Below are 72,089 nucleotides of genomic sequence, written 5' to 3'. Positions count from 1 at the left end.
CCAGCCGGCACAGAACGCACCTCCACAGCCTACAAGTCGCAAATTTGATAGCCCAGGGTATTCAGGAGCAGGTCAGAGCTCCAGGGCTTCAGGTTCGCGGACAGATAGGGGTTCTGGTCAGACTAGGCCACCTAGGCCTCAGTGTTCTTATTGTGGCAGATACCATCCGGGAGAGTGCTACAGAGCTACCGGTGCATGCTTTTCTTGTGGCCGTCAGGGCCATTCTGTGAGAGATTGCCCGTATAAGGGTAGTTTGGGTGGTGCAGCGCAGCCTACCGGATCAGCCGTCGGGTCATCATCTTCGTCAGTGGCTATGCGCCCTACAGGGCCGGGTACATCAGCATCGGTGGGTCGCGGCAGAGGCCGTGGTGGAGCTTCTGGTACTAGCGGTCCTTCGAACCGCATTTATGCTCCCAGCCTCCAGGACCAGGAGGCATCGCCTAATGTCATTACAGGTACATTATTGGTCTTCTCTCGGTCTGTGTATGCATTGATTGATCCAGGTTCGACTTTGTCATATATTTCGCCCCTTGTTGCTAGTAAAATTGGTATAACGTCTGAACCTATAGAGCCATTTGAGGTAGCCACACCGATTGGGGACTTTATTGTAGCGAAACAGGTATATAAAGATTGTTCTGTAATTGTATGTGGCTGAGATACTAAGGCAGATCTGGTGGAGTTAGATATGATTGAATTTGATGTTATTATGGGTATGGACTGGCTCGCCTCCTGTTATGCTAATGTTGACTGCCAAAATAAGATAGTTCGTTTCCAGTTTCCTGGGGAGCCAGTTATAGAATGGGCCGGTAATACAGCATCGCCGAAAGGTAAGTTTATTTCATACCTTGAGGCGAAGAAAATGATCAGAAAAGGTTATATTTATCATTTGGTTCGGGTACAAGACTTGAAAGCAGAAACGCCGACCCTTCAGTTAGTTTCAGTGGTTAATGAATTTCCAGATGTATTCCCAGAGGAGCTTCCAGGTCTTCCTCTAGAGCGGGAGATAGATTTTACTATTGATTTGCTTCCAGATACTCAGCCTATATCTATTCCCCCGTACAGAATGGCACCGGCAGAATTGAAAGAACTGAAAGAGCAGTTGAAGGATCTGTTAGAAAAAGGCTTCATCACACCCAGTACTTCGCCTTGGGGAGCCCCGGTATTATTTGTGCGTAAGAAAGACGGGTCGCTGCGTATGTGTATTGATTATAGGCAGCTGAATAAGGTAACCATAAAGAATAAATACCCCCTCCCTAGAATGATTTGTTTGATCAGTTGCAAGGCGCCAAATATTTTTCGAAGATAGACCTTCGATCAGGCTATCACCAGGTACGGGTACGAGAAGCCGATATTCCCAAGACAGCATTCCGGACCAGATATGGCATTATGAATTCAGAGTTATGTCTTTTGGGCTGACTAATGCTCCTGCGGTATTCATGGATTTAATGAACCGGGTATTCAGGCCGTTATTGGATATGTTCGTGATTGTATTTATCGATGATATTCTGGTTTATTCTCGGTCAGAGTAGGAACACGCAGAAAATCTGAGAGCAGTACTTGGGGTACTTCGGCATCAGAAATTATATGCAAAATTTTCTAAATGTGAATTCTGGCTGGCTTCAGTGGCGTTCTTGGGACATAGTATTGCAGCTGATGGTGTCCGGGTGGACACACAGAAGATTGAGGCCGTGAAGAATTGGCCCAGACCCACGACGCCCACAGAGGTACGTAGTTTTCTGGGATTAGCAGGCTATTACAAAAGATTTGTGGAAAAGTTTGCTTTGATTTCAGCGCCTTTGACAAGGCTAACTCAGAAGGGAGCCAAGTTCCAGTGGACTGATGCTTGTGAACGAAGCTTCCAGTTGCAGAAAGAGAAGCTGACTACAGCTCCAGTTCTGACTCTTCCAGAGGGACCAGACAGGTATGTTATTTATTGTGATGCTTCTGGTGTGGGATTAGGCTGTGTATTGATGCAGCACGGCAGGGTTATAGCCTACGCTTCCCGTCAACTCAAAAAGCATGAAAAGAACTATCCTACCCACGATCTGGAGCTTGCAGCGGTGATTCATGCCCTGAAGATATAGAGACATTATTTATATGGCGTTCATGTTGATATCTATACAGATCATAAGAGTCTCCAGTATATTTTTAAGCAGAAAGAGCTTAATTTGCGGCAGCGGAGGTGGCTGGAGCTCCTGAAAGACTATGATGTGGATATTCTGTATCATCCGGGCAAGGCTAATGTTGTTGCAGATGCGCTTAGCCGGAAATCTTTGGGCAGCTTGGCAGATTTACAGCCAGACAGGAGAGAGATAGTACGTGATATTCATCAGTTGGCTAATCTTGGGGTTCGTCTGGCCGATTCTGGAGGTACACGGATTTCTGTCCGAGGGGTTTCCGAGTCATCTATTAAGGAAGATATTAAACGGCACCAATACGAAGATCCTGTTTTAGCTCGGTACAGAGACACAGCCTATGACAAGGAGAAGACTCCGTTTGAGTTTACACCAGACGGAACCTTATTATACCGAGGCATGTTATGTGTACCTGATATTGCAGGGCTACGGCAGGAGGTTATGAGCGAGGCACACTATGCTCGCTATTCTGTTCATCCTGGGTCTACGAAGATGTACCATGATCTCAGATGCTTATACTGGTGGGATGGTATGAAACGGGATATCGCAGAGTTCGTCGCCCAGCGCCCAAATTGTCAGCAGGTCAAAATTGAACATCAGAAACTGGGTGGACTGTTGCAAGAAATGGAAATTCCGACGTGGAAGTGGGAGATCATTAATATGGACTTCATTACAGGTTTGCCTCGCACACCACGGATGTATGATTCCATCTGGGTTATTGTTGATAGGCTGACAAAATCAGCCCATTTTCTCCCCGTCAGAACTACTTATTCCGCTGAGGATTATGCCAGGCTTTATATTAAAGAAATTGTGCAACTTCATGGAGTTCCTATATCTATTATCACTGACAGAGGTGCCCAGTTCACGGCGAACTTCTGGAGGTCTTTTCAGGAGGGATTAGGGACTCAGGCGAGGCTGAGCACAGCATTTCATCCTCAGAGTGACGGACAGGCCGAGCGCACTATACAGACGCTAGAAGATATGTTACGGGCCTGTGTTATTGATTTCAGAGGTAGCTGGGATGATCACTTGCCATTGATTGAATTTGCTTATAATAACAGTTACCATTCCAGCATCCAGATGGCTCCGTACGAGGCTTTGTATGGCAGGAAATGCAGGTCACCTATCGGCTGGTTTGATATTGGCGAGACAGAGTTAATCGGCCCAGATATGATCCAGCAGGCCGTTGATAAGGTGAAACTTATCCGGGAGCGACTATTGGCAGCCCAGAGTCGACAGAAATCATACGCTGACAAACGGCGTCGTCCTTTGGAATTCCAAGTTGGTGATTGGGTATTTCTAAAGGTATCGCCTATGAAAGGCGTAATGCGGTTCGGCAGAAAGGGTAAGCTTAGTCCGCGTTATATTGGGCCTTATCTGATTGTGCGGAAAATTGGAAATGTCGCCTATGAGTTAGATCTGCCATCTGATTTGGAAGCGGTACATCCGGTATTCCATGTATCTATGCTCCGCAAATGCATCGGTGATCCTTCCAGAATATTTCCTGCAGATGATATTCAGGTGATGGAGCAGTTATCTTACGAGGAGCAGCCCGTAGCCATTTTGGACCGCCAGGTAAGAAAGCTCCGAAACAAAGATGTAGCTTCTGTTAAGGTGCTATGGCGGAACAATAATAGGGAAGAATTGACCTGGGAGGCCGAAGAGGAAATGAAGAAGAAATATCCACAATTGTTCCCTATGCCCTCAGGTAATCTTGAATCTTTGCTTAATTCCATTTCAATAATGAATGTGTACCATATGCGTTGTCTATAAACAGGAACTCCCCCGAAGCCATTTCAAACCCTATAGGATTAATTTAACATTCGAGGACGAATGTTCTAAAGGGGGGGAGGATGTTATATCCCGTGTTTTCTCACATTTGGAAAAATTAGAAATAATCTTGACTGGTATAAAATAAAGTCATAATTGATTACATCTAGCACATGAGTTGTTTGTGAAAGAATATTAATGTGAAAGTGTCGGGGAAGGCAAAGGGCAAAAATTGGAATTTCGAAAATTAGTTTCGGGAATTGTAAAGCAAGGATTTAATTCCTTGGGCCAAGAAAATTGAAGAGAAAAATGAGGCCCAAATAAGGGGGGGGGGGGGGTGGCCGGCCACAAGGCAAAGCCCACCCAACCTTTTTAGTTAATTTTCCATGTGCTAATAATAATAATATATAGTGGTCTTTATCCCTTAGATGGTTCAAGAAAATTAGAAGAGAAAGAACAAAGCACAAGAGCAAAAAAAAAAAAAAAAAAAGTGGGGTTTCGGGTTTGGCTAGGGAAGATCAACCCTCAAAAATCTCCCTCCAAAATTTAATTTCTTGTTGAATTCCTACTAATTCAAGGTCCCTTTTCAACTTGGTGTAGTTGGTTTGGAAGAAAGAGGTCTTGGTTCATCAATTTGATCATATATCCAAGTGAAGAAGACTAGAGAAAAAGGTAAGAATTTATCCCTTATTATTGTGTTATGAAGTCTTGTTTGTGTTGTAGTATGTAGAAATGAGTTGAAAGTATAGAAATATGGAAGATTTCAAAGTGGGTTTGGAATATAGTGTGTAGCCGTGGGGGGTATATATGTGGTATACATATATGAGTTGAATTTTATGTTATATTCTAATTGTGTGGATGATGGTATTCACATTGGAAATGAAAACTGAATGAATTTAGTTGAGGTTAGTAATGTGGTGTTTGGCCGTGTGGTATGGAGTTGTGTGTAATGGAAATGGATTAAGTTTGTTTAGTGTGTTAGTTGTGTTATTGTGATGCTTGCAATGTATATGGAGATAAAATGATATAAGTTAGTATTGAAATGGAATGTAGAAGCTTATGTCGTTTTAGTACGATTTTATGACATTATGAAAAATGAAGTTGTTAGGTTGCAAATTATGACGATCATTGATAGACTTTGAAGATGGAAACATGTTATGAATATGTTTGTTAAAGATTAGAAGTTTTGGAGGAATTATGACTTAGGCGGAAAGTTTGTATATTTTGTATATCTTGTGAATACCTTGTGGACATGATATGAAATGCTTCCAAATTGTGTTGTAATGATCTTGATTACTAATGAATATGAGAATGTCGATATTGATTTGAAAATGCGAAGGTATCGTATTATGTCGCGAAGTAGAACTAGTTATGTCATATTGCATTCTATATTGATTGTTGTTGGTGGTGGTGTTGTTGTTGGGTTGTTGTTGATTGTTTTGGCTGAGTTGAATTCTCGGGGGTGCTATATGTATAGGGGAGGTGCTGCCGAAGTTTCGGTAGACATATATGAGTTAAGTTGAATTCGTAGAATCTATAACTCACAATTGGTAAAGATGACCATTTGTAGATTTTTGACGAAACGGGAAGTGAGCTTGGAAAGGCGTAAGGAGCTTGAAAGGTATGTAAAGCTACCCCGATTCTTCTTTTGGCATGTCCTAGATGTACTAGGATTGGATTCCCGCCTCGGAGGATATTCTGCTCATCGGAATTCGCGTCTGAAATTGTCACATTTTCGTTCAATGGAATTGAACCCTTCTTGTATGCTTTCTTGAAAATTATGCAAACTTTCCCCAAACTATATGAAAAGTTATAGAATGTCCATAGAACCTTTGTAGGTGACCCTATAAGCTTAAAAATGCGTAATTTGAGCCCACCGCCTTGCTTGTCCCGAGGTGGGCCCACTATTCCCGGTTTTGCCCTTATTGTACTTAAGGCCTGTTTTCGAGCAGTTTTTGAAAGAAATGCTCTGACTACTCTTTTAGCTACTAAACAAAAACTGTTTTAAATCTTTCATTAAGTCTTATGAATTGTTTTGGCACTTGGAACGATTTCAGAAAGAGTATGCTTCTGTAATTCATTATGACATCCGAGACCCACGTATTATGATTCCTTCTGACTTCATTGGATTAGTTTGTCATTGGTATGCCTCATCGAGTCTCTGAAAATATTTATGATATTTTAATTGCATTTAGTTTCTCACTACTCCATTCGTGGATGCCCCAATGTTTCCCACACTGAGCCCGGGCCAGGATATGTTGTCAAGCGTGATCCTCTGCATTGTTCGTCGTGCCTCGATGTGAGGGGGCAGGTATACGCGTACATGGGTTTGTGGAGTATGTTGTGCCATGTACGCTTGTTCTGATATGATTTGCTATGGCCATCTGATATGACATATTATGTTACGGGGTTATGCCCCTCTTCTGATTCTTCTGTGTTGTGGCACCAGCGTCGGGAGGGTGGCCACGTTCTGTCTGCCGAGTCCCTTGGCAGGGGCCGGATTTGATATGACATATGTTTCTGTACACACTCTGCATGTTTTGAAAATATGTATTTGATACTTTGGATTTTCTGCTCACATTCTGTACGTTCTGTACCAGTTATGATTTGTTTCTGCAATTCCGGCTTTACATATTCAGTACATATTTCGTACTGACCCCCTTTCTTCGAGGGCTGCGTTTTCATGCCGCGCAGGTGCTGACGACAGGTTTGCTGATCCGCCCGCTTAGGATCTCATTCTGCCATTTTGGAGCGCTCTCTTATCCAGAGCCCATATTTTGGTACAGTCTGTCACTATTGTATATATGTACACTATTCAGGGGTATGACGGGGCCCTGTCCCGTCTTATGATTCTGTTATGCTCTGTAGAGGTCTGTAGATATATCTGTGTGGGTTCTGTATATGTTTTGGGTTATTATGATCTGCGATGGCCTTATCGGCTTCCACGTGCTATATCTGTTTCCCTGCACTATTTAGTATCGCTCACTAACTTTTATATTGATATTTTCTGCTAAAATACGGGTTTGGGGTTTGGGTAGGTTTGGGTGTCCAGCACGGACACTAGGCACGGCCTACGGGGTTGGGTCGTGACATACTTGCATTTCATACACTTTGTTTCATGGATTTGATGTTGTTGATTTTGGTTTTCCTTTGATTCTCTTGAATTCTTATGGATGAAGTGTTTTGGAGAATTCTCTAGAAAGCTCTTGAGTTGTGTAGATGAGAAAATGAAATAAAATGAGGCTTGGGTCCCTTTTAATAACTCAAAGTCTGATTTTTAATGATCAACAGTCCGGGTGTACAGTGGTCGTGAACCATAGTTTACGGGCCGTATACTGGTTTACGGTCCGTCCTTCATGGCCGTATTTAAGCATATAAAAAACAGAAGGGTTGGCTGCCATCATGGTGATTTACGATCGAGGTTTACGGGCCGTATTTCGATTTACGGTCCGTATTCTGGGTCATGTTTTACCATTTCAACATTTAACAGAAAGTTGAATTCCTTGGAGTGTTGGAGGACGATCGCACTTTACGGTCCGTAAATCACTTTACGGGCTGTATTATGCTTTACGACCACTGGACTGAAATGAATTTCTGCAACTTTCTTATTTTCAAAAATTCATAATTAGCCATTCCCTACTTAGTAAAACATCGCACACTCATGCCCTTCATTGGTCTATTCATTGTAGGCTCGCGGAAAATTTCCAAGGTGTAACACTCATGCCCGCAAGTAGATAGGTAGATGGGCCAGACCCTTAGGAGCTTCATCAGCGGAGTTTCAAAAGCGCTCCAGTTGCTTCGAAGATGTTGTTTATTGGTACTACTCTTGTGTATATGTATACTTGGGCATGGCGGAGTCCTGCCTATTTTCATGGATTCCCGTATTCTATATAGAGGCTCGTAGACAGATGTGTGTAGCTAGCAGTCCCATATCGTTATCAGTTCATATTGTTGTATTATATTTTGGCAGCCTTGTCGGCTTATGTTTGTGGGCATAGTTATTGATAATTATATAGAGATGTTTCATTATCTTGTGACATATTCCCTTACAGATTATGTTATCCATGAACTATTTTTGTGGTCCACCAAGAAATGATTATGAGATGTATGTTCAGAGGTGCTCGGTGGGTTAGCTTTGGGTGCCCGTCATGGTCCTCTGGTTGGGTCGTGACAAAAGTGGTATCAGAGCAGTTCATCGTAGGGTTTGTCTACGAGCCGTGTCCAGTAGAGTCTTGTTTATGGGTGTGAAGCGCGCCATACTTATAAACAGGAGGCTGCGGGGCATTTAGGAATGATTGACGCCTTTGTTTCACATGTTAGATCGTGTGATAGAGCTATGTTACCAGGATCCCTTTTTCCTAATTGTGTGCTACGATTTCAGTGATGCCTGTGAAAAGGAAAGCTACAGCGGTCCAGAAGGGCAAGACGGTGGCCTGAAGAAGGACTGAACGTGAGCCACCGGCAGAGATAGAAGAGGGAGAGTCCCATAATGAGGTTCCATCTCGGACCTCTCCTACTCTACCCATTTCAGAGGAGCATGAAGGGACCTCAGCTTCAGGTCCGATACCTCCAGTTCCTCCACCAGATGCCACGAGCCAGAAGATGAGACAGGCCATCCTTTTGCTGACCCAGTTAGTAACTGCTCAGGCCCAGCGACAGGGTATGGGCCATGGTGATTGGTGTCAGAGGAAGAGGGTCAAGTGTTCAAGGTTTGACTGTGAGTTCAGAGGTGCCCCGAGGCAGCAGTTCTCTAAACGCTTATTTAGCAACTAGTGCGCCTCCATAATTTTCTGGACCCAGGGTTGACAGACCCGCTCGTTTTAGGCCAGTTCAGAGTCCCAGAGCTTCCAATTCTCATATTAGGATTGATTCTAGTCAGACGAGACCACTTATACCACGATGTACTCAGTGTGGTAAACTATATTGGGGACCGTGTCGATTGGGTTTAAATGTTTGCTATGCCTGCAGCTTGCCAGGCTATTTTATGCCTGAGTGCCTATTTCGACGTGGTAGAGGGAGGGTCCAGCCCACAGGATCAACAACTGTTTTTTCGTCATTTGTACGCCCTCCGGTGCAAAGCTCACAGACACCAGTAGGCCATGGCAGAGGTCGAGGAGGAGCATCCAGCTCGAGTGGTCCTCAGCATTATACCTATGTACTAGCTAGGCGATAGGATCTTGAGTCTTCCCCTGATGTTGTTACAGGTATATTATCAATATTCTCTTAGGAAGTATATGTATTGATTGATCTGAGTTCTACGTTGTCATATGTTACTCCTTATGTTACTGGTCGGATTGGGGCGAAACGTGAGTCGATTAAACCTTTCAAAGTGTTTCATTAATGAGGCGTCAGTTTGATTAGATGGGAGTGTAACTTCTTCTCAAAGTAAGAAATGGAAGGGATGAGCATATGTTTAGATTATGATCCTTGAGTATAAATATGCTAATGATTCATGAGTACAAAGGGGTAGAAGAGGTAAGAGAACGATGTACGTTATTAAAAAAGCCAGATATCGACAAGAGCCTTTTTATCATATAAAATATATTGGCAGGGATGTTGTACGGAGGTACGAGTATAAGGAGATATGAATATAAGACAAAGGTAGGACTAAGGTACAGAAAATACTCTTTCAAAAGCTCTCTTCTCACAAGATTATTGAGTTAGTAATACAAGGCTGAATAGCTAATGAAGGATATGAATGATGCTTTGAAGGAATTAGTTGGATGATGGTAAATGAACAAGTTTGAAGTCGCGAGTTGATATAAGATATGCCCTTCGGTAATGAGATGAATTTGTAAGTTTAAAAGAGGTTTGTCTAAAGACCGAGTGTTCATGTAGGGAAGAAAAGAGGAATATTAATAATCAGGGTAGAGTTTGAGAATAAAATTTGTGCTAGATACCATCATGGTGATGACATGGGAAAGCAAGTAATAGGAGAAGAGTGATTTTGGAAGAACAGTAAAGAAATTATGAAGATCCTTTTGATGAAAGATTAAGCCCACCCAGGGCCAATACGTTTATAAGAATATGTGCCTCGTTACAAATATATGCAACAGACTAGATAAACTCAGACGATGAATAGTCACAACTAAGATTAGTGGCAGATTCGCTGAGAGTATATACTTGCAAGAAAAAGGAGAAATAATGGGATGTTAAATATAGAATAGAGGGCTAACACCCTAAGGGGGGAAAGATGAGACAAACAAGTACTGAATTAGGAGCATGCTTTGTTAGAAGCTAGAAGGATATTAATAAAAAGGAATCGGGAACCACTTCAAAAAGCATAAGGTTAGGAGATAAGATTCCAAGGAAAGTTTTACCTGAAGTCCCAAGACAAAGATGCTACGAAAGGTCCAATAAGGAAGAAACAAAGAAGGTTGGGTATGACAACATGGAAGCAAAATTTTATAGATAATATGAGAATCTTAGGTACAGAAGATCCAGGATGTAAAGGAACTAGAGTCATGTTGCAAGTAAGATGGAACCAGACAGACCTAAATGAGGAACTAGAGACGGGTAATGGTAATGAAGAAGGATGACGACGAATAACTTCATGTAAAATAGCTTGGTTGTATTAAGAATATTAAGGATAAATCTAGCACCAACAAGGATACGTTCATTTTGGGAGGTAGCAGCACGGTATAGAATTATGTATCACAAAGATAACACAAGTATATGAGAAGCTTGTCCAGATTATTATAGAGCTTCAACTGGTGAAGCGTAGCGTAGTCGAGGATAGCGATGGAAAGCAATATGAGATAAGTCGAAAAAAAAAAAATATATATATATATATAGTATCCTAGATATAGCATATCTCTAGAGTAAAGATATAATATCCTAAATATGGCATGTCTCTTAAACCGAGGCTTGACAAGGTATTCAGGAAGGAGTGCTTCAGTAAGGTGGGTTCCTAAGATATCAAGCAGTTGCGGAAACACAAGAAAAAACTACCCAACTCATGATCTAGGGTTGGCTGCGGTTATTCATACGCTAAAGATGTGGAGACATTATTTATATAGTGTTCATGTGGACATTTATACAGCTCACGAGAGTCTCCAATATATATTCAAACATACGGAATTGAATTTGCCACAACGGCGCTAGTTGGAGCTATTGAAAGATTATGATGTAAGTATCTTATATCACCTTGGAAAGGCGAATGTAGTAGCCGATGCTCATAGCTGCAAATCCATGGGCAGTTTATGTGATGTTCAGCTAGAGAAGAGGGAGTTAACTCGAGAGCTTCAATAGCTAGCCAGCCTAGGAGTTCGTTTAAGGGACTCGGGCAGTACGGGAGTTACTGTTTCGAACCCAGCTGTTTCATCTTTAGTAGAGGAGGTAAAGAAGCGCCAATATGAGGACCCCATGTTATTTCACTATAGGGATGTACTTCCTCTAAAGAAGAAGTCACCATTTGAGGTTCTTGCAGATAGAGTTCTCAGGTATCAAGATAGATTATGTGTTCCTGATGTTGCAGGGCTACGTCGATAGATTCTGGACGAAGCTTATCATTCCTGTTATTCTGTTCATGCAGGAGCAACAAAAATGTATCATGATCTCAAGACAGTATATTGGTGGGATGGAATGAAGAAAGATATCCTAGAGTTTGTAGCTCAATGTCCTAACTGCCAACAGATGAAAATTGAGCATCAGAAGCCCGGGGGATTGTTGCAAGCTATGAAAATTCCAACTTGGAAATGGGAAGCGATTAATATGGACTTCATTATAGGCTTACCTCGTTCTCGGCATAAGTACGACTCTATATGGGTGATTGTTGATGGACTCACAAAATCAGCTCATTTCCTGCTAGTCAAAACTACGTACCTCAGCAGAAGATTATGCAAAGCTGTATATTAAAGAGATAGTGCGACTTCATGGGGTTCCAGTTTCCATTATCACTGATAGAGGAGCACAATTTACAGCTAATTTTTGAAAGTCCTTCCAAGATGGTTTGGGAACACAAGTGAGACTTAGCACAGCATTTCATCCATAGACTGGTGGGCAGGCTGAGCGCACTATCCAGACCCTTGAAGATATGTTAAGGGCATGTGTGCTAGATTTTGGAGGTAATTGGGATGATCATTTGCTGCTCATTGAATTTGCATATAATAATAGTTATCACTCCAGCATTCAAATGGCCCCAGAAAGCGTAGATCACCAATTGGATGGTTTGAAGTAGGGGAGACAAAGTTAGTGGGGCCAGGTTTGATCCATCAAGCGACAGAGAAGATTAAGCTTATTCAAGATCGGTTATTAACAGCTCAAAGTCGTCAGAAATCCTATGCGAACAATCGTCGACAAGACTTGGAATTCTAAGTTAACGATTGGGTATTCTTGAAAGTATCGCTGATGAAAGGTGTAATGAGATTGGGCAAGAAGGGTAAGCTTAGTCCCCGGTATATTGGGCCTTACAAGATTGTGCGCAAGGTAGGCCAAGTAGCTTATGAGTTAGATCTGCCTTCGGATTTGGAGTCAGTCTACCCAGTATTTCATGTGTCAATGCTTCGTAAGTGAGTTGGAGATCCTTCCAGAATTGTTCCTGTAGTTAATGTCCAAGTTACTGAAAAATCGTCCTATGAAGAAGTGTCCATTGTCATTCTACATAGACAAGTTCGGAGGCTGAGAAGTAAAGACGTAGCCTCAGTTAAAGTTCTATGGAGGAACAATAACTGAGAAGAAATGACTTGGGAAGTAGAGGAAGATATGAAGTCCAGGTATCCGCATCTATTTCCACTCCCAGAAGAGCCCCAGACAGAGACACCATTATCCTCAGGTATGTGATGCTTCTTTGAAAGATTTCTTGGTCGTGTGTGGCCAATATGAATATTGATGTTGTAACTCTGTGAGGCACTATATATTTTAGGCTGTTGTGGCAAGACGTTAGTGATACAATTACAGGGGAAACCCTGGCGAAAATTTCATAGCATTCCTAAAAGCTTAACATTCGAGGACGAATGTTTCTAAGGGGAAGGAATGTTACACCTCGTAATTTTCTACCTTGAGATTCGTTAGGTATTAGTTGCTCAATTGTAGACACTGAAGATATTTCCTAGGATATATGAGATTATATGTGTGCCTATCTTATGGTTATGGAGGTTTTAGTTCATGTAATAGGTCATGGAATGATTGGAGAACAAGTGAAGCAAGGAAACTAAGTTATTGGAATTTTGGAGAAAGGATGGGCAAAATATCGTACGATAATTTTGAGCCAATTTGGGGAAACGATATCTTTTAGCATATGAAGAGTTTTGAAGTAAATTAAAGCCTAAAATGAAGTTCATGAAGTCTAGTTTCCAACGCAACAAACAGCTCGTCGATACGACGTCGGAGTAGAGAATTATGGACGTTACAAGTCAGGCGGGCAGAGCAGAAACGCGCAGCTACAGTACGCAACACGCGCAACTACAGTGCGCTACTCGCGTGCTTCAGTGCGCGGAAAGTTCTAGGTCAGTGCAAACCGACCCTAGAACAATATAAAAAGGGGATTTACCCCTTATTTTCATTCAACCACATCCCCAAACCTTCCCTAACCCCCTAGAACATTCTCCCAACTTCCTTCATAAAATTTTAGCCCAAATCAAGTGAAACCCCGGGATTTAGGCTCGTGTATAAGTTCTTGTAGTTCTTGTTCTAACCAACGAATCTCGACGAATCAAAGGAGGCCGCCAAAGATAAATAAGATTTCAAGCTCTACCAACCTTGATTGAGGTAAGGATATTCTTTACTATGGATATTATGAATTGTATCATGGAAATTTAGTTGTTAAAGCTTCGTAAAGTCTAGTGATTGGTTGAGAAATTGGGGAAACATCGTGTGGGATGTTTTATTGAGCATATTGATGTTGATGATGATGTTGTTGATATTGGTGTTGCTATTGTTGTTGTTTTGTTGGTATTGAAATTTCGGGCTAGGGATATAAACAAGGGAGATGCTACCCGAATTCCGGCAGCTTCTAAGAGGATTTAATTTGAAGGCTTAAGATAAGCATGTAACGATAAGCCTAACAATAGTATGAATTCTCTTGAATGTAGATTTACGAGCTTGGGAGGATAAGCGTTAAGTAGTTAAGGAGACCCAAAAGGTACGTTAAGGCTAGTCCCTTTCTTTCTAAAGGTGTGATTCCCTTCTTATGCACCCATACATGTTTTCCATAAAACCTTATTCTCAAAAGTTAGAAGTTCATGATTCTTAAAGTTCTTATGATACTAAAGATAGATGTTTTCTAAGATGATAATGATGATGATGATGACCCCATTTCTAGAAATTTCAAGGCTTATGATTTTGATGCTATCACGAGATTGTTGAGCTTATTTCATGAATTTTTTTATTTTATTCATTGTGGTTGATCTCACCTTATGATAATTGTTCCTTCAAGGTGAGATATAGCGATGATGATTGCTCCATAATATAAATCAGAGGTTACCGACCTTACGTCACTCTGATAGAGTTGTAGCTTTTAATTGGGCTCTCATGCATGCTTGATGTATATGTATGTATTTTCTCACACCGTACCTATATGGCTGGGCAGCACCACTACGATGGGCGAGTTATGGATAATGATAATAAAACTGTGCCTATATGGCCGGGCAGCACCACTAGTGGGCGGCCTGAGATGGTTACCCCGGACGCGGGCTAATGATTATGTTATATATGTATGAAAAATATTATATAAAAAATATTTTCTTTATAAAGCTAAGCATGCATGATATCCGCCTTACGAGGCAATCAGATGTACAGGTTGTCCTTATCTCATGTTATGTTATGTATCTCTTGTTATGTTGTTATTCATGGCTTACATACTCAGTACATTATTCGTACTGACGTCCTTTCTTGTGGACGCTGCGTTCATGCCCGCAGGTAGACGGACCAGACCCTTAGGAGCTTCATCAGCGGAGTTTCAAAAAGCGCTCTAGTTGCTTCAGAGATGTTGTTTATTGGTACTACTCTTATGTATATGTATACTTGGGCATGACGGAGTCCTACCCGTCTTCATGGATTCTTGTATTCTATATAGAGGCTCGTAGACAGATGTGTATAGTTAGAAGTCCCATATCGTTATCAGTTCATATTATTGTATTATATTTTGGCAGCCTTGTCGGTTTATGTTTATGGGCATAGTTATTGATGATGATTATATAGAGATGTGTCATTATCTTGTGATATATGCCCTTACAGATTATGATACCCATGAGTTGTTTTTGTGGTCCACCTAGAAATGATTATAAGATGTATGTTCAGAGGTGTTCGGTGGGTTAGCTCCGGGTGCCCGTCATGGCCCTCTGGTTGGGTCGTGACAGATCACCTCGAGAATCGCGCTACCTATCCCCACGAGTCAAGTGCACTCTAACAAGGCTAGGAGAAGGGACAACAGGGGTAAAAGGGTAAAATGGCCTAAACGACCAAACGGGTCATTATAACTATGCTAGATCTTCTAACCTAAAAGGTGAGGAGATGCTACTTGAAGCTTGGCATAGGATCGATGATCTTAAAGGCAAAACTCTCTCTTGTGATGAACTTGATTATTTGATTGACGTGTTTGTGATTATTTGATTGACGTGTTTGTGAAGTTTCATCAAAGGAGGAGTCTTGAAGAGAAGGCCCATGCAAGGAGACCTCAGTGGATCACAATTTGGTATGAGGTAACAACATATGCTTCATTCAAGGACGGTATGTATATATGTGGCTCATGCTTATTCATGGGCTTTCTAAAGCCATAGAGGTAACATCTTTGTATGATGAGGATGGTAGTAACACTTCCATTCATTCATGGGATTCCTTCTTAGTGTTATTACTTGATGTCATTTCAGACTTGGATGGAGAATGCTTGCTAAATAGTGAGCCATTTAGTATGATAGTTACCTGTATCTTGCAAGGTACAAATTTAATGACGAATCCTTTTCAAGAAGGGGAAGATGATACGATATCGAATGGCTCAATTGCTCAACCTTCTTTAAGGCCTCGTACTAGAAGTCAAGTCAAGGACTTTCAAGCTTCACAAGCCAAGCTCACGGAGAATGAAGTTATAAAGGCACTTGAAGTCAACCATTGGAGGGCCTTCAAGCTATGGAAGATAGCATGGAGTGAGACAAAGGGAAGAATGAAGAAGACACTCATGCGACCTGAGTTTGCGACCACATACTACTACATGCGACACCACATATTGCTCGCATCTCAACACAATTTAGCGGCCTCACTGTTTTGTGTTGCGGCTACAAGAAGCCTTGTGCGATGTCGCATATGCCCACATTCAGATCAGATCACATCCATATTTCACTAATACCACTTTTGGGCTTAGTTGTTGCAAACGCCTAGTGTGGCTAGATTTTGAATACTTGTGGCTATGCTTGTAAAGGAAAAACTGTATAAGCTTGCCTTAGCCTATTTCATTAGTTAGTTTTTGAGATTGATGAAACTCTTATGAGCATAGTTTCTCCCGTATGGAGTTTAGGTTAATGCTTAGTCATTAGTGGGTGAATTCTCTCATCTCTTAACTTAGAACCTCTCTTAGATAATCTTGGATTAAATTTCCATGTATGAGTTAAAGTTCTCTTCCCCTTTGGATTGACTCATATTTTTGTTTGTTGATTGATAGCTATTAGTAACCAATCCAATGTTGAATAATCACAACAATTAGTTGATTAAATACTTTCTTACTTCTATCTCATCTCTTAATTCTTCTACCTCATCTATCGATTTCTTCTATACTTTAATTTCCATGTGTTTGATTATTGTTTTTGTAGTATCCTAATTAGGATCATATTATAGTTAGACCAACTATGTTGAATGGGGCGGAGTGTTGGCCAATCAAGAACTCTCCACGTTCAGAAGATGAAGGTGGCAGAGATGAGGATGTTATGATGGATGTGTGGGCATACGAAGAGAGATAAGATTAGGAATAAAGATATTCAGGACAAGGTGAGGTGGCCTCGGTAGAGGACAAGATGAGGGAAGCGAGGCTGAGATGGTTCGGCCATGTGAAGAGGAGATGCACGGATGCCCCAATGCGGAGGTGTGAGAGATTGGCTATGGATGGTTTTAGAAGAGGTAGAGGTAAGCCGAAGAAGTATTGGGGGGAGGTGATTAGATAGGACATGACTCAGTTCCAACTCACCTGGGATATGACTATAGATAGGAAATTATGGACGACATGGATTAGGGTAAAATGCTAGTAGGTAGTTGAGCGTTTTCATGCTTATCTTTCCATTCTGGTAGTCATAGTATTACATTTGTAGTTTCTAGTCCTTTGAATTCGGTTATTATCTGGCGTTTCATGTCCTTCGATTATCGTAGGATTTGGTGACAGTTGTTCTATTATTACTTTGTTCAGACTGATTTTTGTTATTATCTGTTGTTTCTTTACTTTTGTTATTTCTTTGTCTGGATTGCTTTTGTCTACTTTTCTTTGAACCGAGGGTTTATAGGAAACAACCTTTACCTCCCAAGGTAGGGTTAAGGTATGCATACACTCTACCCTTCCTAGACCCCACTCATGGGATTACACTCGGTATGTTGTTATTGTTGTTGTTAATATTTGAAGTTATTCTATGAAGATTTGACCCATGTTAGATAAACTTTTGTGGTTGAATAGAGACCAAACTAGTTTTATATAAGTTTGTATAACAGTGTAAAAGTGTGTATAAACACCTCTTGTACACTATTATGTACTTTTATACAAGGTTAATTATTGTCTACAATATGTGTTTGGTATGAAGAAAATTATTTTTCATGGGAAATGTTTTTTAGAAGTTTTTTCTAATGTTTGGAAAGTAAGAAAAAAATATTATCCCAAAAGCATTTATATGTAATTTAGCAAAACACCATGGGGTGAGATGGAGTAGGGAGTGACAGAAGTAGGATGGCCAAGGGTAAGGAGCGTTGGCTGGGTGAAGAGGAAATAATGAACTTGGAATGTCACTATGAAACTTGTTTTTCCTATTTCCATTACGAAAGTCATTTTCTAATTGTTTTCCTAGAGAAAGTATTTTGCAAAACACTTTGACCAACCAAACATCAAATATACCCTAAGTACTATATTATATTGTATAATATATGTATAAAAATATTGTTGTCATTGTTTTCTGAAAAGGGCCAAAAATAACCCTAACGTATGAAAAATGGCTCACAAATATCCCCATCCACCTATTGGTATAAAAGTATCCCCAACTTCTCTTCTTTGACTTAAGAATACCCCTCAAACTAACACCCTAAACCCGATGACTTTTTTCAATTTAAAAAAGTCACGTGACTTATTATGATTGACCATGTATATTATTTAATTTAAAAGTAAATCCACTCAATTTTAAAATCAAATAACCCAACCCGTTCCCTTTAGACATAATAAAAAGCTTGGGGGTATTTCAATAAGTGGATGAAAAATGTTTATGAATTATTTTTCATACGTGAAGGTATTTTTAACCCTTTTTCGTTATTTTTTTTTGTTTCCTACTCAGTGTCAGATATTCATATTGGAGCTCGACTATATCCAAATTTATGCCGTGTAGGGGCCATTTCTGGCAAACGCCCCCCACCACGCTTTTTTTTTTTAAAAATAAAATAAAATATGCAAGTGTAAACTAGTCCTCCACTAATTCCCGCGCAGCTGCGGCAAACCCCAAGTATCCCACCCTAATACCCCAGTGTCTGTTTTCTTATGTACGCCACTCAGCGAGAAAATGCCATAAATAGTCCCTTATCTAAGGGAGTAGGTCTAAAATGGTCCCTTAACTATACACTTACCGATTTTAGTCCTTTAACTATTCAAAAACTTATCAAATTTGGTCTCCGTCTATTTTTTTATACAAACAGCGTACAAACTCATAAACCTTCGTGAGATTAATCGTTAAACCATTACTTAGACCTATATTTCTCTCTCCCTGCTTTTTTTCCTCAAGTTCATTCTTTAACCTCAACTTTTTTCCTCAAGTTCTCTCTCGCGTTTCGTAACCGACAGACTGCATCGGTTAAAACCGACCTAGTCCATCGGTTTTGTTAAAAAAAAAAAAAAAAAAAAAAAAAAACGACGGTCTCACGTCGGTTTTTTTTTTTTTTTTTTGAAAATTAAAGAATGAAATGTAGGAACTTGGAATCGAACCCGGGTATGTTCCTTGGCATTAAAGGGCTTTACCACTAGAACACTGATATTTTTTGTTCATATACTTACATTGATTTAATTTTTGCTGTTTTTCGCTCTAAAAACTGACGGAGTCCGTCTCCGTCAGTTTTTTTTATAAAAAAATAAAAAATAAAAAATCAACGGACTCCATTGGTTTATTTTAGAAAATAATTATATTTTTTCGCGCATTTTTGTGCAAAAAATAATCGACACAGTCCGTCGGTTTTCTTAAAAAAAAAAATTAAAAAAATTATTGAAAAAACTGACGGAATCCGTCGGTTTTTTCTATTGGTTTTTACCAGTTTTTTTAGTAGTGTTTGAGAAGAATGATTACAGAAATTTTGTGCTTGAGTTTGTCTTTTCGAATTTAAAGACTAGAGAGCGACACTAGTGCCAGAATGTTTTTTTTTTTTTTTTTAAATAAGAGGAACTTGAGGAAAAAGAAGCAGAGAGAGAGAGAGAAATATAAGTCTGAGGAATGATTTAACGATTAATTTCACAAAGATTTATGACTTTATACGCTATTTGTATAAAAAAATAGACAAAATTAAATTTATTAAGTGTATACTTGAGGTATCATTTTAGAGCTGACGGACTATTTATGGCCTTTTCTCGCCACTCAGCCCTACTGTCTCTTCCTTTCCTGTTCTGTATCATCAATCAATCAATGGGGGAAGGAACCCTCAAATCCCTAACAATTGCCCATTTGCTCCGACAATCTCGTCCTCTCACTGGCACATCTTCACTCATTTCCACTCCCCCTAAAATCCCATCACCCCAATTTTCACCCACCCCCACTCCCACACTTTCTTCTCCCAAAATCCTCAAATCCCTTAACCAACCAACTCTTATTACTGGTACCCTTTCTCTACCTCATGGAGATAACAACTGCAATTGTTTTCAATTCTCTGATGGCTCTGCCACTCTTTGTTGTGACGTTCTTGATTTTAACCCCTCTATGATCAACAAAAAAATTCAAATTTTGGGTTGGAATTTCATACCCTTGAAATGCAATAATGGTGGGTTTTTAGAAATTATTAGGTCGGGTTTTCTTGATTCTTGTTCTTCAATCTCGGATACTTTTTCTATACTTTCTGGATGTTGTATTGATCAATATGATGCCAGTATAAAATTAAAAGCTCGGTATTTTGTGTGTGGTGTAGTAGAATCTATTAGCACTGTTTCTGTTGTTCCATGTAAAGCTGGGACCAAAGCTGATACCGAAAATCTTCGGGGTTTCCTCGTAAATATTTTAAGTTGTGGGTGTAATTTGTGTAATTCTAAAGATTTTACAAGATTGAATGATGAAATGGGTAGTCATTGTTGTTATAATAAACCTGAGATTGTTTACTTTTGTGGGTCTGCTTCTTCTTGGCATCCCGTGTTTTCAAGACTGATTAGGAGAGTTGTTTCGTTATCGGGATTGAAGAAGAGACTTGTATTTGTGGGGAAAAAAGTTTCTCACTTGATGTATGTAGTTGTGGATAACTCTTTGATGCATATTCCTAAGTTGCCCTTGCAATGTATGGAAACTGATGCGAGAAGGCAAGGAGAAGTTGTTAGTTATACGGGAACTGTGACAGGAATTTACATGAGGGGTATGATTGTTGAGTTGGATAATGAACTGTTGCTATTGTTAACAGATCAACAGCTTTCTGTTCCACATAGTGTCAGAGTTGGAGCAATGGTATGTTACAATAGCTTTTAGAATAAACCATGTTGTTAAAATGTAATTTTACTTTGATAAGAAAATTAGAGATTTTGGTGACAAGTATGAAAATTGTGTGTTTTTTCTTCAGGTGTCGGTGAAAAACGTTCATGTTGTAAATCCAAGTTATTCATGGACAAAGACACTTATACTAGGCTCTTGTGTTAAAACTAGCATTTCTGTGGAATGTTTCTCCTCACTGGAAGCAGGGTTAAGTCTGCTAAACTCTCTCTCCATCGTACAAACTGCGTATTAGTTTTATTCACGTGTTAAATCTTTGTTGGGCTCACAGGTGTTATACAGTGACCTGCTGTGAAAGCCTTCTTGCCAAGTTCATTGACTCCTTGGTGTTTGTTGCCAGGCTATGGTAGTAAAGCAAGATCAAATTGATTTTGTGCTTGTGTTAATATTATCATGGATATGATGGTCTTTTCATTTGCTTCAGGGTATTACTTGTCATAGTCTGTTTCAGGAGAAAGTTCTCTGGGATCTTATCTGAGAAAGAGATCTTGGGATCAACAAATGTAAGTTGCCTGCCTTACTAGTAAGATACATTAGAGCTTGGTCTCTGTTTTACCATGATATCTTTTCTTTGTGCCCAGTGTCATAGAAAACTGTTCTTAGCTGATGTGCACAATTGCAAGGTGTTGCCAGAGGGAAGGATTGGCTCAGATATATGCAACTTCATATTTACCCCCTTCAGTCTTCCAAATTCGGGTAAGTTTGTTATCATTGGTGAGCATATAAATTGAGTCTTAGTTATTTTACTCACTTTTGGGGTTTGGCAGCATGGAATGTTCATGGAATTTGTCAAGCATGATACATGTGCTTGTGGCGGGGAAAGAAGTTCTGCTCCTTTGAAGTTGGTAAGTTTGCAGGTTTTATGAGATGTTCTTTCTTTCTGGGTGTTGGGGGTTGGTGACACTGCTTTGCTTTCCAGAAATTTAAAAACTCATTTAGCTACATAAAATCTAATAGTCATTGTGCAATCAATTTCAGGTGGCACCTATCGCTAATTTAATTAATTCGTGTGAGGCCATGTGGAAGAAAATGATTTGCCATCAGGACACAGATTTTGATATCATGGGTACCCAAAAGGAGCATAACTCCGTATCTTGTGGTGGGAGACCTGTTGTGCTGTCTATAAAGAAAGTCATTCACAGTGAAGACTTAGGTGTTTCTTTGCTTGGAATCTTAAAGGTTTGAACGTGTTATTTGAACTTCCTTTTTTATTTTTTCAAAGATATAGTTGCCAGAACTTAGGGGCCTAACCTATTATGGCGTTATGATGATGTCAGGTAGCATTTCCTAACTATTGCCTATTGGTGGCCTCTTTGATTTATGACCATAGTGAAAGAAGAGTAGTTTTATAGGATTGATCTGTATAAATGGGATACTTATTTAATAGCATCATTTCCTAATATCTTAAATTTGCGTGCATTTGATATCTGAAGCATCTTTTTTCCGACTTTAATAGACTTATCGACATAATTTTTTGTTCAGCCAGGTCTCACCATCCTCTGGAAGGATGTTACTTGTTGATGCAACTGGAAGCATTGATGTTATCACACCAGATCTTCCATCAAGTTGGAAAATCAATAACATATACGAGGTACGATACAACATCAATCTTCTTTCATTTGGTGTACAGCACTATAAAGGTTACGTGGTGAAAATTGTTTCATCCACGAAATATTTTCTTTTTCAGGTCAGAAATTTTTTGGCAATTATGGAAGACATACCCATGAAGCTGGATCATGTTGATTTACTCCAAAATGAACCTTTTGCGTGCAGAAGTATTTTTGAGAATGCCCCATTTGTGAGAGAGATGAACATGCCACTCCATCTTTACTACAATATGAGGGACCTAACACCTGTAAATCCTCATTTTACTACCTGCGTAAATTCACAAGTTGACTTTCGGAAGGTTGGACAAGGAAAGTATCATCTACTTCAGTTGATGCACAAATTCCCTATTCTGCAAAAGGTATGTGTCTTGCAAAAAATAGTGCCGTCTTACAAGGTTGTGATAACAAAAATAATCAATCTCTGGATATGTTTTCATCAGTTTCAAGGAAGTCAACATGCTTCAAGAACATCAAGCGCATTTGCTGAGGCCTTAATTCTGCCTTGGGATTTACTTGTTGCTGACAAAACCAGAGATATCCATATTGATAAGCCTTTCATAGACCAATTGAAGGAACCAATGAATTTTTTTAACAGAACGGAAAATGGAAAGCTTATTGCATGTAAAAGGCATAAACCTGACCAACTGTCTAATCAGGCTTTGACGTGTGCACTCAATGATACTGGAAATGAACCGAGTTGCAGCTCCAGTCACCCTGCTTACACGTGCTCTTTTGTGGTGGACAAGCATCATAACTCATGCGTCCCAGAGGAAGTTCCGTGTCTTGTGACGGGAAATTGTGTTGATTATCCGTCCCTTGGTATGTTGCACCACACAGGCACCAAAGCAAATGTGGGGTCTTGTTCCAAACCACAAGTGAGAAGGGCATTGCTAGAATTCAAATCAGAAGCTTTTTCTGTTTATGAGGTATGTCGTTTCATCCCTATTTGTTCTGATGTCTGGCATATTAATTTGTTATATAAAATTTGGATTAACAACTTACACACAACCTTTGTTCATTAACGTTGCAGGTGTTAAAAATTTTTGGTCATTACCTTATAAAACATCAGAAAGAAGACATGTTATGTACTGATGCAATAGGTGATAAAATAGTTGTGAATTCCGGAACAAACATTTGGAGCGCTTCTTTTTCATCTGTCAATGTTCTCCAAAAGTTAGATGTTTCTCAACAGTCTGGCTCTTTTTTAAGTCACAATAGTGTTCTTCCAGAAGGCTATCATCGGTTTCAAGTTCCAAATTTTGTGCCCAGTGATAGAAGCAATAATATCTCTTCAGATGTCAACTTATATATGCCATCTGATGTCACAAACTTATTTGATGCTAACTTGGAGGAATTTTGTGTCGAGCCTCTAGTTCCATTTGGAGAAATGACCAACATCTATCCCTCTGATCATAATTTGCCCGAGGGAAACCTAACATCTATTCGTGGGCAGATCAAGGCTGTTCATTGTTTAGATGGAAAATCATATGCAGCACATTTAAGGTGCGAGAGTATCAATGGAGTTTGTCCGTCATTATTCTTAGAAGGAACTACCTGTATGTGTGTCCACGTTCTAATGGACAAAAAGATGGTATCTTCTTTTTGCTTTTCATATGCTGAACTTATTAGATGACGCTTTTGCCTCTTTCTTGTTAGAAAACATTTATGTTACCTTAAGACTGTTTCATGATTGGGTAGGTCAAGATTTTTGGCGCTGCAAATAAACTTGCTTACCCTGCTGGATTTGGACGAGGTGTCACTGCATCATTTCACAGAGTTCTTACCCTCAGGTATAGCAACTCTTTCAGCTCAATGTTTCTGCCAACCTTCACCTCTTGCACTTCTACCCCTGTAACATGTGGGAAGACATTTTAGGTGAAAATTGTAAGTATTTTGTAGATTATAGTAATAGTTTTCTCTTGCAATTACTAGGTGCCATCGTTGCTTATTTCACTAAGTTAGCTTTGTCATGTGAGTGCACATTTGACACATGAAAGGAAGATTAAGATCTATAAAAGATTCATGAACACTTTAATATTTCTGACCTGTAAGCTTCTACATATCTCAACTAATATGTTTCCATGAACAAATTTCTTTATGTTAGACAGATATTCAGTAAAAATGGCAGACTATCACTAGTCCTTTTATGGCTGTGATGACAAATATTGCTTGCTTTTTGATAATGCATGCCTGGGTCCATGGCACTAGTGGTTTATTAATAATATGAATATTCTCTTTTAAACTGGATTAGCGTTTATGCTATTGACCCTGCAATTGTTTTTCCAGTGCGCAGGAGAACTTTATGTTGATACCTGCATCCTTCATCGTTATCAACCCATCAAGTCTGATAAATGATGATAGGGATGATGATGCACACACTTACAAATCTGCTGCTTTGGATTTGGATGGTGGTTCTCCATTCTGTGCTATAACTGCATCTCTAATTTCTGATACAGTAAGCTGTTTAGAGACTCAACCAGTGGAATTCCATTGCAGGGTAACCACATTTTTTATGCAGATATTAGTTAGGGTTAGAAACTATGGCGTCTCTGATCTTGTTGAGAAAAGAAAACATGTAACCTCCGTAACAGCTTTTTCACTCCCTAACAACCACCTCCCATTGTATTTGTCTAGATTATATACAAATGCTCTTAGGGTAATATTTTTTGCGTACGAACCGAACACAAGAAAATAAGTAAGAAATCCACTTATTTTCATGGAATACGTTTTCAAGAAAACATTTTGCTTCATACCGAACACACCCCAAGTGATCAGAGAAAACAAGAAAAGGGTAATTAACAAGATGCATCTAATATTGCATATTCAAAGCTTCCACATGTGCTTCATCTTCTTTATTCCTTATTTTGTTCATTTTTTCCCATGGCCACCAGTCTTTGTATTTTCTTGGGTTAAATAGTCTCTTTGGGTTGAATTTTAAATGCTGATAGAGATAAAAGAAGCTGTTATCTTCTTTACTAACTTTAGTATTCATGTTATGTAATTGAAAGTATTTGACCGACTGCTTGCTTTTCAAGAAATGTATTTGATCATGGGCCCTAGGTTTTCGACCAAAGTGAAATGTTTTTAATGTCCTTTCTATAGGGATGGCAGAAGTGCCCATCTAAGGTGAAGTTAGTTGAAACGGTATACACGAGGTCACGGGCAATTCTCAAAATTTAGGGAGATCTATAATATTTTTGCTTAACATTTTGTAGGTGCTAGTTGGACTTCTCTTCTCATAGGACATCCTTCTTTTTCTGCTCATATCATGTCAGGTTGTGGCTATTTATGTCCTGGTCCTGGAGTACAACACAAAAGACAAATACCGTCAGTCAAGAACCGAGTCTAGACCTAATTCATTTGGGGTTGACATTCCACTTGCTGGTTTTATCCTTGGTATGTTTCTGTATTTAAATGTTTCAGAGCTTTTGATCTGTTATATTAAAGAGCTCTACTTGATTTTGTGCTGCCATTTTCTATTTCTTCCTTAAATTTTTCAGTCATGTGGAATTTATCTAAATATTTATATAACAACTAAGTTCTTTTTAAATATTTTTTATGAAGACTACCAGGTGTTTATATCTAGGATTTCTATGCAGAGATTTCCTCAACTTGTTTGGTACTGAGGCATAGTTGTTGTATGCAGAGATTTATATTGTTTCCCCATAGTAAATGAGGTTTCTTTGCTACTGGAAAATGCTCATTTGCAACAGTTAGTTAGATCTTGTCCTAGTCTCTGGAAAGTTCCCTGATCAGTTTTCAAACAATGCTAGTGTTCCATGATTATTCTCTATGCTTGCGCAGATGATGGGTCATCATCATGCTGTTGCTGGACTAGTTGGGAGAGCGCAGCAGTTTTTCTGGGGTTACATGATAAAGAAGTTTCAGGTAAAACTCGCAAGAGGTCAAGGAAAAAGCAAGCATGTAACAGTTTAGCTATTTCCCGTTTAAGGAGAATTATGAAGCGGCATGGCAGGGTCACAGTGAGAAACCAGGCGTCCACCTTTGAGTCATCATGGCAAGACCTTGTGTTTTCTGCCAAGCCTGAGAAGATTATAAGTAGTTCAGATCGAGATTTCTTTCAGTCCCTGATCCTCAAAGCTTGCTGCAGCACCCTTTTGGTAAGTTTCAGTAGCTGTCAGATGTATCATACTTTCTCATCTTATAGTATGGAACAATTTAAGTAGTGCATATATACCTATAGATACTTGTGTACCTATGATATGTATGTATATATGTATGCATGCGTGCATAATGTGTGTATTATAAATATACATGTATGCACATGCGTATTGTTTCTCTAGAGCTACGTGCTTGTTTATATCATTTTGTGTATCTTATTATCTGGTTGTTACTGCCTTTTATTACTGTTGCCTTTTATTAATGCTGCCTTCTCATCTTTCCTTGAGCCAAGGGTCTATCGGAAACAGCCTCTCAATTTTTTAAGGTAGGGGTAAGGTCTGCGTACACTCTACCCTCCCCAGACCCCACCTAGTGGGATTATACTGGGTATGTTGTTGTTGTTGTTGCACATGCATATTGTACCTATGGAGAAATGTTAGCTGATTGTAGTTTAAATTGAAGAATTGTAGAGATATACTACAAGCGAGTATAGTTATTCTATAAATATAGAACTATTTGCTGTTGTAGTCTTTTCTGATGGTGGTGGCCGGGCCAGCTAGCCCACACCTTGACAGTGTTCCCAATATATCGGTTGAATAAAGAATTAATGGGACATCACATAGTAGATTAACCAGTATATTGGTTGAATAAGCATAGGGATTAGCAGATTATAGGTTAAGCTGGTGGTCTTGACTTGACTTGAATCTATTTTCTTATGCTGTTTTCATCCCGTCAGCCAATTCTTATAATCTCGGCAGCTACATTATGTACCCCATCTGCTTTTTTTTTTTCCCATTTTGAAGAGTAAATTTAAGATGTGCTTTGTATTCGTTTCTGGCAGACTGTTGTTGGGAGTCTGATGAGTTCAGACGCTATCAGGCAGCTGGAGACACATTTGACTACGCTGGATATGCTGATGCTTCCCATGCAAAATGTATGGATTTCGGAGGTTCGTCACATGGACAGTCTCGCTCGGGCTAAAAAGATCCTTCAAGGACTTGTTGAAAGCTGAATTAGTGAAACTCCAAAGAGAGTGCCCGCAGACCTTTCAGTGATGTAAATTGTAATGTACATTTGTACATGGATTCTCTTCTTAACTATATCTTCATGCCATTTCGCAACAGTTATGTACAAACTCAGCTTCAACCATATTGATCTTTTGCTTCCAAAAGTGAAGATTTTGTCAATCTTCCGGCTGGACATTGTGTTATATTTGCAGTCTCCTATTTGTTCACGTCTTCATCTTGTAATCATATTCAAGTGGCGAAGTACTCGTAGTCTTGGTGTTCTTTATACCTGTGTGTTCACGGGTTCAGATGTAGGATACATAGCCACAATTTTTAGGATACAACCACAATTTTTGTTCTCAATCATAGCTGATGGAATCATCAAATATTTGCCCTCCTTGCTTCACCCATTCATTGCCATCAACCGGATGTTCGAATTCATTAATCAAGATGGCAGGAATGTCTGCGCAAGGTTCCGCTTCTTTATTTTAATTTTAACTACCTTTGACAAGCTTTTATTTTTATTTTCAGAGAAGCAATTTTTAACAGCCATTTGTCACTTAAAATTAGGCCAAGGAACAAGCATTTTGCGGAAGAGGTCAGTATGTTACAAAGCTTTCATACTTTATTTGCGGAAGAGGTCAGTATGTTACAAAGCTTTCATACTTCATCTGAACATGAAAAACGTTTCTTTTGAGTTACTAATAATAGTTTCGATTGTTCTTGGAAAATTAACCTTGATATCCGTTCGAACTCAAAAATTTAATTGAGTGTTAGCTAGAGTAATCCAATGATTATGAAATGTAATTTAAAATACGGGGAGAAAACACTTGACTTGTTTGACGTTTTCCTACCATTAAAAGGCGTTACAGTGTCTCAAAAGAATTAAAGCACAATTCTTTAACAAATTTTACATACGAGAAAGTTTCCACCTACACACTTGGTAAGAATTCATGTTCCTACAGTAGCAAGAAAATTCAGTCTTTATAGCAATAGATAGAAGTCAATGTGTCATTCAAGTTCTATTGTACAGAATCCACTGTATATGAGAGTTGGGACCCGAAATTTTCAGTGAAAGGGGGGTTTGAAATATAAACAAATAGGAGAATCTTAGTAACTCGGTTGGTTGGCTACCCGAACTTTCACCTTGTTGGTGAGAGTTCGATTCCCCACCTTATACTCCCCTTGTCCTACCCCAAGTTTTTCTAAAAAACAAATACAAAAGAAGTAAAAACATGAAGAAGTCAAGCGGATTTAACAGTAGTCAGTATATTTAAATCAAAGGCAGTTTTAGGGCGAGTTCAATAGGTTCAAGTGAATTTATTACTTTCGCTCGATCCATAAGCACATAAACAAAAAATTATGCTATATATACAGAGAGAGATTAGACTTATTTTGAACTTACTATCTATAAATCTTATATTCGCCATGATCTCAATCTATCTCCTTTTGTTATGTCCCCGATTGAATTGGAATTCACCTTAATTGGGAATCAGGGTTATCAATTAAAGAGACACGTGGACGCTTGAGAGGAGGATGAGTGTTTAATGAGAAGCTAATCAAACAGTGGAGATAATTTCGTTTGTTAACAGGAACCATTGATCTAATCGAAGCTAACTATGGAGATATTAGTGTAGTTCATGCAGCTCTATCATAATAATCCTTGTAATTGTTCGGATCAATTGAGTAATAAAACTTCTATTTCTACCCTATTTTCATTCTCAATTCCTAAGTACATTACAATTGGTATCAGAGCCTAATTCTAGCCTACTAAAAATGACGATTAGTGAAACTAGATCCAAATATATGAAGGAAAACCTAAAAGAATTGGATTTGCAATTACAAAACCACATTGCTGAAACTGGACACAAAGAAGAAGTAACAGATGTAAAATTTGAGGAACTGCGAATTTTTTTTGATATGTTGATAGAAAGGATGATGCCAGCGAGGGATGGAATCCTTGGAACTCCACCAGGGGGGTTATCGCAGGCGAATGGATCTGGTAACCGACATAGAGCTATGGACTTGAATGCTGTACCTGCAGTTAGACAACAAGTGAACAAATTTCGTCATAAAATTGAATTTCCTTACTTTGAGGATGATGATCCTCAAGCATGGATAAGGAAGTGCAACAAATATTTTCTATATAATAACATTGAAGACTCAGAGGAGAAGTTGGAGATGGCTATTCTTCACCTAAATGGTAGAGCAGAGTCAAGGTACTTTTCCTATCATCTGAGTAAGGGTACAGTCAAATGGGTGGAATTTGTGGAGGAGATTTTTAAGAGGTATGCTGATTCCATTAACAGATTGAACCTAATAGGGGAGTTCAAAAGGGTAGAGTAGAAAGGGTCAGTGAATGCGTATCTTGAGAGGTTTGAAGATCTTAAGGCTTGGGTATTGGTGAAGAGTCCAACTATTCCAGAGGAGCTTTTCTTAGGGTTCTTCATTGAAGGTCTAAAAGATGACATTATGTATACCATTAAGATGCTTGGCCCCTTACTTCGACTCAGGCTGTGGATAAGGCAAGACACCAGGAGAAGGTGCTGGGAAAAAAAATACTAATAAGAAGAGTAGGGTAACTTGTGGTAGGAGTAACACTACATATGGAACCCAACCAAACTCAATTAGCAATAGAAAGGCTATATGTGGGTATAAGGAGGGACCGAACAACATAGGGAATGGTGTAATAGCTTGAGAGAAACTAGGAGGATGCAAGGCTTATGCTACAAATGTGGAGATAAATGCACCTATGGTCACCACTGCAAAAACAAACAACTCAATGCCATTTCTGCTGAAGCAGAACATGAGGATATACATAAGGAGCCCATGATAGAAGAGGAAATAGGTGAGATAGTACCATTCAATGAAGGTGAGGTGATAGATGAAGCTATCAATTTACATGCTCTATGAGGAATTGAGGTTCCTAACACTCAGGCTGAAGGGTGAGTGTAAGAAGAAGGAGATGTTTGTATCGCTAGACTCTAGCAATACACATAGTGTCCTGGATTTGGAGACAGCAAAGGAAAAATGATGTGTCATTAGAGAAGCAAATACCATGAGGGTTACAATGGCAAATGGGAACTTAGTCATGAGTTACCATTTTTGCCCTAGGTTCAAATGGAGCATTCAAAATATTGAATTTGAGGACTCTATGAGACTTATTAGGCTTGGGGCTATTGACCTGATCCTAGGAGGAGACTAGATCAGAAAACACAATCCAGTACTACTATTGATTTATAGCTTATGAAGACCAAGTCACTCACAAAGGGAAGAGAGTGAGGCTTAAAGGGATCTATCGTGCAACATCATTATAGTCTATGTCAGCCACAATTATTAAACAACTTTTTAGGAAAGGAAAAGTTATTTGGGCTTACTTATTAACAATGACAACTTCAGAGGTTAAGGAGAAGGGAAGTTCACCGTTGGCTATCAACAGCATATTGGAGGAGTATGCAGATGTTTTCCTTAAGCCCACCACATTGCCTCCCAGGAGACAACATGACTAATTTATTCCATTGAAACCTGATGCAATTCCTATAAGTGTCTGACCTTATAGATATAATTTTTCCAAAGAATTGAGATAGAAAAACAAATCAAAGACATGATGGCCTATGGAATAGTACAACCCCATCATTCTCCATTTTCATTTCATGTGTTGTTCATCAAAAAGAAGGATGGAACTTAGAGGTTGTTTAGATTACAGAGAACTTAATAAGATGACTGTGAAGGATAAGTTTCCTATTCCATTAGTGGATGGTCTACTTGATGAATTACATGAGGCAACTATTTCTTCAAAAATTTACCTTAGGGTTGGTTATCACCAAATCAGAATGAATGAGCCTAACATTCATCAAACAACTTTTAGAACTCATTTGGGGCACTATGAGGTCAAGGTGATGCTATTTGGTCTTACAAATGCACCAGCTACTTTCCAAAGCTTAATGAACTTTGTTTTCAAGGATCACCTTAGGCACTTTGTCTTAGTGTTCTTTGATGACATTTTGGTCTATAGTACAACATTACAGGAACATGATAATCATTTGAGAATGGTAATGGATATTCTCAGAAGGCAACAACTATATACAAAGAGATCAAAATGTGCATTTGGTCAGGATAGAGTTGACTACTTGGGTCACATAATCACAAGAAAGGGGTATCTACAGATCCTGCCAAGATTGGGGCTATGATTACCTGGCCTACACCCAAATCCATCAAAACTTTAAGGGGATTTGTGGGTCTTACTGGGTATCTCAGGAGGTTCATAAAGAGTTATGGGGGGATAAGTAAACCCTTAACTAATTTGTTGAAGAAGAACCCCTTCACCTGGGTAGTTGAGGCAGATATTGCTTTTAAGAAACTTAAAAGAGCAATGTCTACTGCACATGTTTTAGCTCTGACTAATTTTACTAAACCTTTATAGTTGAAATTGATGCTTGTGCTAAGGGTATTAGGAGAGTGTTAATGCAGGAGGGTCAACCTATAACATTTGTTTAGCAAAACACTGGCTCCTAAGCATTAGAGTCTCTCAACCTATGAATAAAAGTATTTAGTAGTATTATCTGCTGTTAAAAGTGAAGGAATTATCTCATGGTGGGTCATTTTGTCATTAGAACTAACCACCACAGTTTGAAATACTTATTGGAACAAAAGGGGACAACAACACAACAACAAAAGGGCCTGACTAAGTTGCTAGGCTTAGATTATGAGGTGCTGTAGAAAAAAGGTACTGAAAATAGGGTGGTTGAGCATTGTCTAGGAGATAGGAGGATGAGTCTACTTTGGCTGCTATAACCGTTACAGAACCCACTTGGATGGAAGAAGTATCAGAGTTATGAACATGATTCTAGAGCTTTACAGTTGTTGACCACATTTATTACCACACCTTCCAACCAAGGGCATTATCATGTGTAAGAAAAAACTATACATTGGTCAGGGTACTGAGATGAGAAGAAAGGTATGGGAAGCTTTACACCATTCACCACTTGGGGGTCACTCTGGCCAACAAGCTATTTACAGGAGACTGAAGATAGTGTTTTATTGGCCAAACATGAAAAACAGGTGTGTTTCAATGGGTATCTGAATGTGATGTTTGTCAGAGGATTAAGACTTAAAATGTCCATTCCACTGGACTTTTACAGCCTTTACCAATTCCTGACAAACCCTGGCAGGATATTGGAATGGATTTTGTAGAATGTTTACCTTCTTCTTTTCACAAGAACTCAGTTTTGGTGGTGGTGGATAGACTGACCAAATATGGTCAGGATGTAGCTGGGATGTTCTTGAAGGAAATATATAAACTACATGGGTTACCTAAGTCTATTGTGAGTGACAAAGACTCTATATTCACTAGCCATTTCTGGCAACATTTGATCCTTAGGCATTAGACTCAACATGACTACTTCCTACCACCCTCAATCAGAGAGGCTCAATAGGTGCCTAGAAACTTTCTTAAGTGCTATGGTGTTTGCTAATCCTAAGCCATGGGTGAAGTTGTTGCATTTGGATGAATGGTGGTACAACACCAATCACCATAGTACACTAAAAATCACTCCTTTTGAAGCATTATATGATTTTTCCCCACCCCATATTCCTATGGGTTCATTGGGTCATTCTATTCATACTCAAATGGGTGCATGCATTACTCATCATCAATAACTATTCATAATTAGAAGGAGAATCTACAGGGAGCACAATCGAAAATGAAATTCTATGCAGATAAATGCATATCTGAAAGGGTTTTGTCTGTAGGAGATATAGTGTATTTGAAACTCCAACCATACAGGCAGTTCTCAGTAGAAGTGTGCAGGAATCTAAAGTTAAGTGTGAAGTACTATGGACCCTATAAAATAGTGTAGAAGGTCGGGTTAGTGGCCTAACGTTTGTAGTTGTCGCCAAGATCGCAAATTCAGCTAGTCTTTCACGTATCTCAGTTGAAAATGCGCATTGGACCAACTATCGTTTCTCAGCAGCAGCCGCCATCTTGTGACATCAACGGTCATATATTGGTCGAACCATTGGCAATCTTGCAGTGCCGCATTGTGAGAGTGAATAATGCAGCATCGGCGAAGGTACTCGTTCAATGGGCTAACATGAGCTTGGAGGAGTCGACATGGAAGGATTGGAGTTATATTTGTAGTCGATTTCCCCAATCTGTTGCTGAGCATCAACCTTGAGGAAAAGGTCTGTTTAAAGTGTTAGGGATTGTTATGTTCGCGATTGAATTGGGAATTCACCTAAATTGGAAATTAGGGTTATCAATTAAAGAGACACGTGGATGCTTGAGAGGAGGGCGAGTATTTAATGAGAAGCTAATCAAACGTTGGAGATTAATTCGAGATGGACGGATGAGATTAATTTCAGCTTAACCGACTTTTAGCTAAATAAATATCCTTTTATTAGGAGAGAGGCAGTTATGACTTATACCGGTATTCTTCTTCCCCCAAATTTCTCTCTCGATCTCTTTCTCTATTCTTCCTTCTTTCTTCCAAATTTCTCTCATAATTTCTCTATCTCTTGTTAACGGGAATGTTGGCATATGGCCATGTGTGAAGTTTTGATGATTGACAAAGTAAAGACTTGGAACAAGTAAACCAGGCATGATGAAAGCTGATGAAGAAATGATAGTAATGCTCCAAGTAAGAAAACATAGTAAATAATCCAGGTCTAGATACACATGAACTCACAAAGTAATTGAATATCTTAGATAGTTGGTTGAGATGAAGCAGAGGTTCCAGATTGAACTGAAATGGCAAGCAGCACAGGATGGTTAGAACAAGTCTATAGAAATGTTCCATTGCACAAAGGATACAGACCAGAGAGAAAGTGAACTATCAACATACATGATCTATCACATAGACAGATGTTGAGCAAGGGAGATGCAATGATGAAAGAAGCACGGATAAAATGGAACTGGTCCAAATACATGGTCCATCATGGAGACAAATGCAGAGAAGGTAGAGCAAGAAGGAGATGAACACAGACTCAGTTCCAGAGTAGTTCAATAGAAGATAGAGATGAGTTGACCAGTTGCAGACACATAACTATACAAATATATGAAAAAGGTATGACAAAATGTTTCAGCCAATATCTTAGAAGCAGTTTAACGGCAGAGGCAGAATGGAAGAGATTGGTGTAATAGGTATATGAACATGTTCTAGCTCAACCATGCAGATATTCAAAGATGGACGAACCAGGTGGATGAACAGGTTCGTGAACATATTCCAAACAAATCCTGCAGCAACAAGGATTTGCAGAAGAATTATTGTACAGACTTAGCGGTCAAGTATGAAAGATTCTTTGCCATATTTTTTGTCGAGATTAGTAAGCCTTTTACAAGGAAAAGAAGCCGACTCAACAAGGCAAGAATCCAAGTACAACACAAAACCTTATTGCGTGTTATGGTCCAACAATGAAAGGTTTTGTTACCGACCTGCGGAGCTACAATTGTTATAAATACCCAGGTCTTACCAAGAAGAAGTTTGCACCCACAAAGAGAGAATTCAGAATATTGAGTGAGGAGAATATTTATCCAGCATATTCAAGAATCCAGGGTTGCGTCCCTAGTGCAAGAAGACAGATTGAAGGAACTGTTTTACTATATAATGTTCTCCAGTTCACAAGTCTAGATATCTTGTATTAGGTTGTTCTATCGAGTTGTATCTTTATCCGATTTCATAGAAGCAGAAAAGTAGATACAAATCATTGTAACTTCAAGTAGGAGTTTACTACTTGAAGATAACTTGCTAGTCAGAGTTTGGGTAGCAAGGCTGAGGTAGGAATTAGGTTGCAGAGTTTGTAACTTAATTTGCAGTTGGCTCACAGTTGTAGTGGAGTTTAGGGTATACCCTGCAGTTCTGTAGGTCGTAGTTTTTATCTCCCTTGTGAGTCGAGTGGTCTCCACGTAAAAATATTGTATCCTTTACCTTCCTGTTTGTTTTTATTCCACAAACACGTTCGTAGAACAATTTAGGTAACGTTTTTTGTCCATAGGCGAGAAGTAGGTATACATTGGGACAGACACCTGGGTCGTGCAAAGCTAATAAGGAACTCCATTGATCCAGTTGAAACTAGCTAAGGAGATATTAGTGTAGTTCATACAGTTCTATTACAATAATCCTTGTAATTGTTCAGATAAATTGAGCAATAAAACTTCTATTTATGTCATAATTTAATTCTTAATTCTTAAGTGCATTACACCTTAACATGTGATGGCCTTCTATTATTAGTGTCAATTCACATTCCAAGATCCACTTTCATGCACATTACACATAGATACTCTCTTTGTTGCATAGTTAACAAATAATATGGATATGTAAATGAATAACAGTGACAAGAAAGTCGTTCTAATTTGAACTTGTGATACCATAGTTTGAGTTATGACTTCTTGACTATCGGACAGTTCTCTTAAAATCTCCCATGTTAATGCTTTATCCGTTGATGTATTCTCTAGTCTTACAATTAGAACTCAATGTTGGGAAGAAACACGCAAATACTAAATTGTACGACAAGATAATAGCAGAAGAAATATCCAAGTCAAAACTTCCCACACTATTTGAACAAGAGGAGCAAACTAATTTCAAGCACAAACGGATATATAGGCAGCAACTGTACCAACAATAACATATCAAAGCAAGTAAAATAAATCAATTGCAAGAGACACCAAATTTACGTGGAAAAACCCCTTCAATGTGAAGAGGAAACAACCACGGGACCTCCGGCCCACAAAACTCTACTAATAATCAATAAGAGTTACAACAATGTTCTCCAAATGGCTACAACATCAACTTCAAACATGGAGCAACAATACATAAAAGATAGCACCAAACTAGTGAAGAAAATAGAGAAATCACCCCCAACAATGAGCTATTGTTCGTGTTGGAAAACTGGAGCTACAGACCACAAAATCCAATATCTACCCTTGAAATCCAATAACCGGATATTGAGAACCCCAGTTCAAATTTCAGCACGATCCAACGGTTAACGAATCGGTAAAACCAGCTTTAAGCGGACTGCTGCAGCTGATTTTGACTGGTGCAAAAATCAGCTTTCTCTCTCACATTTTTCTCTCTATATGGCTGCTATGAATTCACTCTTGTGTTCATGAAATAAGACCTAAGTTGGTCATATATATAATGGGCTTTAGGGCAAAGTGGGCTAGGTCCAAAAGTTTTATTTATCCACATAGGAAGGAAAAAAGCTCAAAAACCCAACAATCCTATTTCATTTATCCACATGGGGAGGGAAAAAGCCCAAAAACCCAACAATTCTCCCCCTCCCGACTATGTGGAGGAGACCGCCATCCAGGTGACCGTGGAGCACTTCAAACTTCCTTCTTGGAAAAGCTTTAGTCATCATGTCCGAACCATTATCATCAGTGTGAATCTTCTTAAGTCCAAGAAACTTAGTGTCACAACCTAACTAGGGGGCCATGACGGGTACCCGAAGCTGTCTACTGAGCATCGCTCATTATGCTACCTATCGTACTCAACCGGGATATATATATATATATGTAACATTTTCGACATCGAACCTGTCATAACAAAATTTTCTAATCTCCCAACATATGTATATATGCATAAGCCCTCATGACATCTACAACCCACATATAAGTATCTACGAGCCTCTAACTGAAATGCTGAGATCACAAAGATGGGACAGGACCCCGCCATGCCCCGAATATGTACGCAAAAGAATAAACTAATAGGTTGCACCTCCGAAGTAGTGGGGTGCTCTTGTTCAACTGCTGAGTCAGCTCCTAAGCGTCCGCCCCGTCTCCCTGACTACTTGTAGGCATGAACACAACGTCCAAAAAGAAAAGGACGTCACTACGAACAATGTACTGAGTATGTAAGGCATACATGGTAACATAATAAGGGAATGGAGAAAACATAAGAAGAAAAGGGTAACTGTAGCTGCTTGCCTCTGGAGGCGGAATCATGCATGCTCACTTTTTACCTTTATAACATATCACACATATATACATAAGATGTTTGAATCAATAACATCATTAGCCCGCGTCCGGGGTAACCATGTCAAGCCGCCCACTAGGGGTGTCATGTCTGGCCAAATAGGCACGGTGTTATCATAAGTCGCCCGCCTTAGCGGTGTCATGCCCGGCCATATATGCACGGTGTAATCTCATCATTATATACTTATCATAAAACATGCATAAGACCTCAAGTAAACACTATAACTCTATCGGAGTGATGTAAGGTCGGTAACCTCCGATTACATTATGGAACATCATGACTGTCATGTCTCACCTTGAAGGAACTATCGTTATAAGGTGAGGCTATCAACAATGAATATCATCAAGGAGTCATGTCAAGATCATTAGCGTCATAATAGCATCATATCATTATCATGGAACATATCTCATCTCTATCTCATAGGAAACTTTTAATACTCTTTAGCTTTCATCTTCTGGAATGTAAGAAGGTCATGGGATTTACCGGAAAGAAATCACAATATATAAGAGTCATGCCTTTGAAAGAAGGGCTAGCTTTACATACCGTTATATCTTTTTAACTCTATTGCCTACTTGCTTGCCTTTCGAGCTCGCGATTCTACCTTCAAGAGAATTTGTACTAAGATTAGACAATCGGATACATACTTAAGCTTAAGCTAAAGCAACTAAGGGCTAATGAAGGTTTGGCGACATTTCCTTTGTTTCAACAACTTTCTCCATAATATAAGACAACTCCCGAATATTAATAAGGACATCCATAATAACATAATTAATATATTCTTCAAGTTAGACATTATTCAATTCTTACATTGCCCTTCCAATGTCACCCATAACCATAACTATGACATAACACCCTATTCATTCTCATATAATACTCCTTTAACATCATTTTTATTATTCCCCACAAGATTGTACTCATAACATGTCAAGAACTATAATTCAAGTCAAGTCATTATTCAAGAATATCACCATTTCCATATTTGCACCATATATTCTTCTTCCTTCCATAATCCAAGTCTTTCAACCACTCAATACTTCTAATAACATGAATTGAACATAAAACTTACCTTTGATGATGTAGGAATGGACTTTGGATGTAATTACTTCACTTGGAGAAAACCCCACTTCAACACCAAAGAGGTTCTTGGTTTCCACAAACCCTTGCACTTGATTCTACAAATTCTTGGTGTTTACTCCTTAATTTCCCTTGGATATATGATGATGTGATGAGAGAATTTTTCTAGAACCTTCAAGACTTAGAGAGAGATCGAAATCTGAAAATTTGGAACAAAACTCGTCTATTTATAGCTGAAACTGGAAAGTTCCAGAGAAGCGATTCGACGAGCGGGTCGATGGTCCGTGGACTTGCTCCGTCGACTTGCTTCTGCAGATCAGAAGTTTCAGAGTCATATTGACAGCTGCGATCGACGGCCCGTCGACGTGTCGACGGTCCATCGACGTATCTCGTCGATCTGCTTCTGCAGATCAGGATTTTCAGAACATAGTGATGGTGCATATTGATGGCCCATCGACATGATCGATGGTCCATCGATAATGTCTGATGTCTGCAGACTTCCCTTAATCTGCTCCGTAGGCGTCGGTTCAATCCGTTCAACTTCTAATCCTGTAATATACCTGGAATACCTGCTAGTACCTCTATACACGGGGTAAAATACTTAGCATCTCAATATTCGAGTACAAATCTCCATTCAAGGCATATTCAACTAGGGAGCCATAAGTTTTTCCTACAATGAAATCGAGAGGTGTAACGTTCTCCCCCCCTTAAGAACATTCGTCCCCGAATGTTAATTTCTCGGGGGTTCTACAAAATTTTCGCCAAAGTTTCCCCTGTAATATGGCACTACCATCCTGTCACAACAACCCATAATAACATTGCCTCACAGGGCTACAACATAATGGCAAGAAAATATGGCCACACACGACCAAAAGCATAAAAAAGAAAGTATTTCATACCTTATACCAATGGCGTCTCATATTGAACCTCTTCTGGGGGAGGAAATAAATGCGGATATTTGGACTTCATATCTTCTTCCACTTCCCAAGTCATTTCCTCTCGGTTATTGTTTCTCCACAAAACCTTAACTGAGGCTACCTCTTTATTTCTAAGCTTCCGTACTTGCCTATCTAATATGGCTATAGGCACATCTTCATAAGCCAACTTCTTTGTAACTTAAATATCATTCACTGGCACAATTCTAGCTGGATCTCCAACACATTTGCGGAGCATTGACACATGAAAAACTGGATGGACCGATTCAAGCGCTGAAGGTAAATCTAGTTCATAAGCCACATAGTCCACCTTGTGTATAATCTTATAAGATCCAACATGACGAGGACTCAATTTTACCTTCTTGCCAAATCTCATCACGCCTTTCATCGGTGATACCTTCAGGAATACCCAATCATCAACTTGGAATTCTAAGTCTCGCCGACGGTTGTCCGCATAAGATTTCTGGCGACTTTGGGCTGTCAACAATCGATCTCGAATAACCTTGATCTTTTCCACCTCTTGTTGGATCAACTCCGGACCTATTAGTTGTACCTCTCATATTTCAAACCACCCAATTGGCGATCTACACTTCCTTCCATATAGAGCTTCATATGGAGCCATCTGGATGCTAGAATGATAACTGTTATTATAGGAAAATTCAATAAGTGGCAAATGATCCTCCCAATTGCCTCCGAAATCCAGTACACATGCCCGCAACATATCTTCTAAGGTCTAAATAGTGCGTGCCGCTTGTCCATCAGTTTGTGGAATGCCGTGCTGAGCCTCACTTTAGTTCCCAAACCTTCTTGAAAGGACTTCCAGAATTTAGCAGTAAATTGTGCTCCTCTGTCCGTGATAATAGACACTGGGACACCATGAAGTCGCATTATCTCCTTAAGATACAACCTTGCATAATCTTCTACTGAATATGTAGTTTTGACCGGAAGAAAATGGGCTGATTTTGTAAGTCTGTCCACAATTACCCATATGGAATCATGCTTATGTCGAGAACGAGGAAACCCTACAATAAAATCCATGTTGATTACTTCCCATTTCCAAGTTGGAATCTCCATAGCTTGCAACAATCCTCTTGGCTTCTGATGCTCAATTTTCACTTGTTGGTAATTGGGACACTGGGTCACAAATTCTGCTATGTCTTTCTTCATTCCATCCCACCAATACATTAACTTAAGATCGTGACATATTTTTGTCGCCCCTGGATGAATAGAGTAACGGGAGTAATGAGCTTCTTCCAAAGTCTGACGACGCAGTCCCGCCACATCTGGCACACACAGTCTGCCTCGATACTTGAGAACTCCATCTGCAGAAATCTCAAATGGTGACTTTTCTTTCTGAGAAAGTGTATCTCGATAGTAACTCAATCAGGGATCTTCACATTGGCGCCTTCTCACTTCCATATCCAAGAATGAAATAGACGGATTATGAACAACAACTCCTGCATTGCCCGAGTGTATCAAGCGGACTCCTAGGCTAGCTAACTGGTGGAGTTCACGGACTAGTTCTTTCTTTTCCGGCTGAACATCACATAGACTGCCCATGGATTTACGGCTAAGAGCGTTGGCCACCACATTTGCTTTTCTCGAATGGTATAGTATCCTTACATCATAGTCTTTCAATAACTCCAACCATCGCCTCTGCCGAAAATTCAACTCCTTATGCTTGAAAATGTACTGGAGGCTCTTATGATCTGTATAAATATCAACGTGAACGCCATACAAATAATGTCTCCATATTTTCAAAGCATGAATAACCGCCGCTAATTCCAGATCGTGAGTCGGGTAGTTCTTCTCATGTTTCCTCAACTGCCTGGAAGCATAGGCGATGACCTTACCATGCTGCATCAATACACATGCCAATCCAACACCGGAGGTATCACAATAAACAACATAGCCTTCTGACCCTTCTGGAAGTGTCAGGACTGGGGCCGAAGTCAATCTATCCTTCAATTCCTGAAAACTGCGTTCGCAGGCATCGGTCCACTAAAATTTTGCTGACTTCTGAGTTAGCTTCGTTAATGGTGCTGAAATAGAAGAAAATCCTTCCACAAATATTTTATAATATCTTGCTAATCCTAAGAAGCTACGGACTTCTGTTGGCATTGTAGGCCTTGGCCAAGTCTTCACAGCCTCAATTTTCTGAGTATCAACTCGAATACCGTTAGCTGAAATGATATGGCCCAGAAAAGTTACCGAATTAAGCTAGAATTAGCATTTCGAAAATTTAGCATACAATTCACGAGCCCGAAGAATTCCAAGAACAATACGTAGGTGATCTGCATGCTCTGTTTCTGACCGAGAATACACCAAAATGTCATCGATGAACATGATCACAAATAGATCTAGAAAGGGCCTGAATACATTATTCATCAAATTCATAAACACTGCCGGGGCATTAGTTAACTTAACGACGTCACCCGAAATTTATAATGGCCATATCTAGTTCTGAAAGCCGGTTTCGGAATATCTTCTTCTCTAACTCTCACTTGATGATACCCCGATCTTAGATCAATCTTTGAAAACCACTTGGCACCTTGCAATTGATCAAACAAATTGTCGATTCTTGAAAGTGGATATTTATTCTTGATCGTCACCTTGTTCAACTGCCTATAGTCAATACACATTTGTAGAGAACTATCTTTCTTCCTTACGAATAAGACAGGTGCTCCTCATGGCGATGAACTAGGCCTAATAAATCCCTTCTCGAGCAAATCTTTAAGTTGTGCCTTTAGCTCTTTCAATTCTGCAGGAGCCATTCTGTAAGGAGGTATAGATATAGGTTCGATATCCGACAATACATCGATAGTAAAATTACTTTCTCATTCCGGTGGAAGGCCTGGAAATTCATCTGGAAATACATCCGGGAACTCATTTACTACTGGGACAGATTGAAGAGTTGGTGGCCTTGCTTCGATGTCATGAACCTAGACTAGATGATAAATATAGCCTTTTGCAATCATCTTTCTTGCTTTGAGGTAGGAAATGAACCTACCCTTTGGAGACGCTATATTGCCCTTTCATTCAAGCATTGGTTCGCCCGGGAATTGGAACCGAACTATTTTGGTTCTACAATCCACATTGGCATAACAGGAAGCTAACCAATCCATGTCCATAATAACATTGAAATCTAACATTTCCAGCTCAACCAAATCAACTCTAGTTTGACGATCACATACCACAATCACACAATTTTTATACACTTGTCTAGCTATTACTGGGTCACCAACAGGAGTAGATACCTCAAAAGGCTTTATTGGCTCGGGTTTCACCCCAATACGATCAGTAATATACGGAGTGATATAAGACAACGTGAAACCCGGATCAATCAATGCATAAACATCATGAAAGAATATAGTCAATATACCTGTAACCACATCTGGGGAGGACTCAAGATCCTGGCGTCCGGCTAGAGCATAGATGGGTGCCACTTGAACTGGACGCTCCCTCTTTGCCCCTACCGCAGCCTGCTAGAGTCTGGGAAGTCTGCCCTACCAGGCGTACGGACGAGAAAGAACCAGCTGCTGATCCTATGGGCTGAACCCCACTCCTACCATGCCTCGAAGGACAATCACGCATCACGTGCCCAGTCTGTCCACAAACATAACAAACATCTGAACCTTGGCAGCACGGGCCCGAATGTAACTTTCTGCACTGACTACATCGTGAAACCGGTGGTCTCCTCTGGCTAGGATCACCTCCAAACTGGGGACCTGAGACCCTCAAACTTTGACCCGGACCAGAATAAATGGGGCGATCAAATCTCCTGCCCGCGAATTGAGGAGGTGCACTAGTTGCGGACTGGCCCGAATATCTGGAATATGACTACCTCTGACCCCCTATATACTCGCTACTAGCACCAACAGACCTGTCCCTCTTACTCTGCCCTCTATCAACATCGCGCTCACTCCTCTGCGGCTGTTGCTGCTCTTCTAGATTTTGAGCGTGGGCCTGAATACGGGAGATGTCCATCCCCCCCTGTAGTGAAGCTGTAAAGCAATCTTTGAACAAATGTGGCCCTAAGCCACTCACAAATCTATGTACTCTGTCTCCCATATCGACTACCATAGTGGGAGCATACCGGGACAATGAATTGAAATGGAGATTATATTCCCGAGCACTCATATTCCCTTGCTTTAAATTCAGAAACCTGTCAGCTCGGGCCCTTCGAACCTCGGGTGGCAAATAATGATGAAGAAAGGCATTTACAAATTCCCGCCAAACCGGGGGAGGTGCATTTTCCTTCCTTGAAGCTACCCAATTATTATACCATAGAAAAGTGACATCCCACAATCTATAAGACTCTAACTCCACTGACTCAGTATCGGAAGCATGTATAATCCTCAGCGTCCTCAACATCTCATCTACAAAACCTTGCGGGTCTTAATCCGGCTTTGACCCGAAAAATTCCGACGAGTTCAAACTCATAAAATCACGGGCTCTAGCATAAGTAGCTCTGTCACCCAGACTTGCACTCTGTCGCTGAGCCTGGGTGGCAACTAGCTGTGTCAACAACTTAATGGCCTCGGTCATTTGTTGACCCGAAGCACCCGGTGGAGGGACTGGAGGGACTGGAGCTGGAGCTGGAGCCCCTTCATGCTCCTCCGAAACAGGTGAAGTGTCAGAGGTGTGAGATGGAGCCTCATTATAGGACTCACCCTCCTCTACATGTACCGGTGACTCCTGTTCAACCCGCCTTCCTGCCGCAGTCTTGCCTTTCTGGGCGGCTGTTGCTTTTCTCTTTGCCGGCATTGCTGAAATCATAACGCACAATTAGGGAAAGGAAATCTTATACCATAGCTCTATCGCACGATCTATGGAGAAGAAGAACAGTCACTATTCCTAAATGCCCGCAGCTACTTGTTTATAAGTGTGGCACGCTTCACACCCATAAGCAAGACTCTACTGGACACGGCTCTTAGACATACCCTAGGACAGAACTGCTCTGATACCACTTTGTCATGACCCAACTAGGGGGCCATGATGGGTACCCGAAGATGGCTACCGAGCATCACTCATTATGTTACCTATCGTACTCAATCGGGATATATATATATATAACATTTTCGACATCGAACCTGTCATAACAAAATTTTTGAATCTCGCAACATATGTATATATGCATAAGCCCACGAGGATACCAAGATGATGTACAACATATAAAATGAAACGGTCTCATGACATCTACAACCCACATATAAGTGTCTACGAACCTCTAACTGAAATGCTGAGATCATAAAGACGGGACAGGACCCCGCCATGCCCTAAATATGTACGCAAAAGAATAAACTAATAGGCTGCACCTCCGAAGTAGTGGGGTGCTCCTGTTCAACTGGTGAGTCAGCTCCTAAGCGTCTGCACCGTCTCCCTGACTACCTGATGAAAGATGAAGAATATCAAGAAATTCAAGAAAATCAAGAAACACAAGACTGAAATTCAAGAAAAGAGAAAAGTCCAAGAAGCTCAAGTTTGAAGATTATTTCCCATTCTTGTTTCTTGAGTCCTTTTCTAAATAGGTTTCTTATTTCTTGATTTATAATATAGTAGGATTAAATTTCCTATCATTAGTAGGACCTTTATCCTAGTTCTAGTAGGATTTTGGTTTTCTTTATTCTTTTCCTTATAGAATAGGGATTTTACTTTCCTTGTTTTTAGCTATTTCCTTTCTAGAGTAGAATAGGGATTTGTAGTCATCAAAGAAGAGACCCTAGGCCTATATAAAGGGTTCTTATTCTTTGTTAAACACTATTCACGTTTTTAGCATAAACCTAAATTTTGCAATAGAGTTATTCTCTCTATTTCTTGTTCTTTATCCTTGTTTTTGGTTCCAAGCAAGGTGGTGATAGTCTTTACCTTGTTTTCAGTTGCGTGTGGTGTTTTGTTTATCACGTTAATTGATTTCAAGTGGTGACTTAGGAATTTTATTTGTTCTTGATCATTCAAGAACGCGTTTCTTGATTAAAATTCGTTCTAGTTCATACCCAGAACCCTGATTTTCTTTCCATCATTCCGCCTTCAATACTTACTTGATTTAAACGATTCAATAGTTATTTTTATAGTTGAAATCGTCCTTTCTCATAGTTTTTGAATCACTTTAATCCGATGACTACAACTTGAGATACATCCGTTTCTTGAATCTGCCCATCAAACCGCTTCAAAAACAAGATCCTGGTCGATTGGTTCTTTGTTAACTCGAAGAATTACATCACTACCTGTGGGCATGAACACAGCGTCCAAAAAGAAAAGGTTGTCAATACGACAATATATTGAGTATGTAAGGCATACATGATAACATAATAAGGGAATGCACAAAACATAAGAAGAAAAGGGTAACTGTAGCTGCTTGCCTCTGGAGGCGGAATCATGCATGCTTACTTTTTACCTTTATAACATATCACACATACATACACAAGCTGTCTGAATCAATAACATCATTAGCCCACGTCCGGGCCTCCCACGTCCAGGGGTAACCATGTCAAGCTGCCCACTAGTGGTGTCATGTCCGGCCAAATAGGCATGGTGTTATCATAAACCGCCTACCGTAGCGGTGTCATGCCCGGCCATATAGGCACGATGTAATCTCATCATTATATACTTATCATAAAATATGCATAAGAGCTCAAGTAAACACTGTAACTCTATCAGAGTGACGTAAGGTCGGTAACCTTCGATTACATTATGGAACATCATGACCGTCATGTCTCACCTTGAAGGAACTAGCATTATAAGGTGAGGCTATCAACAATGAATAGCATCAAGGAGTCATGTCAGGATCATTAGCGTCATAATAGCATCATATCATTATCATGGAACATATCTCATCTCTATCTCATAGGAAACTTTTAATACTCTTTAGCTTTCATCTTCTGGAATGTAAGAAGGTCATGGGATTTACCGGAAAGAAATCACAATATATAAGAGTCATGCCTTTGAAAGAAGGGCTAGCCTTACATACCTTTATATCTTTTTAACTCTATAGCCTACTTGCTTGCCTTTCGAGCTCGCGATTCTACCTTCAAGAGAATTTGTACTAAGATTAGACAATCGGATACATACTTAAGCTTAAGCTAAAGCAACTAAGGGCTATTGATGGTTTGGCAACATTTCCTTTGTTTCAATAACTTCCTCCATAATATAAGACAACTCCCGAATATCAATAAGGATCCATAATAACATAATTAATAGATTCTTCAAGTTAGACATTATCCAATTCTTACATTGCCCTTCCAATGTCACCCCATAACCATAACTATGACATAACACCCTATTCATTCTAATATAATACTCCTTTAACATCATTTGTATTATTCCCCACAAGATTGTACTCATAACATGTCAAGAACTATAATTCAAGTCAAGTCATTATTCAAGAATATCACCATTTCCATATTTGCACCCTATATTCTTCTTCCTTCCATAATCCAAGTCTTTCAACCACTCAATACTTCTAATAACATGAATTGAACATAAAACTTACCTTTGATGATGTAGGAATGGACTTTGGATGTAATTACTTCACTTGGAGAAAACCCCACTTCAACACCAAAGAGGTTCTTGGTTTCCACAAACCTTTGCACTTGATTCTAGTAATTCTTGGTGTTTACTCCTTGATTTCCCTTGGATATATGATGATGTGATGAGAGAATTTTTCTAGAACCTTCAAGACTTAGAGAGAGACTGAAATCTGAAAAGTTGGAACAAAACTCATTTATTTATAGCTGAAACTGGAAAGTTCCAGAGAAGAGATTCGACAAGCGGGTCGACGGTCACGTCAACGTGTCGTCGGTCAGTCGACTTGCTCCGTCGACCTGCTTCTGTAGATCAGAAGTTGCAGAGTCATATTGACGGCTGCGATCGACGGCCCGTCGGCGTGTCGACGGTCCATCGACGTATCTCGTCGATCTGCTTCTGCAGATCAGGATTTTCAGAACATAGTGACGGTGCATTTTGACAGCCCATCAACATGTTCGACGGTCCGTCAATAATGTATGATGTCTGCAGACTTCCCTGAATCTGTTCTGCATGCGTCGGTTCAATCCGTTCAATTTCTAATCCTGTAATATACCTGGAATACCTACTAGTACCTCCATACACGGGGAAAATACTTAGCATCTCTATATTTGAGTACAAATCTCCATTCAAGGCATACTCAACTAGGGAGCCATAAATTTTTCCTACAATGAAATCGAGAGGTGTAACACTTAGAATCCAACATATCTCCAATCCAATGGTATCTCACATTAATATGTTTCGACCCACCATAAAATTTAGAGTTCTTGCCAAGATGAATAGTACTTTGACTGTCACAATAAAGCTCATACCTCTCTTGAGCAAAGTCAAGTTCCTCCATAAATCTTTTCAACCAGAGTAACGCTTTACAAGCTTCAATGGTAGCAATAAGCTCAGCTTCTGTAGTAGATAGAGCAACACATTTTTGCAACCCAGATTGCCAAGATACAACTCCTCCTGCAAACATAACCAAGTATCCTGAAGCAGATTGGGAGTATCAACATTATCGGCCATATCTGAATCAGTGTAACCACAAAGAATAGGCTTCCCTATCCCAAAACACAAACTCAGACTAGAAGTGCCACAAAGATATCTCATAATCATTCCAATGATTTCTTCTTAGATTAGAAAGAAAACGACTAACAATACCAACAGCATGTGCAATATCTGGTCTTGTACAAATCATTGCATACATCAAACTGCCAATAGTTGAAGCATAAGGAACTTTCTTCATATCTTCCTTCTCATTATCACTGGAAGGACATTGTTTCGTGCCCAATTTGAAGTGCATAGCTAAAGGTGTACTGGCAACCTTAGCTCTATCCATGTTGACGCTGCGAAATACTTTCTGAATGTACTTCTCCTGCGATAACCACAACTTCTTGGCCTTTCTGTCACGAACAATCTGCATGCCAAGAATCTGCCTTGATGGTCCTAAGTCTTTCATAGAAAAAAACTTATTCAACTCTTGCTTCAAATTCTGAATTCTGCAAGCATTATGATCAGCAACAAGCATGTCATCAATATAAAGCAATAGAATGGTAAAGTCACCATCAGAGGATTTTTGCACAAAAACACAATGATCTAAAGAAGTCTTCTTGAAGCTCTATTGACTTATAAAAGAACCAAACTTTCTGTACCACTACCTGGGAGCTTGTTTCAAACCGTACAAGCTCTTCTTCAATTTGCAAACATAATTCTCTTTACCCTTGAACTCAAAACCTTCTGGCTGCTCCATATAAATTTCTTCATCTAAGTCACCATGTAGAAAACCAGTTTTAACATCCATTTGCTCAACCTCTAAATCTAGACTTACAACCAAGCCCAGAATAACCCGAATGTATGAAATCTTCACAACTGGAGAAATTATTTCATCAAAATCAAATCCCTTTTTCTGATTAAAGCCCTGACAACTAATCTAGCCTTGTACCATGGAACTGGGTTACTATCTTCAAGTTTCACCCTAAAAACCCAACTGTTCGTCAAAGCTTTTGTCTCTAGCAAGCTTAACCAGATCAAATGTATGATTATCATGCAGGGATTTAATCTCATCTTGCACAGCATCAAATCACCTTTCTTTTTCTTCACTATCCATGGCCTCATCAAAAATTTCAGGTTCTCCCCCGTCAGTCAAGAGTTCAAACTCATTGGGAGAGAATAATGAGATGAAGGTACGTTTTCTCTAATAGATCTTCTAAGAGAACTCTCTAGAGCATCAATAGCATCTGGTTGCTGGCCAACCACATCATCTTCCACTGGAGCATCAGCAACATCATGCTGGTCATTCTAAACATGATCATTATCTTTATTATCAACTTGATCTTCATTATTTTGAAGATTTTCTTCAGGTGCTATAGTCACAGGAACTGGATCAACATCAACTAAGCTCTCATTGCTCTGAGAATCAACCTTTTCATCTTTGTCAAAGTCTTCAATTGTTTGGTCTTCAAAGAACATAACATCACGACTTCTAACAAGTTTCTTCTCAATTGGATTATAGAAACGATAGCCAAATTCATCTTGACCATAACCAATGAAGTTACACGGCCTAGTTTGAACTTCCAGCTTTGACCTCTCATCCTTAGGAACATGCACAAAAGCCTTTCACCTGAAGAGTCTCAGATGAGCATAAGAGATATCTTTACGAAACCAAACTTTGTGAGTGACATCACTATCCAAAGCAACAGTAGGAAATAAATTTATAACATAAGAAACAATATTAAGTGCTTCTGCCCAAAATGAATCTGGCAACTTAGCATCTAAAAGCAAACATCTAACCCTCTCAACTAGAGTTCTGTTTATCCTCTCTGCTAAACCGTTTAACTGAGGAGTTTGTGGAGGAGTTTTCTAATGCCGAATACCTTGTTGTCTGCAATAATTATCAAAAGAACCAATGTATTCACCACCATTGTCTGAGCGGGTGCATTTTAGTTTCTTCCCTGTCTATCTCTCAATCAAGGCCTGAAAAGTTTTGAACACATCAAGTACTTGATCCTTGGACTTTGAAGGAAATACCCAAATTTTGTGAGAATGATCACCAATAAAAGTAACAAAGTAAAGTGCACTACCACGAGACCTTACTTTAAAAACCACACAAATTAGAATGTACCAACTCCAGCAAATCAAGCTTTCTTGAAGGCGAATGACTCTGAAAAGAAACTCTTTTGTGCTTTCCCTGCTACGCAATGAATACATCTCTTTAACTTTGCTTGTTTTACTCCAGAAAGCAAACTCTTCTTAGCCAAATTATCAATCCCCTTCTCGCTCATATGATTGAGACTTCTATGACATAACTCTGATGAAGTATCATTCTCCACCAATTTTACTGAGTCACTATAAATAGAGCCCTAAACTAAGTACAAGTCAAATCTGGAGCATGCTTGACATTGTTAAGAACCAACCTCGAACAATTCTTACTTTTCAAGCAAACTGTGCCAATTCCAAATACCTCAACCTCACTATCATTGCCCATTCGTAACATTCCAAAATTACCTGGAGTATGAGAAGAAAATTATTCCTTCTTTGGTGTGACATGAGAAGTGGCACTTGAATCCACAAACCAAGTAGACTCATCACAAACAAGATTGATATCATTTTTACCACAAGCAACAAGAAAATCATTTTCAGCAACAACATTAACACGATTTTCATTATCGACATCTTTGTTTTGCTTTTTCTGGTCGCTTAAACTTGTAGCAATGTTTCTTGATGTGCTATTTCAAGTGATAATAGACACATGTAATATCTTGTAACTGGAGGATCTTGACTTGCTTTTACTTTTTCCTCTGTCATTTTGACCTCTGAAGTTTCTTCTCCCCCTATCTTCAGTAACCAAAACATCAGAGTGTGAAGCTGAAGAAAATGAAGCTTGAGATCTTGTTCTTATATCTTCATTCAAAACACCACTCTTAGCATATTCCATAGTTACACCATCATTGGGAGGAAAATAGTCAAAGAAACTCGAAGAGTTTCCCAAGAGTCTGGCAAAGTATTAAGAAGCCAAAGTCCCTGTATTTCTTCATTAAACTTGACACCCTTTCCAAACAGTTGATCAAGGACACCCTGAAAATTATTTATATGATCATAAATAGGACTGCCCTCTTTGTATATGATATTCATCAATTGTTTCAGCAGGAACAATTTGTTATTGCCAGTCTTCGAAGCATACAGTGTCTCGAGTTTTTCCCATAAGATTTTAGCATGTGTCTCATTCATAACATGATTTCGAACATTATCTTCAACCCATTGCCTAATATAGCCACAAACCTATAAGTGCTCAAATTCCCAGTCCTCCTCATTCATAGACTCGAGTTTCTTAGAAGCGAGCACAGGTAAACGCATTTTCTTGACAAATAGAAGATCTTTCATCTTGCTTTTCCAAATATGGTAATTACTGCCATTCAAACAAACCATCATGCTCATATTTGCCTCCATCATTCAAATAGACAATCAACACAACCAAATATAACCACACGCTCTGATACCACTTTGTTGAGAAGAAAAAAACAAATACCAAATTACACGACAAGGTAATAGCAGAAGAAATATCCAAATCAAAATTTTCCACACTATTTGAACAAGAGGAGTAAACTAATTTCAAGCACAAACGGATATATAGGCAGCAACTGTACCAACAATAAAATACTAAAGCAAGTAAAATAAATCAATTGCAAGAGACACCATATTTACGTGAAAAAACCCCCTTCAATGTGAAGAGGAAACAACCATGGGACCTCCGGCCCACAAAAGCTCCACTAATAATCAACAAGAGTTACTATCATGTTCTCCAAATGGCTACAACATCAATGCCAAACACGGAGCAACAATGCATAAAACATAGCACCAAAACTAGTGAAGAAAAGAGAGAAATCACCCCCCAAAACTAGCTACTCTTCGTGCTCGAAAACTGGAGCTACATACCACAAAATCCAATCTCTACAGTTGAAATCCAAGAACCGGATGTTGAGAACCCCCAGTTCAAATTTCAGCACGATCCAATGGTTAACGAATCGAGTAACGCAGTTTTAAGCGGACTGTTGTAGCTGATTTTCACTGGTGCGAAAATCAGCTTTCTCTCTCACATTTTTCTCTCTATATGGCTGCTATGAATTCACTCTTGTGTTCATGAAATAAGACCTAAGTTGGTCATATATATAGTGGGATTTAGGGCAAAGTGGGCTAGGTCCAAAAGGTGTTTTATTTATCCACATAGGAAGGGAAAAAGTCCAAAAACCCAACGCTCAACCCTAGTATCGACATAACTATTGGGTCTGAGAAAATGTTACTTGAAATTTGGTTAATGAATTTTTAGAGTATATTTATTTCGTATAAACTAATACTCCCTCAGGATAAAAAAGAGTGTTCACTTAGCCATTTGCACACCCCTTATGAAAATACTAACTCCTACGCAAAATAAGTAATTTGACTAAATTATCCCTAATTAAATAGGTATTGAGATCTGATCACTTAACACTTGATAAGGGCAATGAGTAAGGTTAATTGTTTTATGGATTTGATAAGTAGACACTCTTTTTGAACAAAAAAAGAAGAAGATAATTGGACGCTCATTTTGATCGGGAGGGAGTATATAATTTTTTGCATAAATTATGCGGGTATTAGTTTGGTAGAGAACAAAAAGATAGAAATCAAATTATGTGTATCAACAATTCAAGTTTTATATAGAAATCATCTATCTAAAAGGGAAAAAAAGCAGGAAAATGATTGTTGGACAGAAATCTTGTGGGCAGAACGAGGTCATTTAAGTCATTTCACATGGGCTGTAACATTTTCTTCCCAGTTATGCCCTTACACTAAAGTGGGGTGTTAACCAGGAAGGTTATAACGGCGCTATAACACTATCTTCCTTTCTAACTCCCTCTTTTCTCTCTCCATCTAATAATTATCTCCCCTTCTCAATGTCTTGAAAAAATAAATACTCAGCCCGCCTCTCCTTTCTCCAATGGTGTAAAACAAACCTCTGTATATTTAACTACCCTATATATATATATAGTAACCCTAGTATATTATTAAACCCTATTTTGTTTGGATCTCATTTTCCGCAATCTTTTTCTTCTTCTGTACCTTCATTATTTTATGAAAAATGGCTAAGTTTTATGTTGTATTTCGTGGTAGGGTACCTGGTATATACAGGACATGGACCGAGTGTGAATCAATGGTTAAAGGGTTTAGTGGAACCATCACAAGTCGTACAGGACGTATGAGGAAGCCCTTGAAGCTTACAACGATTATTTAGGAATTAATAAAAGTCAAGAGAATGTTGTTGTAGTTGAAGAGAAGGTGGCCAAATTTGATGTTGTTGAAAATGTTGAAGCTGCTTCAATCCATATTTTACAGGCTTTTTTAGCTGGAATAGTTGTTGGGACTGCTTGTAGAAGATAAATGAATGAAGGGTCAACTTCCCTTTTTGTTTATAGATTATGTTGATGTAAAATATGGATTAAGATCTAATTTGTGGAAAAATCTTGTCCAGTTTGTGTTTATTTTCGACTTACTAACATAAATCTCTTATTCCTCTAATTAAATAGTTAAAGCTTCATGTAGTATAATATGATCGATCAAATAAGTGAATATTCTGAACGGTGGCCTAATATGACTTTTAATTGAACAATCAGATGAATGCATTCGATGGATCAACTAAGTGAATACCCTGAACAGTTGCCTAATATGGCTTTTAATTGAACCATCAGATGAATGCATTCCACGGGTCAACTAAGTGAATAGCTTGAACGGTGGCCTAACATAACATCTAGTTGAACCATCAAATGAATGCATTCGACTGGTGAACCAATTTAGACATTTGGTTAGCATTGAACAATTATTGAATTTTACCATGTTATGCTATGATTCTATCACAAAATTATCTCCTAAGGAATAACCACAATTGTTTGCTAGAAAAATTCCCCTTTAAACAAAAATTCATGTTCTTGTTCCATCACAAAATCAAGCCATTATAAAAAATAAAAAAATAAAAACATTAGCAAGGCCAATACAGCCAGCAATTGTTTCCAAGCACCAAGTACAAGAACTACAGACATTTCTCATTATATGATCGGTGGTTCCATACACTCGTGAAAAACTTCAATGGCAAATTTCTCTCTGAAAGCATGTATCGTGTTTGCGCGCAAACCTGCCATGCTTTGGCCAGCCATGATGAGTTCGATGAACTTCAATGAGCAGATACCACATGCTTCACCTACATTGTCCTGTGGGACACCCTTAACAACATGCTTAACCTTCCATGGTTCGGTAAGTTTGTCTGTGGACAGATCGTTGAACTTGACGGAGTCTTTCAGCAACTTTGGAAACAACATCTGAATGGGTTTTATTAGACCGTCAACCTTTTCAATTAAGTTTACTCTCCTGTTGCAGTTGTAAAACTCAATCGTGGCATCATTAATGACGAAAACAAGGGTGCAATAGTGGCTGTTTTCAACATTCCATACACAAAACACTCTCTTAGCACCTACCCAAGACATACCAAATGGTTGCGGATGATCACCTGTCACATAATCCAGGATCTGATCATTGAATTCATACTCCTTCAACACATCTTCAATACTTCTCTGTTTTGCCACACTCTTAACCACAATATCATTATATATTGTCGTCAACGCAGAACAAAAAAATACGTCCATAATGACATCTGATGGATCATAGTATTCAGGGTAATCTATGCTACGGCTCCGCATCAGTGCCATTAATTCAGTAACGTGTTGCAAAAAAATAATTATTCCTATCACTAAATACATGCACCAAAAGTTATGTTTAAATGACTAATAGGAAGTTAACTTACATCATCTGTTAACCAGTTGTCGGGTCTGCTGAGGTACTTGAACCATTTAAAGTCCATGTTCATGGTATAACCAATGTGCTCTTCATCTGACCTCATGTTGATCCATCTAAGGTAAGCTCTCTTCTTCTCAAGATTTATTTTTTTGTAGAGGTCAAGTGTCTTCACATTTTTATCGGCTGAACCCTCAGAACTTTGCTCATGTATACCTTCTTTCAAATTACTCTTCCCACGCTGCAATATTCTATGAAGAATGGTATCATGTGCCACTCTGATATTTGCCACCTCTTCCATCACCTTATTTAACATAGGTGAATTATGGACCCAACCGACTGTATGCCTTGAGGTACCAACACCTCCTAATGATACCCTCTCTACATTAACAAAACAAGATGGACCAACTCCATCTCCTGAGCCTCCACCAAAAACATCACCTACACCTATAGCAGCTTCTGCCCTTGTTATTGCTGTCGCCCCTTCCAAATATTTTCTCAGCCTATCAATCCTTTTGTCTGGAAAATCTTGGCCAATTGGAACAAAGTCCCTCATGAATGGTTGATATGTCTCTCGACGAGTAGGGACAAGTAAAAGATGCACCTCCGTCTGCAGCCATCATAAAAGAAATGTGTTAACGAGCATATAAGCAAACCAAACCACTAAAATGCATCAAAATTGACAAGGTAGCTTACATCTGCATGGTTCATTATACCATCTCCAAATGGATCAACATGTTTCCATTCAGACAGTAATTTTTTCTTCTGCCATTTTAACATCCTGGGTAAGGACGGCTCAGTTGATTGGGTGATAAGATGTCCGATTGACGGTATAGCTTCATATATCCAACACTGACATTAAAAAATTACAATCATTACATAACTAACTTGCCATTTCAGATACACAAAAAAAAAGGAACAAAAAAATAGGTAAAAGTGTTACTATGAAGGCATATGAGAAACCGAGAAAATTGTAATGGTATTCCCTCTTGACAGTTTTTTTATTCAGAACTGGTTTCTTCATATCCTTATGCAGGATATCTACTAGAAACTCAAAGCTCTTTCTTCCCCATGGATAATTCTGAAAAAAATCTAAATTGTCAGCCATTTTTATCAAGGTCAATATCCTTGGTGTTGGCGCGACACATGATTACGGTATGAACAAAGTAGACCAAGCTCATCTTTAGCCTCTCAGTTGAATTTAGTTTTGAAGACCTTAATTTAAAGAATAGATCTTCTGCTCGTAAGCTTGTCATTTTACCTAGGACTTTTATCAAAAGTGCAATAGCACTAGGACTATTCAGGACAGCATCTTCCTCCTTTTGGGATGGTTCGGCAGAGCAACGAAGTCCAGTCATGATAGAAAATTCGTTTAAGCCAAAACAAATTGTCTTGCTGTAGACAAGGAACCATACCTCATGCTTCTTATTGCATCCCGTTATTCTACGGATGAGAAGATTGTGAACTAGTTCCCCGTTGAAGCTCCAATCTTGGTTCATTTTCATGAAAGGACCAAAGCATGTCTCCTCGAAATCATGCATAATATTCAATTCCAGTAACGTGTTCTTGAACTCATCCAACTTACCCATAGAACATCTTTGGGTCATCTTAGCTGGGGCCCACCCATTTTAATCCAAAATTGTCTTGAATCCGTAGGAGGATATGTCGATGGCCCTCACACAGTCGGGTATTGAGGGTTTATGTTACATCCGACATTTTTCGCTTATTCGAAAAATTCAAGATAAATTGACTTGTGATGAATAAGGCCACAATTGGACCTTACTTGGTATGAATGTGTAGGTCATGAATTCAATGGTGTGGAATTACGAAAGGTGGCCAAGGGCAAAATTGGAATTTTGGAAACTTGCCTTATGAATTACAAGATGTAACCACCAATTTGGGCTCAACAAAATTAATAAAACAAGGCCCAAAAGGGAAGGCCCAACCAGCCATGCTATGTAAAAAAAAAGGGGCCCAAGTCCATGATTTTAATTAGGTAATATTATATATGGTTATACATATCCATAGAAGGTTCAAGAAAGCAAGAAAAATCAAGAAATAGAGAACAAGACCATTTCGGGTTTGAGAGGAGAAAAAGAAAGAAAAGAAAGAAAATTCTTGGAGCCTAATCCTTGAGTTTAAAATTCAATTCTTGTGGGAATACTACTAAGTGCAAAGTCCTCTACAACTTGGTACAATTAGTTTGGCAAGAGGACAAGTTTAGTGCAAAGTGAAGAACTTGAAGAAAGGTAAGGATTTTATGCTTTTGTTATGTTATGGAAGGTATATGTATGTTGTAGTATGTGTGAATGAATGAAAAATATGGAAATTTTGTGTGTTGAAAAGTATGCTTGTTGGCCAAATACATGTACATGTATTACATGTCTTGGATGATTTGAATTCATGTTGTAATTTAGTTGTAGTGTGGTGGAAATTGTATTAGAAATGAAAGTGGAATGAATTAGTGAAAATTGAAGAATGTAGGAGGTGGCCGTGTGGTATGGTTATGTGTTGATGGAGTATGAATTTGATCTTGTTTGTATGTTAAGTGTGTTATGGTGAAGCGAATGGAAAGATAACAATCCTTGTTGTCTTGGAAAAATGGTTATCAAGTTGTTGTAGGAAAGTATGCAACTTTGTTATGGTTTATGTAAAAATGGAAATGAAAGTATCAAGAGGCAAATTATGATTATTGTTGATGAATTTGGAAGATGGAAATGTATAATTAACTTGTATGTTGAAAGTTAGGAAAAATTGGATAAGTAGTGGCTTAATGGAAAGTTGGTATGTTTTGCATATCTTGTGTATATTGTGTGGAAATGGTATGATATGCCTCCGACGTATGTTGTGATGATTTTGATGGTTGATGAATATGAAAATGATAAGTTTGGTTTGGAAATGTAAGTTTGAAACGAAAGATGTTTCGTTATGTCGAAAGATGGCTAGTGATGCCATAGTGTATGTTTTAATGTCTATTGTTGTTTTGATGTCATTCTGGGTTGTTGTGTTGATGAATTGAGCCGAGCTAAGTCTCGGGGATGTCTTATATACAGAGGAAATGCTGCCGAAATTTCGGTAGGCAAGTATGTGTTAAGTTGGATTATTGAAAAGTTTGAAACTAACAAATGGTAAACTTGACCATTTCTAGATTTTTGACGAAATTGGGATTGACGCCAAGCGAGCGTAAGGCGCTATCGAGGTATGTGAAGCATTCCCCTATGTTCCTAGGCATGTTCTGGATGTGGTAGGCTCGGCCGCGAGCCTTAAGTACGACTCCGTTCCCCGGAATTCGAGACGAAAAACCGCTCCAATTCCTTCAATTCAATTGAAGCTATTTTCTTACAAATTGCCTTTAAAATGAATTTTTGTACAAAACTTCCTTAAACGGAGTCGAAACACTTCCAAACGACTATGGATGACCTCATAAGGTCTATTAGCAATAATTTACCTATGTAGCCTCGAGTTGGTCCGAGGCGGGCCCACAAGGCCCGATATCTTCTGTAAAATTTTAAATACTTCCGTTTTGGTCCGATTTTCTCTAAAAACTTCTTGACTATTATTTTGTGTATGATATGACTATTTTTGTGTAATTTATACAACATGATTTCTGAACATCTGAGAATCCAATTCTGATAATAATCTGCCGTGCCTTCCCAACTAGGATATAGGCGCGTACTATGCATACTATCCGGATATTCTGATTTTGGCTCACCGTTTGGCACCCTTCAGTTTGATTGAGTCTGTATGTTGAGTCTGTATGTAAGTAGTTTCTCATTTATCGGTTCGTGTCTGTCTCAATGCATTCTTTCACTGCGACCCGGGCCAGGTTCTGTTATCGTGCATATTTCTCTGCATTGTTCACCGCGTCCCTCGGCGTGCGGGCCGGGATCTGTATGTCTGTATGATATTATGATCTGTGTATGGGGATGGCGGCCAGGATGGCATATGATCTGATCTGATTCTGTCTGTCCACCGCGTCCCGTACTAAGAGGGCCGGGTTCTGTTACCGCGCCCCCAGACAGGGCCGGGATCTGTATGAATGTATGCGTGTGCCATCTGTATTTATATAAGCACATGCCTCTGTATGATTCTGTATGACTCTGTACTACTCTGCATGCATAATTCTGTCCGACATACTTATGTCTGTCCGTCTGAATTACGACTATGTTTGTATGTCCGTATGGCTTCTGATTCTGTATGTCCGTATGGCTTCAGATTCTGTATGTCCGTATGGATTCTGATTCTGCTCGTCTGTCCGTATTATGATTCTGTCTGTCTGTCCGAACCATAATTCTGTTTATTTGTATGGAACACGATTCTGTATGTCTGTCTGGATCATGACTCTGTCCGTCAGTCTGATTTATGGTTCTGTCCGTTATATTTCTGTGATTCTGGTTCGGACTATGCTTATATCTGTTATATTTCTGCTTTACATACTCGGTACATTTTTCGTACTGACCCCCGTTCTTCGGGGGCTGCGTTACATGCCCGCAGGTATAGACGCGCCAGGTGATACGCCGCCAGTATAGGTTTCTGATCCAGCTGTTTTGAGGAGCTCCTTTGATCCGGAGCGTATATTTTTGGTATATATCTTCTGTTTTCTGTACACTCTGTATGTATGGATATTCTGGGTACGGCGGGGCCCTGTCCCGTCATTTGATTCTGTATGTCTGTAGAGGCCTGTAGATAGATGTGTGGGTTACGGGTTTCGTCTGTATGTTAGCCTTATCGGCTTATCTGTAAATGTCTGTATGTTCAGGTATATATATATATGGTCGCGCGCGTGTCGTATTTGTACCGACCTACTTCTGTAACTTCTGTTTTGAAAAAGAAAAAAAAATCCGTATGATTCGAAAGTCAGTCGGATAGGTATGTACGGGTACCCAGTTAGGGTACCAGTCGCGGCCCACGGGGTTGGGTCGTGACAAAAGTGGTATCAGAGCGGTTAGTCCTCGGAAAGTCTACAGGCCGTGTCTAGTAGAGTCTTGTTTATCGATGTGTTGTGCACCACATCTATAAACAGGAAGCTACAGGGCATCTAGGATGTTACCCTTCCTTGAATCTTAGATCATGCGATAGAGCCAGCTGTAGTATATGAATTCCTTTCGACTAACTTTTAATTTCAGCCAAAGGACGGCATCGACAGAAGGCAATGGCTGATGATATTGGAGGCCGCACAGTACTCAGGTAAGCAATAATATGAAAGCTGTGTGTCGGAGATGTTGTTTGAAGTGTGGTAGAAATATAAAGTTGAAGATTGAACAGAAAAGTGAACAGGAAGGAGCCTCCGATGCTGTTTAAGTTGGGCATGTGAGGTAGGCCTCGACATCTGTATAATTTTATCTGTAATTGTTAGCCCCGTGTGGCTACGAGATGACATGATATGATGTATATATATGCGTATATGTGTTGGCCCTGTGCGACATGGTTGGTATTTCTGGTGTACAGGTTTTGGATAGTAAGAAAAATAGAGGAACCTCTGCCCAAATTTTTTTTTCCAGAAATATGGAGAAAAACATGTAGATTAAGTACAAAAAGGTCCCGCGATACTTGTCGGACTTTAGTTTTCTTCTGTCGGTGGTTGGAGAGCACCTTATGGTGATATTTTATCAGATTTCACCGACTATTTGGAGGCGGAATTCGTGGGACGAAGACTTAAATCTGTGGGTTATCCGCAATCATCTGTATACGTGTATGAAAGTGAATGTTTGAGATTCAGAAAGGCGACATGGTAATTGTACGACTTAGCCGGGGGTGGGACCCGCTACAAAAAAAAATTCCGAAAATTTGCTAAGACCCCGATTTGCCCTAAAATTATGTGACAAAGGTCGTGCGGGGCAATCGACGAAATTATATTAGCCCTAACGCGTCAAAATGCATGAAAGTTTCGGAGTTAAGCGTGCTCAAGCCAGAGCAATTCTGGGATGGGTGACCCCCTGGGAAGTGACACAAAATTTTTCACAAGTGTAAGTATGATAAGTATAAATGGAAATTTGGGGTAACCAAAAGGAAAATAGAATGTGTGGAGTAATTAGTGCCCGTACAGAAGTCGCGCAGACTGATGCGGACTAGATGGGCGGAAATAAAAAGGGTGCAATACCGCTCGGGAAATTGAGCGAATTCGAATAACAGTCAGAGACGTTTGCCAGTAAGATATTAGTAGATATATCTGTATGTGTGTATGTGTATGTGAATGTGTATGTGTACGATTTTCGTCTGATGCCTGTATGGATCCAGAGCCGAGTCCCGGCGACTGATGTTGTGATAGACGGAAGGTTTTACTAAATCGAATATATGAAGCGAAGAAGGGACGACGATCTGAATGTTGTCAAGGGATAGAAAAGCCCCGATTACATTATTATTTAGTCTGGTATGACGATGTCTGAAAAAGAAAATGAGTATGGATGGTAGGAAAGATGAAAGATAAGAAGTGTGAATAAGCGGAATCTTTGGAAGAGTCGATAAGCGACACGCAAGACGATCTGTATGACCACTTGGCGAACAAGTTTACGAATAAAGGGAAATTTTCATAAATTACTGGAGCCTTAATAGGAGTGATCTGATTCTAATTCAGATTCTATCTGTTATACTTCTGCACTTCCGATTCTGATAGGGCTCCGTCTATCACGGCTCTATGCTTCTGAACTCGATTATGTTTCCAATCTGATAAATCTTTGTATGTCTGATTCTGAATATGTTCCTGGTTGACATACCTCTGTATGATCGATTCTGAATACGTTTCTGTCAGACATATCTCTGTACGATTAACTCTGATTACGAATCTGTCTGACACACCTCTGTATGTCTGACTCCGGATATGAATCCGTCTGATATGCCTCTGTACGTCTGATTCCGATCGCACGTCTGTCTGATACATCTCCGTATGTCTGATTCCGATTATGACTCTGTCCGATACATTTCTGTCTGTCTGACTTTGGTCACGATTTTGTGTGATACAATTCTGTACGTCTGATTCTGATTTCGAATCTGTCTGGTATCTTTCTGTACGTCTGACTCCGATCTCAGGTTTGTCTGACATACTTCCGTACATCTGACTTCGACTACGAATCTGTCCGATACATTTCTGTATGTCTGATCCTGACTACGAATCCGTCCGCCATGGTTTAGTACGTCTGCCTCCGATTACGAATCAGTCCGATATGCTTCTACGCGTCCGGTTCTAGTTCTGAATCTGTTGGTATGAAGTGTCTGGTATAAAGAGGGATTACGATAACGTGGTAGGGAACTCAGGAGTGTAACAAGAAATGATACGGACTATGATGTCTGGAAAGCGTTCGTCTGTTACAAGAATATAGCTATGGTTCGACGATTATGTGGGGTGCCAGAAAATATATTATGAAGGCATTTGAATCAGTGATGTGAAAAATTACCCCATAATGTTGGTAAAGAAGCCATGTCGGAAAGTCAGCAAAGGACGACTATAAAGCGAACCCTCCCGGAGTAGTATGACGCCCCATAAGGTCAATTTAACATTCGAGGACGAATGTTTTTAAAGGGGGGGAGGATGTTACATCCGACATTTTTCGCTTATTCGAAAAATTCAAGATAAATTGACTTGTGATGAATAAGGCCACAATTGGACCTTACTTGGTATGAATGTGTAGGTCATGAATTCAATGGTGTGGAATTACGAAAGGTGGCCAAGGGCAAAATTGGAATTTTGGAAACTTGCCTTATGAATTACAAGATGTAACCACCAATTTGGGCTCAACAAAATTAATAAAACAAGGCCCAAAAGGGAAGGCCCAACCAGCCATGCTATGTAAAAAAAAAGGGGCCCAAGTCCATGATTTTAATTAGGTAATATTATATATGGTTATACATATCCATAGAAGGTTCAAGAAAGCAAGAAAAATCAAGAAATAGAGAACAAGACCATTTCGGGTTTGAGAGGAGAAAAAGAAAGAAAAGAAAGAAAATTCTTGGAGCCTAATCCTTGAGTTTAAAATTCAATTCTTGTGGGAATACTACTAAGTGCAAAGTCCTCTACAACTTGGTACAATTAGTTTGGCAAGAGGACAAGTTTAGTGCAAAGTGAAGAACTTGAAGAAAGGTAAGGATTTTATGCTTTTGTTATGTTATGGAAGGTATATGTATGTTGTAGTATGTGTGAATGAATGAAAAACATGGAAATTTTGTGTGTTGAAAAGTATGCTTGTTGGCCGAATACATGTACATGTATTACATGTCTTGGATGATTTGAATTCATGTTGTAATTTAGTTGTAGTGTGGTGGAAATTGTATTAGAAATGAAAGTGGAATGAATTAGTGAAAATTGAAGAATGTAGGAGGTGGCCGTGTGGTATGGTTATGTGTTGATGGAGTATGAATTTGATCTTGTTTGTATGTTAAGTGTGTTATGGTGAAGCGAATGGAAAGATAACAATCCTTGTTGTCTTGGAAAAATGGTTATCAAGTTGTTGTAGGAAAGTATGCAACTTTGTTATGGTTTATGTAAAAATGGAAATGAAAGTATCAAGAGGCAAATTATGATTATTGTTGATGAATTTGGAAGATGGAAATGTATAATTAACTTGTATGTTGAAAGTTAGGAAAAATTGGATAAGTAGTGGCTTAATGGAAAGTTGGTATGTTTTGCATATCTTGTGTATATTGTGTGGAAATGGTATGATATGCCTCCGACGTATGTTGTGATGATTTTGATGGTTGATGAATATGAAAATGATAAGTTTGGTTTGGAAATGTAAGTTTGAAACGAAAGATGTTTCGTTATGTCGAAAGATGGCTAGTGATGCCATAGTGTATGTTTTAATGTCTATTGTTGTTTTGATGTCATTCTGGGTTGTTGTGTTGATGAATTGAGCCGAGCTAAGTCTCGGGGATGTCTTATATACAGAGGAAATGCTGCCGAAATTTCGGTAGGCAAGTATGTGTTAAGTTGGATTATTGAAAAGTTTGAAACTAACAAATGGTAAACTTGACCATTTCTAGATTTTTGACGAAATTGGGATTGACGCCAAGCGAGCGTAAGGCGCTATCGAGGTATGTGAAGCATTCCCCTATGTTCCTAGGCATGTTCTGGATGTGGTAGGCTCGGCCGCGAGCCTTAAGTACGACTCCGTTCCCCGGAATTCGAGACGGAAAACCGCTCCAATTCCTTCAATTCAATTGAAGCTATTTTCTTACAAATTGCCTTTAAAGTGAATTTTTGTACAAAACTTCCTTAAACGGAGTCGAAACACTTCCAAACGACTATGGATGACCTCATAAGGTCTATTAGCAATAATTTACCTATGTAGCCTCGAGTTGGTCCGAAGCGGGCCCACAAGGCCCGATATCTTCTGTAAAATTTTAAATACTTCCGTTTTGGTCCGATTTTCTCTAAAAACTTCTTGACTATTATTTTGTGTATGCTATGGCTATTTTTGTGTAATTTATACAACATGATTTCTGAACATCTGAGAATCCAATTCTGATAATAATCTGCCGTGCCTTCCCAACTAGGATATAGGCGCGGACTATGCATACTATCCGGATATTCTGATTTTGGCTCGCCGTTTGGCACCCTTCAGTTTGATTGAGTCTGTATGTTGAGTCTGTATGTAAGTAGTTTCTCATTTATCGGTTCGTGTCTGTCTCAATGCATTCTTTCACTGCGACCCGGGCCAGGTTCTATTATCGTGCATATTTCTCTGCATTGTTCACCGCGTCCCTCGGCGTGCGGGCCGGGATCTGTATGTCTGTATGATATTATGATCTGTGTATGGGGATGGCGGCCAGGATGGCATATGATCTGATCTGATTCTGTCTGTCCACCGCGTCCCGTACTAAGAGGGCCGGGTTCTGTTACCGCGCCCCCAGACAGGGCCGGGATCTGTATGAATGTATGCGTGTGCCATCTGTATTTTTATAAGCACATGCCTATGTATGATTCTGTATGACTCTGTACTACTCTGCATGCATAATTCTGTCCGACATACTTCTGTCTGTCCGTCTGAATTACGACTATGTCTGTATGTCCGTATGGCTTCTGATTCTGTATGTCCGTATGGCTTCTGATTCTGTATGTCCGTATGGATTCTGATTCTGCTCGTCTGTCCGTATTATGATTCTGTCTGTCTGTCCGAACCATAATTCTGTTTATTTGTATGGAACACGATTCTGTATGTCTGTCTGGATCATGACTCTGTCCGTCAGTCTGATTTATGGTTCTGTCTGTTATATTTCTGTGATTCCGGTTCGGACTATGCTTATATCTGTTATATTTCTGCTTTACATACTCGGTACATTTTTCGTACTGACCCCCGTTCTTCGGGGGCTGCGTTACATGCCCGCAGGTATAGGCGCGCCAGGTGATACGCCGCCAGTATAGGTTTCTGATCCAGCTGTTTTGAGGAGCTCCTTTGATCCGGAGCGTATATTTTTGGTATATATCTTCTGTTTTCTGTACACTCTGTATGTATGGATATTCTGGGTACGGCGGGGCCCTGTCCCGTCATATGATTCTGTATATCTGTAGAGGCCTGTAGATAGATGTGTGGGCTACGGGTTTCGTCTGTATGTTAGCCTTATCGGCTTATCTGTAAATGTCTGTATGTTCAGGTATATATATATATGGTCGCGCGCGTGCCGTATTTGTACCGGCCTACTTCTGTAACTTCTGTTTTGAAAAAGAAAAAAAAATCCGTATGATTCGAAAGTCAGTCGGGTAGGTATGTACGGGTACCCAGTTAGGGTACCAGTCGCGGCCCACGGGGTTGGGTCGTGACAGTTTATGTAGATCCTCTTCATTGACAACATCATCCTTTACATGTTGAGTAAACAAAAAACTTAATTGTATTGTAAATTGAATTTTGTTCTTTACAGAGTGAAGATATATATAGAGAGAAAGCCACAAACCCTATTTTTAACCAATAAAAGATTGAATACTTATTGACCATTTCGGCTGTAAATTTCTATACAAGCAATTCAAACAACAAAGACATATGATAGGATAACCACCAAAGTAATCAAGACTCATCAAATCATGTGGAGGGTTAATCTTTAAAGATACATAGACATACCTCAAGGGTGGTTTCTTGCTCATTTTCACCCTCACTCTGGTCACCTGCGCCTTCATCCGATTCTTATTCTTCGTTCTCACTATCAGCCTTTTCCTCTTCAACTGCAACCACTCCATCTCCATCTCTTTCACCATTAACCTTTTCCTCTTCAACTGCAACCACACCATCTCCATCCCTTTCACCATAAGCCTTGTTATCTTCAACTAAATCCACTTCATCTCCATCTTTCTCACCATCAGCCTTGTCCTCTTCACCTACATTCAATTCATTTCCATCTTTCTCACCATCAACCTTGTCCTCTTCGCCTACGTTCAATTCATTTCCATCTTTCTCACCATCAGCCTTGTCCTCTTCACCTACATTCAATTCATTTCCAACTTTCTCACCATCAGCCTTGTCCTCTTCATCTACATTCAATTCATTTCTAACTTTCTCACCATCAGCCTTGTCCTGTTCACCTACATCCACTTTATCTCCTTCCTTTCCACCATCATCCTTGTGATCGGCGCCTCTATCAAATTCCTCTCTTTCATTGTCACTCTCATCCACGTCATTGAATTTTTTATCTTCCTTCTCAATCTCAGCCTCGTCATCAGCAACTACATTCTTTACACTTTCAATAGTGTTAACTTCGACTTCTTTTCTAGATCTGGTTCTTGGACGGTTTTGCACCGTTTGTTGTTCCTTAAATTTCCTCTTCCTTTTCATCATCATTATTGCCACCTTTACTCAATTTCTATCCAATATCAGGGTTCTCCGACTCTTGATTGACTTTTTCTAAGTTTTCTAAAGAGTTACCGGCAGCATTCATGTCCCCCTTTTCTGTTGCAGATATCATTCTGCGACGTTTTTTTGGTGGTTGTGGAGGGTTTGCTAGTGGTGCTGGTTCTTGAGGGTTTTCTACTGTTGTCGGTTCTAGAGGGTTTTCTATTGATGCTGGTTCTGCGCTGCCGCAATGTCGTTTTATATCGCTTCTCGTCACATGTCCTGGTATAATGTTTTTTTACCTTTGGTCTTGCCATCGTAGATTTTAGTGTTTTAGCGGGTAGAGAAACCAGAGGAGAAGGAAGAGAGAAAGTCGGGTTCCAAAATGGGAGGGGAGTGTGAAATGTTTTGAAATCAAACACTTTAGTATTTTAATGTAGCAGTGGGAATAAACCTTTTTTTTATTTTTTTATTTCTCGCTTATTTTAGTTTTATTAATATTCACAACTTGGTTGATCCGTCAAGTTGTTTCATCTGATGATCTGCTAAGTGAAATATTGGGAAAAGGAAGGAAATAGAGGATTTAGACAATAATAATCACTTTTTTGGGTGTTAAAGCCACATAAAAAGATATTATATGTGATAACATGTACAATCAAGTTGTTTTGGTTGAGTTTTAACAACAAATTCACTACTCAAACACATTTCCTCAGTTACTTAACTTACTCCTATGTTGGACGAACTAGTTCTGGTGTAGCAGCTTGTGCTTTGCGGGATAGTGTCATTTACCAAGTCACAAATCTTTTCATGTGCAATTGTATAAAATCATATAAGGTCCTTAGTGGTGTGTATTATGAGTTGATTTGAGCTATTTATTTATTTATTTATTTATTTATTGGTATGCCCCCACAACAGGTTCTGGACAAATGCATTTGGACTAACACGACTTAACAGATGTGGCTATTCCAGCCGAGTGGTGACGAGTCATCTTTTCGACCACCTGTTCCCATGTTCGAATCCTGCGAGTCTCCCTTATTTTCGTTTTATTAATATTCACTACTTGGTTGATCCGTCAAGTTATTTCATCTGATGGTCAGCTAAGTGAAACATTGGAAAAAGGAAGGAAATAGAGGATTTAGACAGTAATAATCACTTTTTTTGGGTTAGTTATAACAATAATAATCACTTTTTTTGACTTTGTTTTAACAACAAGTTCACTATTTTTCTATTTTTTTTAATGCTAATAAAAAAGAATTGTGGTTGTGCAGAGATGCTTCAAACTTCATTCTTTAAAAAAAAAAACAGATTTTATTTTGTAACATAACTTACTAAAATTAAATTTAAAATGGGGTAAATTTTTCTCATAGCTGTATGATTAATCCTTTTTTTTTAGTATATATTTTCTAATATTTATTTGTTTTAGTTGAATGCCATTAAAAAAACAACTTAGACTGTAAAGGACACATTACATTACTTCAAACTTCATTCACTCTAAAAATGTAGAAACTTCATTCACACGCAGGTTAACTACATCTCTTGACCGGATTTGTTAGCCTATTCCGGCAAACAAGGCCTATTGGAGTATTCTCATTCTTCTTAATGGAACAAAAACTCCAAATAAAAACTGACTTGTTCACTAGTTAAGCTAACAAACCCGGACAACATTTATAGGTAACAACCAATGTTATTTTCACAACTTATGATTGAATGTAAAATTAGAGAGAAAAGAAGGGGAATGGAGATGAAAATGATGAAGAGTGAGGGCAATATAGAGTTGCAACCCAATGTGAACAAACAATAGAGGGGTTTGAAGGTTCGTTTTTCCTCCACTAAATTCTAATTCATTTTTCTTTACACATTCTTTTCGGAAATACAAAACGTTTTTTCGAGAAAGTAAAAGGTCTTTTCTGAAATTATCATTTCATTTTCCCTCCACTAAGAATGTGCAAGTCTTTCATACTCAACTTTGTTGATCCGTTGAATGAAATTATTTGATGGTCAACTAAGTAAACATTAGGAATTACATAGATTCTTTTTTTAGATGGTCATACGCACATCAAATGATGGGTTGTCAATTCCACGTCTTTTCTTTTAATTTTTTTTTTGTGTGAGAGTGTTTGCCAGGGTTCTATATATATATATATGTATGTATGTATGTGTATATGTATGTATGTATGTATACACACACACACCTTGAGACGCTAAAATAACATTTTCCCTCCACTAAGAATTAATATTCATTTTAGTTTCCCTCCAAAAAAATGAAGGTTAATTATTCAACGAACTTGCTGCAAAGATGAAGAGTTAGGTTTAACTTCAAGAAAAAATAATCACCCCACTCGCACCACATGTAGAAGGTAATGAGAACTCAACACATTGACAAAAATAAAAAATAAAAAAAATAAAATATCGTGAACAAATAGCATGATGTAAAGTCTGAAGATCAACATCTGATTACGATAAAAGTTTCACCAAAATACATTAAAAACATCAATATCAAGACAAGCCCTAGTCTATCACAAAAGGATTATCAGCTGTTCCTTCTCCTTTCACTTCAATTTCGAAGGCAACAACGGTTGCGTTAGTACCCACCAAGGAAATCTTGAGGATACATCCTGCCCTAATATTATTATTTTGAACAAAAGAACTCCAGCCTTCCCTAAGTCGTCTTCAAGCACCAACAGTCAAAGTTGCAACCCAGGTTTCGCCAGGGAAGTCGAGAAGTGCAGTATGCGCATTTGGTGGAAGATGTTCATGAATTTTTTTGGGAATATACTGCAGAAAAATATAAAGTGATAATAATAAAACAGTAAATAATGATGCAAGTTAATGAAATGAAAAATTCAAAGGCACTTGCTTTAAGGCCATGGCAACATACCAGATCATCATGTTTGATGTATGAGTCGGTCATGAACACTTCAAACGATGCAAGTATTTGACCTTCATTTTCAAAATCGATGTCAGGCATATCTTCACTATCAACGGATGAATCAGAGATGTCCATTCGTATTCGCTTCCTTTTTTTTTCTTTTTTTTCTGTCTTTGTTTGATCTGTGTATGAGAGGGTTCTTTATGTATATGAGAGGTTTTGGTAAGGGTTCTTTAAGAGATGTCCATTCGTATTCGCTTCCTTTTTTTTTTGGTCTTTGTTTGGTCTGTTTATGAGATTTTTTGTTAAGGGTTCTTTACATATATATATACACACCCAAAAAAAAAATTGTTTTCCCTCCGCTAAGAATTCATTATGTTTAGTTTCCCCCTTAAAACTGTTGAGAGAGCCACGTGGCAAAAGACGGGATATTTGACAAAAAAAGTGTCATACTTGGTTGATCCTTCAATTTAGTTGTATGATGGTCCACTAAATAGACCATAGGGATTTGAAAAAATCATAGAATTTAGGCTAGACTAACAACTTTTTTGTGTTAAGACCAACATAAAAAGATGCTAAATATGATAACATGTCCAACTACTTTGTTTAGATTGGATTAAAACGAATAATTGACTACTTATCCACATTTATGTAGCTACCTCCTTCACTAGACGAACTTATTGTCACGTAGTAGGTAGTGTATCGTGTGCTAGTGTAGTTACAATACTTTTAACCAAGTCACAAATCATTCACGTGCAATTGTATAAAATCCTCTAAGGTCCTTTAGCGGTGTGTATTATGTGTTGATTTGAGCCATTTATGTATTTAAATAATAATTTATTTAGTTGGTCTGCCTCTACAACAGGTTCTGGACAAATGCATTTGGACTAACATGACTTAACAAATGTGGCTATTCCAGCCGAGTGGTGACGAGTCATCTTTTCGACGACCTGTTCACGTGTTCGAATCCTGCGAGTCTCCCTTATTTTTGTTTTATTAATATTCACTACTTGGTTGATCCGTCAAGTTGTTTCATCTGATGGTCAGCTAAGTGAAATATTGGAAAAAGGAAGGAAATAGAGGATTTAGACAATAATAATCACTTTTTTGTGTGTAAAAGTTACATAACAAGATGTTATATGTGATAACATGTACAACCAAGCTTTTTTGGTTGAGTTTTAACAAATTCAATACTCAAACTCATTTCCTCATTTACTTAACTTACTCATACGTTGGACGAACTAGTTGAGGTGTAGCAGCTTGTGCTTTGCGGGATAGTGCCATTTACCAAGTCACAAATCTTTTCACGTGAAATTGTACAAAATCATCTAAGGTCCTTTAGTGGTGTGTATTATGTGTTGATTTGAGCCATTTATTTATTTGGTCTGCCCCCACAACAGGTTCTGGACAAATGCATTTGGACTGACACAACTTAACAGATGTGGCTATTCCAGCCGAGTGGTGACGAGTCATCTTTTTGACGACCTGTTCCCGTGTTCGAATCCTGCGAGTGTCTCTTATTTTTGTTTTATTAATATTCACTACTTGGTTGATCCGTCAAGTTGTTTCATCTAATGGTCAGCTAAGTGAAATATTGGAAAAAGGAAGGAAATAGAGGATTTAGACAATAATAATCACTTTTTTGTGTGTAAAATCCACATAACAAGATGTTATATGTGATAACATGTACAACCGAGCTTTTTTGGTTGAGTTTTAACAAAAAATTCAATAATCAAACACATTTACTCATTTACTTAACTTAATCCTACATTGGAAGAACTAGTTGTAGTGTAGTAGCTTGTGCTTTGCGGGATGGTGCCATTTACCAAGTCACAAATCTTTTCACGTGCAATTGTATCATCTTCCAATCATCTAATGTCCTTTAGTGGTGTGTATTATGATTTGGTTTAATAACAAGATATTATATGTGATAACATTTACAACCACGCTGGGTTTAGTTTTAACTTTTAAACGTTGAAATGTTAAGATCGAGTAAATTCTTTCAACAGTTGCGGGATCAATCCTTTTTATTTTAAAAGACATTTTCACTTGGTTTAGCTTATTACCTTGAGTATTAATGACGTTAAACAATGTAACTGATTATGTGCTGAAATTAGCTATGAAATGAAAAAAACTAAAGTAAATTAAAACTTCATTAATCTAAATAAACAAAACAAGGATAAATACAGCCCATTGACATGCCACCCGACTTCCAACAAAGAACACAAATTAAACCCTACAAAAAAATAGGAAGTCTAACAAAGAAATCCACAGCAAAAAAGGCCAAAATATGGTGACACATGCATCTTTAATGGAACCACGGACACAACCACACTAGGTGGCGGAGTTGTCTGGGAACTTGGCGACCGATTTGGGGCTGACCTTGGGAGCTTGCGACTGTTGGACAGAGTTACTGTTGTCATCAGAAATCTCGATGACCTCTTTCTCTTTGCCCTTGCTGACAGGGCTCTCCGGTGGCGGACCATCCTTGTGCATTGAGAACAGGGTGGTGAGTGGAGTAGGGTTCAACAAGATTTTGTTTACGTAGTCCCTGTCCATGTCATGGACAATTCTAGCAAGCATTTCGTATACTTCACCCTTAAATGTTTTTGAGGTTCTTGTCAGACTTGTTATACAGGAGTTGCACAACAACGGGTGATGCTCTCACCGTTGGGAAGAGT

At 39.1% G+C, this 72,089-nt stretch overlaps 3 protein-coding genes across 5 annotated transcripts; 2 read left to right on the top strand and 1 right to left on the bottom strand.

Annotated features, from left to right (window-relative positions):
- Positions 1-19,609: 19,609 nt before the first annotated feature.
- LOC132619258 (CST complex subunit CTC1) lies at positions 19,610-27,662 on the top strand. Of its 2 annotated transcripts, none has more exons than XM_060334197.1 (16): positions 19,610-20,704; positions 20,817-20,935; positions 21,018-21,092; positions 21,171-21,249; positions 21,380-21,442; positions 21,514-21,591; positions 21,725-21,925; positions 22,233-22,337; positions 22,434-22,712; positions 22,794-23,279; positions 23,384-23,944; positions 24,052-24,143; positions 24,640-24,808; positions 25,629-25,749; positions 26,158-26,474; positions 27,317-27,662. In XM_060334197.1, the coding sequence occupies exons 1-16, from the start codon at positions 19,619-19,621 to the stop codon at positions 27,485-27,487; spliced, it is 4,002 nt and encodes a 1,333-aa protein (XP_060190180.1). In that variant the 5' UTR covers positions 19,610-19,618; the 3' UTR covers positions 27,488-27,662. The 2 variants fall into 2 exon arrangements, with proteins under 2 accessions (XP_060190180.1, XP_060190179.1); XM_060334196.1 differs by having other exon boundaries at positions 19,611-20,704; positions 24,640-24,850.
- On the top strand, positions 27,542-53,363 carry LOC132619260 (uncharacterized). 2 transcript variants are annotated; one of them, XM_060334199.1, is made up of 3 exons: positions 27,816-27,954; positions 28,053-28,080; positions 53,119-53,363. In XM_060334199.1, the coding sequence occupies exons 1-3, from the start codon at positions 27,855-27,857 to the stop codon at positions 53,237-53,239; spliced, it is 249 nt and encodes an 82-aa protein (XP_060190182.1). In that variant the 5' UTR covers positions 27,816-27,854; the 3' UTR covers positions 53,240-53,363. The 2 variants fall into 2 exon arrangements, with proteins under 2 accessions (XP_060190181.1, XP_060190182.1); XM_060334198.1 differs by lacking the exon at positions 53,119-53,363 and having other exon boundaries at positions 27,542-27,954; positions 28,053-28,659.
- A 12,534-nt stretch (positions 53,364-65,897) lies between these two features.
- Positions 65,898-66,548, bottom strand: LOC132619818 (DEK domain-containing chromatin-associated protein 3-like). Its single transcript, XM_060334600.1, has one exon. The coding sequence runs from the start codon at positions 66,546-66,548 to the stop codon at positions 65,898-65,900; it is 651 nt and encodes a 216-aa protein (XP_060190583.1).
- Positions 66,549-72,089: the final 5,541 nt, after the last annotated feature.

This window comes from Lycium barbarum, chromosome 11, assembly GCF_019175385.1.
Source record: "Lycium barbarum isolate Lr01 chromosome 11, ASM1917538v2, whole genome shotgun sequence".
NCBI classification, from domain to species: domain Eukaryota; kingdom Viridiplantae; phylum Streptophyta; class Magnoliopsida; order Solanales; family Solanaceae; genus Lycium; species Lycium barbarum.
The sequence above is the reverse complement of the archived record's forward strand: the minus strand, read 5'-3'. Positions and strand labels throughout refer to the sequence as shown.

Bases quoted from the DNA above. Each gene is read 5' to 3' on its own strand.
- LOC132619258 (XM_060334196.1), top strand. From the start codon at position 19,619: ATGGCCTTTTCTCGCCACTCAGCCCTACTGTCTCTTCCTTTCCTGTTC. The intron at 21,250-21,379 runs GTAAGTTGCCTG...AGGTGTTGCCAG, and splicing joins AGATCTTGGGATCAACAAAT to AGGGAAGGATTGGCTCAGAT. The intron at 21,443-21,513 runs GTAAGTTTGTTA...GGGGTTTGGCAG, and splicing joins CTTCAGTCTTCCAAATTCGG to CATGGAATGTTCATGGAATT.
- LOC132619260 (XM_060334198.1), top strand. From the start codon at position 27,542: ATGTACATTTGTACATGGATTCTCTTCTTAACTATATCTTCATGCCAT. The intron at 27,955-28,052 runs GTTCCGCTTCTT...ACTTAAAATTAG, and splicing joins GGCAGGAATGTCTGCGCAAG to GCCAAGGAACAAGCATTTTG.
- LOC132619818 (XM_060334600.1), bottom strand. From the start codon at position 66,548: ATGATGATGAAAAGGAAGAGGAAATTTAAGGAACAACAAACGGTGCAA.